General features: G+C 36.7%; 4 protein-coding genes across 5 annotated transcripts; 1 reads left to right on the forward strand and 3 right to left on the reverse strand.

Annotated features, from left to right (window-relative positions):
• Positions 1–5,760: 5,760 nt before the first annotated feature.
• Positions 5,761–7,449, reverse strand: LOC141719588 (uncharacterized). The gene is made up of 6 exons (XM_074521962.1): positions 7,424–7,449; positions 7,251–7,353; positions 6,995–7,160; positions 6,319–6,574; positions 6,036–6,239; positions 5,761–5,953 (listed from the first exon to the last, which is right to left on the reverse strand). Exons 1-4 carry the CDS (start codon positions 7,447–7,449, stop codon positions 6,537–6,539), a joined length of 333 nt encoding a protein of 110 aa, XP_074378063.1. The 3' UTR covers positions 5,761–5,953; positions 6,036–6,239; positions 6,319–6,536.
• A 24,655-nt stretch (positions 7,450–32,104) lies between these two features.
• On the reverse strand, positions 32,105–33,910 carry LOC141719589 (uncharacterized). The gene is made up of 3 exons (XM_074521964.1): positions 33,479–33,910; positions 32,253–33,367; positions 32,105–32,132 (listed from the first exon to the last, which is right to left on the reverse strand). The coding sequence occupies exons 1-3, from the start codon at positions 33,908–33,910 to the stop codon at positions 32,105–32,107; spliced, it is 1,575 nt and encodes a 524-aa protein (XP_074378065.1).
• Positions 33,911–37,006: 3,096 nt separating this feature from the next.
• Positions 37,007–37,474, forward strand: LOC141719590 (uncharacterized). Its single transcript, XM_074521965.1, has one exon. The coding sequence runs from the start codon at positions 37,007–37,009 to the stop codon at positions 37,472–37,474; it is 468 nt and encodes a 155-aa protein (XP_074378066.1).
• A 12,672-nt stretch (positions 37,475–50,146) lies between these two features.
• Positions 50,147–58,041, reverse strand: LOC141720940 (uncharacterized). Of its 2 annotated transcripts, XM_074523642.1 has the most exons (12): positions 57,809–58,041; positions 57,347–57,457; positions 57,056–57,142; positions 56,362–56,415; positions 53,917–54,062; positions 53,620–53,770; positions 53,400–53,537; positions 53,206–53,277; positions 53,046–53,119; positions 52,818–52,959; positions 51,384–51,462; positions 50,147–50,710 (listed from the first exon to the last, which is right to left on the reverse strand). In XM_074523642.1, exons 1-12 carry the CDS (start codon positions 57,956–57,958, stop codon positions 50,613–50,615), a joined length of 1,302 nt encoding a protein of 433 aa, XP_074379743.1. In that variant the 5' UTR covers positions 57,959–58,041; the 3' UTR covers positions 50,147–50,612. The 2 variants fall into 2 exon arrangements, with proteins under 2 accessions (XP_074379743.1, XP_074379744.1); XM_074523643.1 differs by lacking the exons at positions 57,347–57,457; positions 57,809–58,041 and adding an exon at positions 57,292–57,344.
• Positions 58,042–72,089: the final 14,048 nt, after the last annotated feature.

A 72,089-nucleotide genomic window follows, 5' to 3' on the forward strand; every position in this document is an offset into this window, starting at 1 on the left:
TGAGCACTTGGAAAAAGCTGATGAGATGCTAATTAATGATGATTTCAAGACACAGCTACGAGTTACTGCATTGAGTACTAGACATCTTCAAGGTCTACATTCAACAACTCATGCCGAGGTGTATAAAATTCAGGAAGAATTACTCAAGTAAGAAATGACTAAGAAAATTGAAAAGAGAAGTTTTTTCCAACCTACCTTTAACAGCGTTGCTTACATTGAGAAAACCCAGGAGAAGCAACAATCTCAGATTGATGAAATTTTGAAAAATCAAGCTTCTCAGCAATCTCAACTTGATGAAATCCAATCCTCAGTGGAATTACTTGTCTCTCTTCTTTTACCTGCTGATGCCAAAAGGGGGGAGAAAGAAATTAAGTCCAAATGTAAAACCGTTAAGACACTGAAGGGGAAGGATGATGAAAAAGATGACCAGGGAAACTCTGGAATGGGTGGAGGTCATGGTCAAGGTAGAAGTCTCTTATCAAGAAGAGCTAGAACTACAAGTCATAGAACAAGTTCTGATACTGGGAGAAGAATAACCTCTGATACTGGTAAAAGGACAAGTTCTGATGAACTTTTGGATCTTGATGAAGAAATTTCAAGACAGTTATTTCTGAAAGAAAATACAGGAATGGACTTTGAGAGTCTAATGGAAGAAGAAGCTAGACTTAAGTCAGAAAAAGTCAACTCTAAATCTGAAGCTTCTGTTGGTAAAAAGAAACTTCCTAAGGCCAAAGACATTATGATAAAAGAAAGGACAAATCTTGAGACAACCAAGGCTAAATCACAATTGCAGATAGATCCAAGGTCCAAGGGCAAAGAAAAAGTTGGCGAACCTATAAAGGTTTATGTGCCTCCTATGGATGAAGAAATTTATGTTGAAGATGTTGATCTAACTCTAACTTCAAGAAAGATTTCTAAGACAACCTCTGACATGGCTTAAGTTGTTCAGAGTCAAGATATAGTTAGTTCTGATATAACCATGAAGCAAGCAACCTCTGACATAGCTCAAGTTGACTTGATATCAGAAGATAAATCAAAGGAAACCTCTGACATTTCTCATGTTAAATCCTCAAGGTTACTCCTACCAGGTTTCACTAAAGCCAAACAGACTCAACCTTTGAAGACTGCAGCAAGTGGTTTTAAAGCAAGAATGGTTACTGGAAAGGAAGCTAGAGATAAATCTGGATTGGGTAGTGCTGATGAAAGAAGAGTACAGAACACTACCAATAATCCAACTTCCTTAAGTGAACCAGGTGTTGGAGCAACTCCTGAAAGATTGAATCAACTAGAATCTGTACAGATGGTTTATCATAGCTACTTGAAAGAAAACATCTTGTTATATTTCATGACAGATGGTAGGGTTTACCATATAAGGGAAAATGCTATTCCACTGAAGTATTTTGAAGAACTGGAACATGTTTTATTCTTACTTCAAGTGAATGACAGAATAACAGAAAGTGCTGCAAACTATTTGAAGACTCAAATTCAGAGACAGAAAAGACTTTATTCTGTAAAGTCTGACAGCACATATCTTCCAAAGTACAGAGATCACAAGGGTGATATTGTTGAGATGAAGCCTAACTCTGCTAAGATTATAACTACCTTACTGGGTTATAAGGCTGTAGAATTCAATCTTGAGTCTGACAAGGCATATTTGATTAGACTGGATCAGGACATAAGGAAAGCTAGAATAAATGATCTCAGGGCTGCTATCTTCCAAACTGGTGAAGATTCTGCAGAACTCAAATATGCTAAAAGGAGGATGATTGATGAACTCAGATATGCTGAGAGATGTTTGTTAAAGAACTATCTCAGAACAACTCCTAACATCAGAGAGATCAGAAAGTGAAGCCAAGTCAAGATCTACAACTGCTCAAATTCTGATATATATATACAGACTGAAGTTGTTATCAGAAGTTAAAGTTGGTAAAGCTTTAAGGACTGTAAGTTGTAGTTATCTAGTCAATTTCTCATGCATTTGTACTTAATGTTTTTGACATCATCAAATATCTGTTAAACTTGTATATTATGCTAATTTACAAGTTGGGGGAGATTGTTAGATATATTTGATAATGTCATGACTAATATGATTTATGTTTAGTTTTCAGATCTTACTTAAACAGGACAAATCAGTACTTAACTGAAATCAACACTTATACTGAAGTCAGAACTTAAGTTATCAGTACTTAAGGTTCAGGAGATATTTATTAGGAGATAATATCAGGACTTAAAGGAAACTTTCAGATAAGGAAGGCGGCTGATTGAAAGGAAAGAAGATCAAGACAAATGTAAGAAGAGATATGCACGAAGAAGGAATTCTATGAAGAATGGAATACTTGGAAGAAAAGATATCAGATTGATATATTTTAGGAAGCAGAATTATATTCCATATCAATTAGCGATTATCTTGTAACTGTGTAGTATATAAACATATACATAGGGTTTACACTATAAGTGTTATCATTATCGAGAATATTATTCATTATAACCCTAGCAGCTCTCGTGATATTTGTTCATCACTGAGAGAGGACAGTTCCATATTGTAACAGAGTTTATTGCTTTGAATAAAGTCTGTTTTCTGTTACTTGTGTTATTAGAATTCGATTTGATTGTGCTATACACTGTATTCAACCCCCTTCTACAGTGTGTGTGACCTAACATCCTTTAAAACAAAAAGCTATAATAGAGCAGTTGGTACAAGAAATACTGGATAGAGGCATAATTCAGGACAGTTTAAGTCCCTTTGCATCACCAGTAGTATTAGTAGGAAAAAAAAGATCGTACATGGAGATTATGTATTGACTATAGGGAATTAAACAAGAGAACTGCGAAATGATAAATTTCCAATTCCCCAAATTGAAGAATTAATGGATGAATTAGCAGGATCAACAATTTTCAGCAAGCTTGATTTGAGAGCAGGGTATCATCAAATGAGTTTGAATAAGGATGATGTGTTTAGACAACTTTTAGAATACACACAGGCCATTATGAGTTTTTAGTTATGCTTTTTGGATTAACAAATGCTCCAGCTTCATTCCAGAGGTGGATGAATGTTGTGTTCAAGCCTTTACTGAGAAAAATAGTTTTTGTATTCTTTGATGATATTTTAGTTTACAGCAAGAACAAAACAGATAATTGGATGCACTTAAATGAAGTATTTCAATTGATCTGCCAGAATCAAAGTGTTCTTTTACTGTGAGTAAAATTGAATACTTGGGATACTTCATTTCTGCAGAAGATATTTCAACAGATCCAAGAAAGATTCAATCGGTAGCAGATTGGCCTATTCCAAAGAATCTGAAACAGTTAAGGAGTTTATCAGGATTAACAGGGTATTACAGGAAGTTTGTAAAGAGTTATGCTATTTTATGCAAACCTTTAACTGATTTACTAAAAATGGTCATTTCTCTGGAATGATCAGGCTCAGAAAGCTTTTGAGGTCATCAAGAAAGCTTTAGTTTCAAGCCCAGTATTAGCATTACCTGATTTTACAAAGGTTTTCATTGTGGAAACTGATGCTTCACAGAAAGGAATTGGTGCAGTACTGTTACAGGAGGGGCATCCATTAGCTTTTATCAGTAAGGCTTTGGGACCTAAATGGCAGAAATTGTCTATTTATGAGAAATAATTATTAGAAATTGTTTTTGTTGTACAAAAATGGGAGAAATATTTGATTGGAGGGTATTTCATTATTAAAATAGATCAAAAATCTCTGAAGTGGTTGCTAGAACAGAAGATATCAACCCCTTTTTAACAGTTCTGGCTTTCTAAGTTGTTAGGATTTGATTATGAGATACAGTACAATAAGGGAACAATAATGTAATGGTTGATGCTTTATCAAGGGTAGAGGGAGCTGACATACTATCACTATACCATATATGGCATATTATAATGGTAAAAAAAAGTGTTGTTGAAGGCCAAAAAGTGTTGTTGTAGGTTAAAAATGGGCTATGGTTACACTTTTCCGAAAAACCAGTTCTTCACCAATGTGGACGTCATCGTAGGGTCTATGGTTACACTTTCGTTTTTTAGGTTACACTGGAAAACGTGTGACCATAGATGGTTTATGCCTACATTTCCCGGTTTATGGTAACATCTTTCGAGGTGTAACCATAGATCTATGGTTACAACACTATAGTTTTGTTACATCAAATTGGTGTTACCAAAAGATTAATTTCTAAACAAATACCTTACCATTGGTAACGCTATTTATATATGGTAACACTTTTTTATAACATTATGTGTCTATAGTAACATTTATTATAAATTTTAGCTGCACTTTTTTGGCCTTTTGCCAACACATAAATATAGACCATTTATATTATTGGTTACACTTTAAAGGGCTATGCCAACACCTTATTTTTTTTAAAAAAAAGCAATATAACATTTGAAAATGCCATTTCCCATTACATATAATCTGTCAAAATTGGCAATCATCTACAATCACATAAATGACAATCCAAAATAACTGCCAAGTACTGGTACTAAATCCAAGGCTATCCAAAGTAAATATGTCCCATGTCCAACCGTAATCCAAAAATACTTATAACCATGCAATACCGATAATAAAAATCTAAGTGCCACTAAGTACCAATTCAAGTTAACGACGAGTAAGTGCATAAAATCAAAAGTATAACTGGGACAAGTACTACTCATACTCATCCATATCTTCTGTTGATTTATCAGACACGTCGAGGCTGATGTTCAAATTTGGATTATTCTCTGCCAATTTTGTCATCATCTCGCGAACCTTTTGATTAAGTTTATCATCCATCTATTTCTGAATCTCGTCCCAGATTTTTGCATAGTCATGATCTGGAATCTGAACTAATATTGTGCGCGTTATTCTTGGAGACTTTGGCTTGTGGTGTTTCTTGTGAACGAGCCTTCCAATCAGGTAAGATGCGTAATGTTCCTTGCCCCCATGAACCAACTGATTGGCAGCCTCAACACCTGTATTTTGTAGAGTTTTATGGACCTTGGCCTAAAAAGAAATAAATCAGATAGGTCGTACATGTACACATAAATAATCCAAATAAATAACCAAATCGATGCATGTACAATTATCAGACTGTCCAGGTTGTAATCTAAGAAAAATTATTATAGCTTGAATAAAAAGAGTTTGCTTAATATAAAAACCAATTACATCATTTGAGTTTTACACGAATCAAAATATAAAATGACATATTATAAAATATAAATGATCTGAAAGCCAAAGTAAGTGCCATTAAATTCATTATCATCTTTTATTTTCTGCTCCCCTCCCCTCTTTGTTCCTTGGTATTCGCAATGAACTACCGGCAAAAACATTTTAATTGTTTTATCAGGAAAAAAACAAAATGCTAATTTGCTCCAAAGATTCCAACTAAAACATATTAATAAAACCAGGAGCTGCCTCCAGGCTCCGAAATAATTAATCAAGCTATACTAAATAATTAATTTCAATAAACATATTATCACTATACTAAATTACTGAAAATCATAGTAATATAGACTCAGTTTTTTAGCTAATTAATTTCAACAAACAAAATATCAGGAAGAATCGTAATTAGACCTGAACATATAAATTAACTTGAATTTTATTAAATAAACTTACAATTTTTCGGTAACAACTTTAGCCATCTCATCTGGTAATGTGTACTTGCGCTTCTCATCTCGTTTATGCGTCTCCAAATACACATCAACATCAGAAACTTTATTACCTCCTCCGCTTCATCATCATCAATACCGACTGTAAACTTATCAAGTATGTCGAGTAACTGAAATTCACATATTTAAATTACAATTTAGTCCAGCAAATATTTTAACAGCTGCTATTTAGAATGACTAAAATTAAATTGAGTGGGTGACAATATTTTTACGAGATTGTTGGTAACTTGGGCGAAAGTTCTGGGCCCAGTCGTATGTGGTTCTGCTACTTTTTTCTCGCTTTCACGTTTCTTTTTGTTGTCTCCTATTGGATTGAAAGCGATAAAATATGTAAATGCATTGACAATAGACATATAATAAGTAGATATTGAATTAACACGTTATACCTGAACTTTTTCGTCACCCAAATACGCCAAAATTATCTTTCAGTCTGCAAGAGAAACGTCCATCGGCCTATGCTTTAACCTCTCCTCATCCGTAGCATATTTGGTGTAATAATCTCGCTTAATTCGATATTTAGTACTCCTGAACTGATCACTAAGGATTGTAAAAACCCACGATTTAGCCTCTTCCGGAATAATGTACTTGTCCTGCAAAAAACAAAAAAATGCATAAACACGGAAATACAAGATAGAAGGATAAATGATGAACTCGTGAAAATTATTTCACCTTGACATACTCCCACAAAAGTTCTTTTTCAGGAACTTGATGTCAACTAGCACATGTAAGCGACACGAACTGCCTAAGGATTGTCCCCAAAAAGTTGCTAAATTCAGCAGTTGACCTCTTCCCTCCACAAGATACAGGTTGAAATTGATCGTTCAGGGTGATCACCTTTTTCTCCTAACTGTGATGAACATGGTTCATTTTGGTCCTCCCTCTTTTTTTTATTGGAGCTTATCAACATGTGTATCTCCTAATCTTCCTAAATATCAGGAAAACAAAAAGAGGCATAAAATATAAATTCGTAAAATAAAAATACGATGTAACTAATTAGCAGGAAAATAAATATGCTTAAAATAAAAAATGCCTAAAATAAAAAAATGATTCAACTAATTAGCAGGAAAATAAATATGCATAAAAATTAAAAATGCCTAAAATAAAAAAATGATTCAACTGATTAGCAGGTTAACTAATTAAGCATAAAATAAAAATGCCTAAAATAAAAATACGATGCAAGTAATTAGTAGCAAAACAAATATGCCTAAAATTAAAAATGCCTAAAATAAAAATATGATGCAACTCATTAACAGGAAAATAAATATTCATAAAATGAAAATGCCTAAAATAAAAATATGATTCAACCAATTAGAAGGAAAACACGTTAAGTATAAAATAAAAATACCTGATTCTGACATCACTTCTTGCGTTCTAGACTCACGCATCGGGGTCTCCTTCTGAATGTCAAGTTTCTCACGTTTCCGTAATTCATTATAGGCAACCATAGAACCAGAGCCATATTTCAAAGCTTGTAGCTTTTCTTTTGTAGTAAGCACATGTGTCTCATTTATCTTCAATATACAATCATTCGTATTATAATCTAATTAAGTTTTATTCTAAATTTAGACACTAAAATTTAAATGCATAAAATGCAAGTATACCTCTACATCAGGTGACCCCGTAGTTGGTTCCTTAGCTTGGCCACGAGTTCGGGGGCCACTAGAACTACTATTAATACTCTGGGTTTCTTGGTCTTTTTTTTCTCTATAGAAAATTTAATTTGTCAGCAAATATGCCAAGTATAATGAAAAAAGATTTGATGAAATAAATGTACCTTTGAAGTTCCAATATCAAAGTCATTGCATCCAAGCTCCTTAAGCTTCGCTTTATTTCTTGCAATATTCTGGTTCCTTACCATTTCATAGTCATTGCATCCATCACCTTCAACTTCCTTTACCATCTCTTTACTCCCTCCAGATTCCAAAATTTTAACTTGTCCAACACCGGTTCCGCTTCCATCTACGTCCTTCACTTTAACTTTTGGATTTGGTCCAACTACAACTTTATGACTTGGCTCAATTACAGCTTTTGGACTTGGTTCATGCAATGCACCTTTTAGACTTGGTTGATATTTTGAACTGACATCATGATCAGGGGTGGAATATTGCAGTTTCTTCCTTGTGCTTTTTCTCCGTTCCTTCTCGTCATTAATGTCCTTTAGTGTCACAAAAGTCCTCTTATCATATTTTTTCCCAGCATTTTAAAAGGGCTTGATCTTTGCCTTACAGTCACAAAAGGTTGCATTTGCTTCATTGGTGGTATAGATTTGTCAACTATGTTGTCAATGTAAAAGGAGACTTCTGATCTGTCACAAGTTGCTTCATTTATACCTCGATCATCTGTCACAAGTGTCCACCCTCTGCGATTAACGTAAATGCCTCCAATCTCCTTGTAATAAATTCTTTAACATAATACATCAATTTACAATAAGACATACGATCGCGGTCCATATAAAAAGTTTCAGACTTGCCACCAGAGAACCTGGTCTTCATGAACTCTCCACTGTGGTGCAGTTGAACTTTCACACTATCAATGTCCATCCTGTACCAAAATACCAAAACATATCAGTCAATCAGTCAATATACTAACCAAGGAACTTGACTGAAATTCATAAAAACCACAGAAATAGTTTACAAAAATGCATAAATTCTCTGTTTATTTCAGACTTTTCAGGAACATAAAACAAGTATAATCACACAGAAACATCGTTGATAATTAAATTACCAACTAATTTACAGAAATACATGAATTCTCTGTTTATTATAGACTTTCCGAAAACCTGAACAAGTAATCACAAAAACATAGTTGACAGTTAATTTACCAACTAATTTACATAAATGCATGAATTCTCTGTTTATTTCAGACTTAATAGTAATTGAAACATAAAACTATTTTCAGATAAATAATGCCTGGTTTACACAAAAATAGTGCCTAATTTTCATAATTAAATTACATAAATAATTGCCTGATTTTCAGAGAAATAACGCATGGTTTTCACAAAACTAATTCCTAATTGAGAAAATTGCATTTTGCACCCTTATATTTGGCCAAAAATCAATTTTGTATACTTATTTTCATAAAATGCAGTTTGCATCCCCCTACTTTGAAATCCGCTTCAAGTTGCACCCTTTTTGCCAAATTTTGTCATTTTTTTGTCCAAATTATTGTCTTCAACAACATATATAATCTATTATTGGAGAAAAAAAATGAGATATATTGTCGGAGACAGCAATTTGGGCAAAAAAATTAGACAAAAAGGGTGCATGTTTGTAACACCCCCAGATCCGGGGTCGGGGATCCGGGTCGTCACGGTCTTTCTTCCACAATATCACTTCACTTAATTAATAATAATAACCTTATGTTGTGACCCCACACTAACACACACCACAACCCGTTATAGTCTCAGAGATGAAATTTAAATAAGTACAAGTCTTTGAATCCACAATTTAAAAGTTATTACAACCCAAAATGATTACTTGATAAATTTACAGTTAATTGCCATTATCTGCCACAAGTTATAATTATACATAATTTGATTCTCAAAAATAGAATGCCTGATCTACCAATAGATCTACCTCTGCAGCTATAGCAGCCACAACATCATCGGGAAGACGCGGGATGCTTCCCACGCGCTTGCTCTGGGTCTGCTGGAGTCTGGCCATCTTTCCTAACTGTTGTTGTGTGATGAAGAAATAAAGCAAGGGTGAGCAGCAAGCCCACCAAAATAATATATATAATGATTTACAATATATGAGCCTACTCATAATACTCATGAAAGTCTTGGTCAAAAGAAATGAACCAAGTTTGATATCTTAATGCGATGAAGTCGCAAAATATTCAGTATATATACATATATACTTTTCAAAATATTGGAAGTCCTCTTCCATGCATAATATACACAAAGTCCCAGTGTATAACTGTATAAAAAATATCGTTGCAAGGTGATCTCATATATCTAACCTTGTCTCAACGTTTTTCTGAAAATCTTTGTCATTCATAAGACAATTATTAATTAGATATAAGTTTAAAAGATGAAGTTACAAGATACCCCAATATACTTATATCTTTCCCAAATACTACTTGAACTACCACCGTTCAAGTTATAAATTAGCTTCAAAAGTTCATCACATAGATGAGACTATAAGACAAGATTTGAATAGATTAAATCTTTAAAATATTATCAAAATAAAATGAAGTTACGAGATACTTCATTTGATGTAAACATCATTTTGAAAACTTGACCCTGCCAACACTCAACAATCGCCCAACCGTAGCCTTTCCATCGAAGTGCTCTGGGTAGTGTTGCAGAAATTATCCAATTGGATGATGAACTCATTACGGGAGTTTGCCGCGCCAGGAAGACCACTTACGATGATCAGTCGTAGTAGTACAACCCCACCATTTTCTACATGTAGAGGAGAACCTGTCGGATTTACTTGTCAACCGAACACTGAACTCCTAAGGAATGGACCGCCTTAGCGGAACTTCCAGGCCATTTGGGCCAATATAATAAGGCTGGGCCGGCGCTACTCGGCCACTTACGCCACTCCTAGTTCAGATGAAATCCATGACTCTGAAACGTAAAGCTCGTTTCCCCCTTTCCCCAAGTAGAAACTTGTTGATACGGCTCCACCAAGAAGTCGTACCTAGTTGGAAAGTAAAACTCACCGATATTTCCCAGGCGATGCCTGTTAATGGATTAACTTGTTCCAAGAATTTTACTTCCCGAATATTGGGTAAGTAATCAAAAACTCTTTTACCAAGACAGCAACCTTGTTGCGAATATAAAACACACCACCGAGCCGGATCCCCCAGGTTTTGAGCGAGTATTTAAATCCCCTTTTTAAAAGGAAGATCTTAAATATAAAAATAGTTTTGGGATCCGCTCTAACTTTTGAAAATCATTTTAAAGACTCGAAAACACTTTAAAGAGTGTTTGGAGTAAAACTGATTTAATGAAGTAAATCAGTCCCCAGAATATTTAGAAAATGTCTGAATATTATTATTTAAATAATATTCCCATAAAAAATATTCTTTATAAAATAATTGAAGTAGAAGTATTAAAACTTATACTTGAAATGAATAGCAAATAATCAAAGATATACTTATACGAAAGTAATATCTTTATTTGAATAATCAAAAATAAGTTTGATTATCGACACCTTATTCTTTAATAAAATAAAGAATATATCTCAGCAAATAATCGGAGTCATAGATCCTCAAATGAATATTCAAATAATATTCAATAAATAATGTAAAGGAGTCATACGCCTTCGAATAATATTCGGAATAATATTCAAATAATAAAATAAAAGGAGTCATAAGTCCTCGAATGAATATTCGTAATAATATTCATTAAATAAAATAAAGTTATCGAATAAACCTTATTCGGTTAATAGTTTGGAAAAACTATAACCATATATATATATAAATATATATATATATATATCCATATCCATATATACAAAAATCTACTCGGGATCCTCGACTCCCGGTTTTAGAAAATATTTTCACCTTTGGGTCCCTATACTAAGGGTATATGCAAGTTACCGCTATCCTCTAGCATAGGTATTATGCAACTATAAGCATTGAAATCAACAGATAGATAACCAGATTACGAAACAGACATGCATATATACCATATTAGCATGCTCCAATATATCGCAAAATTTGCTAATAACAATCATGCAATATCACAAGATAATGCATATACATATATTTACATCACAACAACAGTATAACGGGTAGAAAACTTGCCTGAGCGACTGGGGTTACGAATGGCTCGGGACGAGTCTGGTAACCTATAAACAACAAGTAAGTTGGAATTAAACCAAAGTCACTTGTAAATCTATAATTTAACTAACTTAGACTCTAACGCTTGTTTTGCGCTCACTGATTCGCTTAAGCCACTCGGGTACCCTCGGCTCCACCATTTTTAATAATTTAACCTTTACGAGTTTTAAAGCGATTCCTTCGCGAGTGTCTTACCAACTGCCTAACACACTTACCATAAATGTTTCATACATTAATTAACCCTTTTTGGTCTTTAACCTATGTTTCGAAGTAAGGCGAGGGAAAAAGTTTCGTTCGCGAAACGCCGTTACTTGAAACGGTCGTTTCTCCTAAACCGTGCATCGGAATCGAACGAACTACATATCAAAACGAAGCTCGTAACATGAACTATCTAATCATGGCAATGGTCAAAACCTAGCAGTGAGTTCAAGGGTTCTGATCTTAAGAACAAAAACAGTCTACGGTAAATCGGGCATTACGACGGCTATGTTTACGCGATTTCCCAATTTTATACCATTCAATTCCATCACCAAACAACCCCAATCCCTTCATACAATCAAAGTCCATCCATATCACATCCTAACAGCCCCAAAACTCAATATTATGAACTTTATACTACCCTCAAACATGAACTAAAAGCTATACTTAAGTTCATTAACCAATAATCAAGATTTACAACTTCAAACTCATTACAAATCCAACCACACTCTAAGTATACAAGGATCATGCTCCTCATGAATTATAACAATCAAAACCATTCCTAATACTCAAAAGTAAAGCTAGGGTTTGAAGTTTTATACCTTCTTGAAGCTTTTAATCAATGAAAGATCCTTGGAAAGCCCATGGAAGCCTTGATCTATGCTTAAGCTACCTTGTCCTTACAAATAAAATCAAAAATCAAAAATTTGTTCTTGAAAGTTACTATTCACCCTAAACTTTTAGGAATTGATTAACTAGGTAAACCTTGGATTCTTGGATCCAAACTTATAGCATAACTAAGTTATGAATTATGGAAGCTAAAGAAACAAACCTTATAATTTTTGAAGGTGTGTAGCTTGAGTTTTTGAAAACTCCTCCTTGTTTTTCTTGAAAAGGCCGAGAGCAAGATGAAGAAGAAAGAGAGATTTTTGTGGTTTTGCTTTGATTTGATTTTTGGTTGGTTGTTTTTGTTTTGTTTTAGGTCAATTACCCATTTACCCTTGATTTTGTGTGGCTAATATTCCACCACATTTCCTTCCCTCTTATGTCATGCTTGCATCACTTTGTGATGTCATCACCCCTCCTTTGTCCTCTTTCTATTGGTTGGATGACATCATCCCCCACTAATCCCTTTGATTAGCTTCTAATTGTTTGCCTAATGACCGCTGATCTGTTATACGGTTCGCTTAACTTTCGTTCTCGTTTCTCGTTTGAAGGATCATACCCGGGATCTTATTACTTAGGTTCCCTTAACCTTTCTCAATACATTATATTCCTTTTTATGATCCTCTATTATAAACCTTTAATTTAAATCCTTTTTATCCTGTTACCTTATACTCAAATCTCTCTGTATCTTGTGGATTTCCGGGAAAAACTAAAGTGTTCGGATTTGGATTCTGACGATCTTTACATACACTTATATCCCATATAAAGTACTAATAAAATCTCAGAATATCCATATCAGAACCCCTACATAGTGTGGCACGAAAAGTTTTCTCATTCAGCAAAAACACTATTCATAAGGGTTTCAAAAATTTCCCAAAAATTGGGGTTATTACAGTCTCCCCTCCTTAAAAGGATTCCGTCCCGGAATCAGATAGAAAATGAATAGGGATACTCTCTTAGCATTGCACTTTCTAACTGTCGAGTAAATTTTCCCACATTGTGGTTCTACCATCAAACTCTTACTAGTTTGATAACCCTTCTCCTAAGCACTCGTTCCTTTTTACTCTATACCCTTCCTGGTTGCTCCATATAGGTTACGTCTGGTTGCATGTCTATGCGCTCATATGCTTCTATTTGTCTGGCATCCGAATTACACTTCCTTAACATTGATACGTGGAACACGTTATGAACTTGCTACAGGTTCGGGGGTAGGGCTAGCTCATATGCTAACTTCCCAAACGTCTTAATATATCCAAGGGTCCAACAAATTGTAGACTTAGCTTTCCTTTCTTTTCGAACCTCATCAATCCTTTTTCAAGGGTTTCCAAGGGGATACCTATAACATTACTAGGCCCCCTATTTCATACTCTTTGTCCTTTTTGAGTCAAATCAGCATACCTCTTATGTCCATCTTGGTTACTACCAGCCGTCCTATGATTAGATCTATCATATCCTTGGTCCTTTGGACTACTGCGGGTCCGAGCATCTTGCGCTCTACAACTTCATCCTAGCATAAGGGAGATCGACATTGTCTTCCCTCAAGGATCTCATAAGGCGACATCTCGATAATGACATATGATCTATTGTCGTAAGATAACTCAATCCGAATTAAGTGATCATTCCAAATTCTTTCAAGTCTATTGCACAGACTCTCATTATAGCTTTTAGCATTAGAACTTTTGCTTCTCAATACCCATTCTTTTCCAGTTCGTAATCGCTATCACCTTTTGTTCCTAATATTATACTGGTTATACTTTTGCTCGCTAGCGTTCTATAACCTTTTAATAACCACGTCAACCTTAGTATCACGAATGTGTTCCCATTCCGCATACTACCACCACTTTATTACTCTCTTTTTTTCAGTTGTTTCTATTTTCCAAAATTTGATCAATCAATTTAAAAGTAAAGGAATTTGTTGAGAGATCACTATGATCATGAACACTTGTTATATCGCTTAGTTAGTACAGAAGGTGGCCAGCCTTTAGTACTTGACAAGCAATTAAACAACATGTGGTATCCTACTAGGCTTCTATCACAAAGATAGATAGTCATTCGGCAATACCTCCCCTTCTGGAAGGGTTGTTCTTCTCAGCTTACATGAAATGAAAAGAAGAGAAAAGAACGAACTGAAGAGAATTGTATATATGAAAAAATATACTGCCACAAAATATCTGGCTTGGAACCTACCTCTGAACTATAGAGGTTTGTCATAGGAGAATAAAACATATACGTATTTATATCAGCATCAAGTATTATAGCATCGTATTTCACGTGCCTAAATATTTTCGATATCCCGTCCATCATTCTGTTGACCCATGCTCTTCCTCGAGCTTATACACAATCACCTTTGAAACTCCCTCGACATCGAAAATCGAATATGGGATCTCATTCTATACATCATCGTTACTAGAATTCTATGCTTGCACCGCAACCTTCCTCGTATAATAATACGACTCTCTATTGATAAGAAAGAATAATAATTGACTAGGTAGATACTATACTTAATTAGTCTATCAATGATAACTTATACACTACCACGACCCGATTAGTGGTACTCAATCTCAACAACCATTCCAATACAACTCTCACGGTTGTAATCAGCTCATTACTCGCAGAATCATTGCTGCCTTATTATGGTCCACCACTGACCTACTATAGTCATTCATTTTCCTTGAAGTCTTAATAGCTAACTATACGGAGTCCATACATATCGTATCGAATTCTTCTAAGGAGGTAACATAATCACCATTCATGATTCATGAAGAACACTCCTGATCCTGACATACATACATGACATGAAGCAGATAAAATTGCAGAAGAGTTTCAATCAAAGCAACGATAGCAGGTTAATACCATTCTAAATCATATGCCTTAAATAGAAGACTTACTCAAAGGTTCGTCTAGTCCTTTTTGAAACATGGTCCTGGCTTATCTCAAGATAGGACCTTCTAAGATAGATAGCCCATTCATGGCGATTACACGAATTAAACCTTTACCAACTACTATTACGGTTGGGTATTGCACAGTCATCAGAAGGAATGTCAATCTTCCAAACCATAATACAACCTTCACAGTTTTAACCATCATCACTGTATTCCTTTGGCACAAGCGCCTATAATTATCCTCTTACCTTTAAAGTGTCGGCCACCTCTTTGGCCTTTCCTGATAGTAAAATTTCCTTACAGTCAATGTCACTTTAACCATCTCCAAATAAATTTTCTACCTTATTTCAATCACAGCTTATGTGAAAATGCTTTCCTTAAAATCTGATGAGTAAAAAAAAAATCACCATTTTTCCATAAGTTATTGCCTCAGTCTTTAGAGGTTAATCACTGTCATGACTGACTCTCAATCATAATTAGAATATCTTTTATCTCAAGTCCTAATTGCCCTGAATAATTTCGACCATTACTGGTTCGATCCATACTTTCTCGTGGTTTAACACGTGCCCCACTTGGCAACATTATAATTACGTCATATTTCCTTTATCAACATTTCTATTCTTGAAAATTTTGAATATTACCTTTCTCCTTGTAAAACCTCTAAGGTTATCCTTGATTCGTTCCTCCTGTATTCCCTAGATACAGGGCATATCAAAATACCATTCACTATTACTAGAACCATTGTCTATATACTTCTGAAAAATTTCTCCACTGATCCTTAAAGGTTATTATTACCTTAATGCTTTCCAATTCATACTGTCAAAACTCATACTATCCCTATCAAGGGTGAAATGCCAACCTTTATGCATTCCCCTAGGATTCGTTTTAAGTTACCGATGTTCTATCCTTAATTCCACCTTTAAAAAGGTACAAGCATCCTTCCATGGATAAATAAAGTCATATATCCCTGATAAGGGTATCTTATTCAATCATTCCCACCTCGATAGTCTATACCGAATTTCACAATAACATCTGTATACAACATGAGGTCAATCCACATGGCCTCCAAAAGATAAAAATGGTTATCCGCTTTTCTTTCCTGATTTGGTAATGATCACATGGATGATCTAGAAGATATTGGTCGTGTTCAACGTGAACTTCTTCTTAATAATTCCTTATTTACTTTTGTTATTTATCTCAAGGTTTCCTCGAATCTTCCCAACTTACAGGGGATAAAATATATGTATCTCTTATACCTTCAACCATCAATTTAACTCATGGTGAATCACTCTCATCCGGACGATTATATACTTTTCTATTTCTATTTCTACGAGTCTTTAGGGTTTCCTTATACCCAACTCCCTTATCATTCCTCAAACTCTCTTGCCTTTATATTCCTTTCTCTTATCGTTATTTCATGAACCAACACAACATAAGCATTGATTTCAAACATCCCGTCATTCTGGATTCGTGTCTTCAGAACGAATCTTGATAACTTTTACAACTTAGATTCATAATTCATCATACTCGTCTGCCTTTGTTCTGGCTCTAAAGCTTTTACACTCTCTCCATAACCTTGGGAATTACTTTCCCGAAAACAATTGGCTGAACTTTAATCAGTTTATTATAACCTCTGGCTCCGTGCCTTTCTTGGTCTTTCACCAGCGGGTGGTCTCTCTCTTAGGAGGGTAAGTGACAAAATAGTCTTTTGTGATTCGTCAATCATTTAGAATCTCAAATAATTCTTATATTTCCTTTAGCCAGGCTCTTGCCTCGGCTGGGTCAGCTTATTCCATGGAACTCTGAGAGCTTAGCGACTTAAAGGTCCTGAAAGAATTTCTCACCGTACTGTCTCCTCAGGGTGGTGGTTGGGGATAATAGTCTAAGTTCTGTCTAGACAGGTCCATGAATTACCGTATAGGAGTACCGTCTCGGGTCTCCTTTCCTTACTCGACTTTTGTTTCCTCAGTCTAAATATTTCTTCCTACTCCCCATAATTGGGGTCATCTTACATAATTTAAATCCTCATTTTCCACTTCATCATGTTATGGGTTCCTTTTGTCTTGGTGGCAACCTCCCTGACTATCACGTTCAGGGTTTGCTCTAACTCTTATTCCTCAACTAGCTTTCATCTAAGATTTCATCTTTAAGCTCTTAAACATTTGGAACCCAAATTCTATAGGAATACCTCATTATTCCCTTATCATCTCTCTCGGTATTAATCTCATACCTATTTGTAGGCTCTCTGCCTTCATTCATCACTTTTACTGGCACAATATGACCTTTTCCAATAATTCGGGCTGTATTGCAATCTCAAACAGCTTTTAGGTACCGGCTCCGGTTACCTTCACTTCTATTTCCATTTTCTCAAAATCTCTTATCACTTCTCCCAAAGACATTATCATCTTGAGTCTCTCCTTTTTACTAAGGGCATCAGCCACCATATTGGCTTTCCCCGAATGATAAAGAATCTCCCAATCATAATTCTTGATTAGCTCTAACCGCCTCCTCTGGCGTATGTTGAGCTCTTTCTATGTAAGAATGTACTAGAGCACTTATGGCTTAGGTAATTCTCGCACTTCTCTCCATACAAGTAGTGCCTCCAATCTTTAGGGTAAAACTATTGCCACGAGCCTAAGCTCATGGGCGGGGATATCGAATTTCATATTACCTTAATTGTCTTGACGTAGACGCGATTATCTTGTTGTGCTAAGAAGCACCCTAATTCCTTATGCGAAGCGTCACTTACAAATCACAAAATCTCCTTTTTCCATCCGGCAACGCCAGCATAGGGGCCATCACCAACCTCTGCTTCAGTTCTTGAAAGCTGTTCTCGCATTTCTTTGCCCATTCGAACTTCTCAGTCTTACGAGTAAGCCGCGTTAAAGGGGGCTACTATCTTTACAAACTTGAACGAACCTCCGGTAGTGATCGACCAATCCTACCTCTGGTAGTTGACCTAACCATGGTCATCAATTCATCAGTGGTCCTTTATCCAATCCTGTCAGGATCCTCCATGGGATCCTCCTCAACAACAATCCCTTCTAGGACAACATCCTCAACCGCTAAATCCTCAATATCAACATCATCCGGTCCTGCATTAGGACACTCTATCGGATCCACAATCCGATCTCCAATTAGTAATAAAACATCATCGCGTTGATGTTCCTCAACTTCAGGGTTCGGAGTCCCGCTACCATATACGATAACGAACTACGCTCCTATCACGATATTTATAAGGGTTCCCATAAGGGTTTTAACTGTCAGTACTACGTTAGGTAGTCCGACTATGAACTTGGCAAGAGTTCTTATTATCTTAGTGAACTTATTATCTTAACGTCCCATCATCTCTGAGGTTTATAACGCTTAGCTCTGATACCATTTCTGTAACACCCCCAGATCCGGGGTCGGGGATCCGGGTCGTCACGGTCTTTCTTCCACAATATCACTTCACTTAATTAATAATAATAACCTTATGTTGTGACCCCACACTAACACACACCACAACCCGTTATAGTCTCAGAGATGAAATTTAAATAAGTACAAGTCTTTGAATCCACAATTTAAAAGTTATTACAACCCAAAATGATTACTTGATAAATTTACAGTTAATTGCCATTATCTGCCACAAGTTATAATTATACATAATTTGATTCTCAAAAATAGAATGCCTGATCTACCAATAGATCTACCTCTGCAGCTATAGCAGCCACAACATCATCGGGAAGACGCGGGATGCTTCCCACGCGCTTGCTCTGGGTCTGCTGGAGTCTGGCCATCTTTCCTAACTGTTGTTGTGTGATGAAGAAATAAAGCAAGGGTGAGCAGCAAGCCCACCAAAATAATATATATAATGATTTACAATATATGAGCCTACTCATAATACTCATGAAAGTCTTGGTCAAAAGAAATGAACCAAGTTTGATATCTTAATGCGATGAAGTCGCAAAATATTCAGTATATATACATATATACTTTTCAAAATATTGGAAGTCCTCTTCCATGCATAATATACACAAAGTCCCAGTGTATAACTGTATAAAAAATATCGTTGCAAGGTGATCTCATATATCTAACCTTGTCTCAACGTTTTTCTGAAAATCTTTGTCATTCATAAGACAATTATTAATTAGATATAAGTTTAAAAGATGAAGTTACAAGATACCCCAATATACTTATATCTTTCCCAAATACTACTTGAACTACCACCGTTCAAGTTATAAATTAGCTTCAAAAGTTCATCACATAGATGAGACTATAAGACAAGATTTGAATAGATTAAATCTTTAAAATATTATCAAAATAAAATGAAGTTACGAGATACTTCATTTGATGTAAACATCATTTTGAAAACTTGACCCTGCCAACACTCAACAATCGCCCAACCGTAGCCTTTCCATCGAAGTGCTCTGGGTAGTGTTGCAGAAATTATCCAATTGGATGATGAACTCATTACGGGAGTTTGCCGCGCCAGGAAGACCACTTACGATGATCAGTCGTAGTAGTACAACCCCACCATTTTCTACATGTAGAGGAGAACCTGTCGGATTTACTTGTCAACCGAACACTGAACTCCTAAGGAATGGACCGCCTTAGCGGAACTTCCAGGCCATTTGGGCCAATATAATAAGGCTGGGCCGGCGCTACTCGGCCACTTACGCCACTCCTAGTTCAGATGAAATCCATGACTCTGAAACGTAAAGCTCGTTTCCCCCTTTCCCCAAGTAGAAACTTGTTGATACGGCTCCACCAAGAAGTCGTACCTAGTTGGAAAGTAAAACTCACCGATATTTCCCAGGCGATGCCTGTTAATGGATTAACTTGTTCCAAGAATTTTACTTCCCGAATATTGGGTAAGTAATCAAAAACTCTTTTACCAAGACAGCAACCTTGTTGCGAATATAAAACACACCACCGAGCCGGATCCCCCAGGTTTTGAGCGAGTATTTAAATCCCCTTTTTAAAAGGAAGATCTTAAATATAAAAATAGTTTTGGGATCCGCTCTAACTTTTGAAAATCATTTTAAAGACTCGAAAACACTTTAAAGAGTGTTTGGAGTAAAACTGATTTAATGAAGTAAATCAGTCCCCAGAATATTTAGAAAATGTCTGAATATTATTATTTAAATAATATTCCCATAAAAAATATTCTTTATAAAATAATTGAAGTAGAAGTATTAAAACTTATACTTGAAATGAATAGCAAATAATCAAAGATATACTTATACGAAAGTAATATCTTTATTTGAATAATCAAAAATAAGTTTGATTATCGACACCTTATTCTTTAATAAAATAAAGAATATATCTCAGCAAATAATCGGAGTCATAGATCCTCAAATGAATATTCAAATAATATTCAATAAATAATGTAAAGGAGTCATACGCCTTCGAATAATATTCGGAATAATATTCAAATAATAAAATAAAAGGAGTCATAAGTCCTCGAATGAATATTCGTAATAATATTCATTAAATAAAATAAAGTTATCGAATAAACCTTATTCGGTTAATAGTTTGGAAAAACTATAACCATATATATATATAAATATATATATATATCCATATCCATATATACAAAAATCTACTCGGGATCCTCGACTCCCGGTTTTAGAAAATATTTTCACCTTTGGGTCCCTATACTAAGGGTATATGCAAGTTACCGCTATCCTCTAGCATAGGTATTATGCAACTATAAGCATTGAAATCAACAGATAGATAACCAGATTACGAAACAGACATGCATATATACCATATTAGCATGCTCCAATATATCGCAAAATTTGCTAATAACAATCATGCAATATCACAAGATAATGCATATACATATATTTACATCACAACAACAGTATAACGGGTAGAAAACTTGCCTGAGCGACTGGGGTTACGAATGGCTCGGGACGAGTCTGGTAACCTATAAACAACAAGTAAGTTGGAATTAAACCAAAGTCACTTGTAAATCTATAATTTAACTAACTTAGACTCTAACGCTTGTTTTGCGCTCACTGATTCGCTTAAGCCACTCGGGTACCCTCGGCTCCACCATTTTTAATAATTTAACCTTTACGAGTTTTAAAGCGATTCCTTCGCGAGTGTCTTACCAACTGCCTAACACACTTACCATAAATGTTTCATACATTAATTAACCCTTTTTGGTCTTTAACCTATGTTTCGAAGTAAGGCGAGGGAAAAAGTTTCGTTCGCGAAACGCCGTTACTTGAAACGGTCGTTTCTCCTAAACCGTGCATCGGAATCGAACGAACTACATATCAAAACGAAGCTCGTAACATGAACTATCTAATCATGGCAATGGTCAAAACCTAGCAGTGAGTTCAAGGGTTCTGATCTTAAGAACAAAAACAGTCTACGGTAAATCGGGCATTACGACGGCTATGTTTACGCGATTTCCCAATTTTATACCATTCAATTCCATCACCAAACAACCCCAATCCCTTCATACAATCAAAGTCCATCCATATCACATCCTAACAGCCCCAAAACTCAATATTATGAACTTTATACTACCCTCAAACATGAACTAAAAGCTATACTTAAGTTCATTAACCAATAATCAAGATTTACAACTTCAAACTCATTACAAATCCAACCACACTCTAAGTATACAAGGATCATGCTCCTCATGAATTATAACAATCAAAACCATTCCTAATACTCAAAAGTAAAGCTAGGGTTTGAAGTTTTATACCTTCTTGAAGCTTTTAATCAATGAAAGATCCTTGGAAAGCCCATGGAAGCCTTGATCTATGCTTAAGCTACCTTGTCCTTACAAATAAAATCAAAAATCAAAAATTTGTTCTTGAAAGTTACTATTCACCCTAAACTTTTAGGAATTGATTAACTAGGTAAACCTTGGATTCTTGGATCCAAACTTATAGCATAACTAAGTTATGAATTATGGAAGCTAAAGAAACAAACCTTATAATTTTTGAAGGTGTGTAGCTTGAGTTTTTGAAAACTCCTCCTTGTTTTTCTTGAAAAGGCCGAGAGCAAGATGAAGAAGAAAGAGAGATTTTTGTGGTTTTGCTTTGATTTGATTTTTGGTTGGTTGTTTTTGTTTTGTTTTAGGTCAATTACCCATTTACCCTTGATTTTGTGTGGCTAATATTCCACCACATTTCCTTCCCTCTTATGTCATGCTTGCATCACTTTGTGATGTCATCACCCCTCCTTTGTCCTCTTTCTATTGGTTGGATGACATCATCCCCCACTAATCCCTTTGATTAGCTTCTAATTGTTTGCCTAATGACCGCTGATCTGTTATACGGTTCGCTTAACTTTCGTTCTCGTTTCTCGTTTGAAGGATCATACCCGGGATCTTATTACTTAGGTTCCCTTAACCTTTCTCAATACATTATATTCCTTTTTATGATCCTCTATTATAAACCTTTAATTTAAATCCTTTTTATCCTGTTACCTTATACTCAAATCTCTCTGTATCTTGTGGATTTCCGGGAAAAACTAAAGTGTTCGGATTTGGATTCTGACGATCTTTACATACACTTATATCCCATATAAAGTACTAATAAAATCTCAGAATATCCATATCAGAACCCCTACATAGTGTGGCACGAAAAGTTTTCTCATTCAGCAAAAACACTATTCATAAGGGTTTCAAAAATTTCCCAAAAATTGGGGTTATTACAATGTTGAAGCAGATTTCAAAATAGGGGGATGCAAACTGCAATTTATGAAAATAGGCATACGAAATTGAGTTTTGACCAAATATATGGGGTGCAAAATGCAATTCTCTCTTCCTAATTTTCACAATTAGTTTACCAAGTTAATGATCATCAGTTTCATTAAGCTAATATGACGGATTGCAAATTTGTGTTGCAGGAACATCTTCTCTAAACCAGCTACTTTCCTGATCATGTTCTTCTGTTATAGAACGAAAAGGTTTACCCAGTGCGCACCCGAATGGTAGCGCCTGCAAATTCCCTACAATAAAAAAATTGCGTCATTTAAAAATTGGCCATTTAAATCATCTTCAACTGTATCATCCTCCACTTGTGTATCATGACTCTCCATTGACATCTTCTTAATAGGGTACTTAAAATATTATTCATCTTTATTCCAAGTACACTTAAACAAAATAACGTGAAATGCTCCCCAATAGTCAAATCTAATATTTCTTCAATTGATCTATAGTAACTAACTTCCCCAATTGATGGACTACTGTCTTTTGAACTTGCAAAACTTGTAGTTAGGGCTGTCAAGAAGACACCACTATTTTGTGTGGTGCACTTGCGATCTCTTTGCTTTGTATGAAACCTGTATCCATTTACTACGTAACCACTAAATAATTTAGCCTCTTGTCTTGGACCCTTTGCTAGGGAAGCTAGCTCCCTTGAAACATTATTTTTTTTGCTAATTTCAGACATAAACCACTCACATACTTCATCGGTATATGTTCTTTCAGTTTTATACCGTTTGGACTTTGCAATATCATCCAAGTTGGAATCCAATTACTTATGATGTTTCCTGGAATTATAAACAAGAATGGCATATTAGTTTTTTAAAATGATATTTTATTTTATTTACTTAAGAAGTGTTCAGTCAATTATAAAATTTAGGGACTTACTCAATTAAGTCTTCCACTTCCTTGTCATCATAGTTAAATAGAATGTACCTATGAGCTATAATCCAAGTATCTTCACCCAAGTTAATGTCACTCCCAGATTTGATTTTCCCTAAACTAATAGCATACCCACCTTTTTTTATATTTACACTTGGAGACTCGTTGATCGATTCATTTTGGCCATCATTCAGAAATCTTGCACAGAATGTTAAACATTCATCAGCAAGGTAATCTTCTGCAATCGATCCTTCGGGTTTACTCCTATTGCGGACATACTTCTTTAATACACCTAGGTACCGTTCAATGGAGTACATCCATCTTTGGTGGACTGGTCCACCATATTCAATCTCCTGGCATAAATGTAACGGTAGGTGAACCATAATGTCAAAGAAGGCATTTGTAAATACGTTTTCAAGTTGACAAAGTATTTCAATAATCTCTTGTTGTAACTTTTTTATTTCATCCAACTTAATGACTCTAAAAAATTTACATAGTCTAATCAGAGGTACTGCAACCTCGGACTTTAACGATCCCTTGATGGCAAATTGTAACAGATATTGCATTATTACATGTGCATCATGACTCTTATATCTCACCACTTTCCTATCTTGCACGCATTTTCTAATGTTAGAAGCAAAACCGTTGGGGAATTTCGTATTTTCAAGAACTGAACAAAATATTTCCTTTCCTTTGTTCGCTGTGTCAAACTTTGTGGCCCTAATATCAAGGTGCTTTCCATCGGAAGAGAGCGTAGGATGAAGGACCTTTCTAATACCTTGATCTTGCAGATCTAACCTAGCTGCTAGATGGTCTTTCGTTTTACCACCAATATTTAGCAAGGTGCCCAAAACACTATCGCATATGTTCTTTTCAATATGCATAACATCAAGGTTATGTCGAGTTAAGTTGTCCTTCCAATATGGCAAGTCAAAAAAGATTGATTTTTTATTCCAAGGGTTGACATCGCAACTAATTTTCTTTTTTTACCCACCCCACCAAAAGAATTCTCTTAATCATGCAAAATTTCAACAACTTGTCTCCCAGTTAACATAAGAGCACTTGTTCCAGCCTCAACTTCACCATTAAATTTTCTTTTGTTAAATCTTCACTTGTGGTTTAGGTCTAAGAATTTTCGATTATTCATATAGCATAATTTATTGCTATGCTTCAGATACATCGACGATATTTCGTAATGACACACTGGACATGCAAGTTCCCTTTTGTGCTCCACCCCGACATCATTGCATAGCCTGGAAAGTCAGAATTTTTCCAAAGAACACGTGCTCGTAATGTAAATCTCTGACTAGTTGCAGCGTCATAAGTTTCCACCCTTATTTTCCATAACTCTTTCAACTCCTCAATCAGAGGTTACATGTAATCAATATTGTTCCCCGGATTATTCGGACCAGGAATAATTGTCGAGAGAATTAAGTTCTCTGGTTTCATATTCATCCATGGAGGAAGGTTGTAGTTCACGACTATAATTGGCAATGTGTTGCGTGTGGCACTCATCTTGTGAAACGGATTGAACCTATCAGTAGCTAAACCCAATCTCACTTGCGAGGTTCTGAAAAAAAATCTGGATATTTGGCGTCCATGATCTTCCAAGCTTCACCATCAACCAGATATCGTAACTTCCCATCTTTCTTTCGTTCGACTTCATGCCACACCATTTTTTTAGCAAAATCTTTGCACATAAACAGTCATTGGATCCTTGGGATGAGAGGAAAATATCTTATTACTTTGTTAGGAATTCCACAATTGTCATCATCGACTCCTTGTGCCCGTCCTTGTTCATGGCCTTGTGCCACGCTTTTCCACCTTGAAAGATCATAATTTTTGCAAGAAACTTTATCTTTATTATCACCCCAATACAAGATGCAGTCATTCATACATGCATCTATCTTCTTGTAGTCCGGACCGAGATCCTTGATTATATTTTTAGCTAAATTAAAAGAGGAAGGAACATTAATATCGGGGACAACCTCTTTTAATAACTGCAATATCTCTCCAAATACGGTCTCAGTTACTCCATTTAAGCACTTCCAATGGTAAAGCCTAACCAAAAAACTTATTTGCGAGAATTTCTTGCAACCGGGGTACAGGGGATGCGTTCTATCATCAACAAGTCGATAAAATTTTCGCGCATCTTCATTTTGTCCCACATCGTCGTATGTAACATCCAACATCTCATCAAGATTATCACCAAACCCAAACCCGATGTTTTGTTCAAATTTTCTATATCTGTTTTATCAGATAATAGACTAACATCATAGATTGACTGAATAAATGGAGGAGAAGGTCCCTCCTCATGAGGTGACTCTCAACATCAAAACTACCCCCACCACAACCGATTTTCACACTAAGGGCACTTAATTTTGTCTCCTCTAGTGAAATTGGCCATCACTTTCTTCACATATAATTTGACTCCATCCTTATAATCTTTGGTATACTTGGGAAGATTCAACCAAGTTATACCTTCCTCGGCCATACTACCTATTGTTCAATATTATACAATTAGCTATTGGTTCTACTTGATATAAATTATATATGAACTCTTTTTTAATCATTAAATCTGTTTCATTTAATAATAACTTTGTATATGCTAACTAACTAAATATATAATCATTACGCAGGCCCAAATAAATTAAAGCTGTTTTTATCCCACTAATTGCGTTTTAGCAGGGCTCACACATGTTTTAGCAAGCCTCACACACTCGTGTTTTGTTAAATCTCATATGATTAATATTATAGTAGCATATCATTACCCAACAACATACATTTTACCATGATTTCATGGACTATCTTAAAATCACACTAAATTTAATTTTTTTAAATACTTAGATACAAAATATACGTCTCACAGTACATACTATAATTTTACAATCATTTAAACACAGATATACTCACAAAACATCTCCTATATTATTCAACTCTCCTACCTATCAATCATGTTGCGTAAATTCTGAACTTGAGATCTTCATTGAAAATGTAAAACAAATGACACGAAAAGGTAATGCGTACAAAACATCAGTTCCCAAAAAATATCTCAGTACAATTGTAAACAAATATAACATGCAAATAGTCAATCCAAAACACTAGTAGTTACGGAAACATAAATCTTAAACTTCATTTCATCAATCTTAAACAAATATAATCTTAAACAAATTCATTTTGATAAAGCACAAATGAATTTGTTTTAAGCCCCAATTCACCTGCAACTAGAGACTTTTAAAAACAAAAATAAACAAATAAAATAATTCAAATAAACATAAATAATTCAAATAAACAAATAAACACAAATAATTCACATGCAATTAGAGACCCAATTCAAGTACATGCAATTCACAGCCCCACTTCAGAAAAATAATTCAAATGAACACAAAAAACCCTAATTAAAAGCCACAACTCAGAAAAATACCTTTAAAGGAACCCTAAGTCAGCCTGATTGGAGAAGAAACCCTAAGTCAGAAACCCGATTGGAGAAGAAACCCGGTTGTGAAAAAGAAGACCCGATCGTAAACAAGAAGCCCAAATTGATTGTTGACCCGATTAAAATCAAACACCGCCTTGTTGGCCCGATTGAACTCGGACACTAGCTTGAATAAGTTAAACTCATACACCAGTTTGGGACCAAATCGATTGTGAGATAAGAAATTTGGGAGAGAGGGGGGAGAGAGAGAAATGTGAGTGAGAGGGTAAAATGTGAGAGCTTAGGACAAAAGTAATGTTTTATTAAATTTTCAGCCCCCGCCCTTGACTTTTTTTTATAAATTTCATTCCCCGCTTCTGTGTCAATTAATCAGCCGCCTAAAATTTCAGTTTTTAGTTATGCTTTATTAAGACTGACGGTAATATCAATTTTAGTGTAACCGTAGATGTCTCATTTTCTCTATAGTTACACTAAATGACACCAACAGTTACATTAAAAATTAATGTAACCATAGATGGCTAAAAAAAAATTTAGGCATCTATGGTAACTGATAACTCCTGGTGGCGGGGCTGCTCCTTCGACGCCGTCCTGGATCCTTCGCCGCTGTAGAGGTGTAGCTGTGGTTGGGTTCCTACAAAATAACACCGGAAGGGGGGTTGGAGTCCCGCGGCGCCTCCGGCATGAGAGTAAGAACTAGCTTTTTGGGAAGATGAGGATGAATATAAATGTAAGGTGGCTGTGTGTGTATATGAGTGTGTAAGAATGATTAACCCCAAAACCTCACCTTCTTGGGCTATTTATAGCTCAAGGGTAGGGTTTTGGGGTTGGTACCTTTGAATCGTAACCATTAATTCTGGGAGCGGAGGGCACCTGGCTGGAGTGGATGCTTTACACGTGTCAGCGCGGGACTGGTCGAGGAATGTTCTGAGGATCCTCTGACATGTGCCCTGATTATTCCCATGATTGATGTGTGACAGTTGTCCCCGTCACGTGTTTGGGCCAACGTCTCACGTGTTGGGGTTTATCAAGGTTCCGCTTGCGGGACTGAGCTGGTCAGGAGTGGTAGTGTGCGGGACTATTCCTTCCAGGAACTGCGTGGAGTTATGAGCCTAGGAGTAGGCATCCCAGGAGCTGTATGGTTAGGAGCTTAGAGTAGGCCTAACAGGAGCTGTATGTACTATCATGTGCCCCCCACTCCCTTATGCAGATTTTCTAGATGGGGGAGTGTTTTTGGGTTTGTTTTAGAACATGAGTTTCTTATTGTTTTGTTGGAAGGAGTTGAGCTTTTCTTGCCCCCCAGTCCGGAGTTCGTTGAGTTCGGCAAATCAGGACTAAGGTGGTTGTCCTTAGCAGGAGTTGAGCTTTTTCTTGCCCTCAGTCCGGAGTTCGTTGAGTTCGGCGAATTAGGACTAAGGTGGTTGTCCTTAGCAGGAGTTGAGCTTTTTCTTGCCCCCAGTCCGGAGTTCGTTGAGTTCGGCGAATCAGGACTAAGGTGGTTGTCCTTAGCAGGAGTTGAGGTTTTCCTTGCCCCCAGTCCGGAGTTCGTTGAGTTCGGGGAATCAGGACCAAGGTGGTTGTCCTTAGCAGGAGTTGAGGTTTTCCCTGCCCCCAGTCCGGAGTTCGTTGAGTTCGGCGAATCAGGACTAAGGTGGTTGTCCTTAGCAGGAGTTGAGGTTTTCCTTGCCCCCAGTCCGGAGTTCGTTGAGTTCGGCGAATCAGGACTAAGGTGGTTGTCCTTAGCAGGAGTTAAGCTTTTCTTGCCCCTAGTCCGGATTAACTTGAGTTGCATAGTCCGGACCTGGAAGTTGAAACGGTTTTGGGGAATTTCCCCCCAATTATTTGAATTGTTACAGTTGTCTTTTTCAAAAGACGTGCTGTAATAATGACTCTCCAATAATGACCGCTCGTGATGGGCGGCTAGGATCGTGCCACGTTGTATGGCTGTTAAGTTTTTTCACTGGCTCTATAAAAGGAGGGGCTACCCTCTTTCTTTAGTTTTTACTCTTCTGCATCTTCTCTTCTCAATTTTCTCTCTTTTCTCTGAATTTTTTCCGTCGGGATTTCTTGCTGGTGCGTCACCGTTGTCCGGTCTTCCCCAATTTCTCCGTAATCTCTTCATTTGTAAGTTTCTTCCTCTTCTTTTCTTTATTTTAGTTTGCTGTTCGATTGGGTTTTGTGTTTCTGCTATAGTTTTTGTATGATGTTGTGTTTAGTTCTTCTTTTGATTGTCTTGTATATCTGTATATATGTGTGTATATATATGTTTTTGTCTATATTTTGGTGTTTGATCCTGTAATGATAGTGTTTCTGGGATTATGGTTTTCTGTTAGGGTCTGGACTTGGGTACTTTGTCCGGACTAATAAGCTAGGTTTTGAATTTGTAATTGGTTGTTGTTTTTGAGTTGTTTTGATATCTAAGTTCGTAGTAACAGGCTAGGGTTGTTTGTTTGGGTTCGGGGGTTTCCAGTCTGGAGAGGACGTTTAGTTCTATATTTTGGCGGGTCTCCGGACTGTCTGATTTTGGCTTGTAATAAAATTGAATCATAGGGTAGTCCAGACCATGTAGCTTCAAAGATAAATAAAATGTAGGAGTTATAGACTAACCTTTGTAACTTGTTTTAGGTTTATGGTCCGGACTAAAGCTCTTGCCAAGGCCTTCATAACTTGTTATCCGGGGCCATCTAGTTCGAGTTCTGAGTCTTCTGCTGATTCTGAACGGGTTGAGATGGGGAAGAGGGCTTCCACTTCGGATTCTGAGGCAATAACGAAGCTTATAGTTGCTAAAATTTCTTCAAGAAAGGTACCCTGTAGTCCGGAGGGTTTGTGGGTGGAGAATCTTGGTTATTTTGTTACTAAGAGCGAGGAGATAGAAAACAGTTTTTATTTTAGGAGCATTAGGTCCGGATATGCTAGGCAGGAGAATGCTGGCCCGGGGCCCTATGATAGGGAAGCTTTTGATAGGAAGTTTACGAACAGCATAGTGGCTAAGGAGCACTATGAGTTGAATGATGAGTATTCTGGGCTAGATAATGAAGCCCAGGATTCGGCGGTCCGGGCTGCTTTTCAGTTGGATCACCGGATCGAGTGGAGGTGGCCGACTCCGGACGAGAGGGCTCATCATAGGCCGGCTGATGGCTTCGTTCCCGTGTGGTTGGAGCATCTCCGGTCTGGATGGAATCCACACTGGCATTTGTTTCTAAAACATTTGTGCAAATATGTGTACAAGATTTCTCCAATGCAGATAACGCCTAATGGAATAAAGTGGATGACTTGGTTCATTGCCACTTGCAATCAATTTAAAGTTCAGCCCACATTCAAGCTGTGGCATCACATCTTTCATTTAGTCCGGTCTAGCCAGTTCCCGTTATATGAGCTTCGGTTCCGGGCTCCGGAGTGTGGATACGGTGGCTCTTATAGGCCCGTTATTCAGCAATCTTCGTTGAAGTTTTGGAATGGGGAGTTGATCATGCTCCGGGGTTTGGACTTGCACTATCTACCCCATATAGCTTCGGAAGGAGTCCGGACTCGCTTCCGCAGGGATGTGCTCCGGGGTGACGCTCTCCGGTTAATTTTTGCATTCTGTGAATGTCTGGGTTTCCAGATGACCCGAGACACCTTTATGAATCATAGAACTCTGCATAGGCTGGGCTGTAAGTAGTTTTCTTTCTTGTCCGAACCTTTTAGATGTTTCTTATCTGCTCCCCTTTGTTTTTGCTTCTTGTTTTTGACTTGTATTTTTTGTTTGTTTCCTGCAGGTTTGCCACATTATAATCCGGACATGTCGTCCTCCGCTTACAGTGATGCTCTGAAAGGTCTTGGCAAGGCGTTCAAGTTGCCAAAGAAGAATGCTGCTGGTGGCTCCGGATCGAACGCCTCGGCCGAGGAGGGATCACAGAGCAATGTCGTCCCCAATCCGGAGCCTGAAGTTCATGTTACCCAATCCACTCCGGAGCATAATGTTGAGTTGGATATGGGTAATGAGTTTGACAATCTTGAGGATCTAGGTCCTATTGGGGAGGTTCCGGGTGCTGATTCTGGGCGGAGGAGGAAGAGGCTCCGGACTCTTGGTTCGAAACCTCCTAGGGCTGAAAACTATGAAGCTGGCTCTGGGTCCGGGGCTGTCAAAGGGAAAGCAGTTGATGTTGATAGTCCGGATGAAGATGGTCCGGGGCTGGAGGAGAAGGTGGCTCGCTTCATGGCTGGGATTCCGACTCAACTTCAGTGGAGTAAGATGAATGAGTCCGGATTCGATGCCACAATGAAGGAGTGTTCCCGGCTCTGGGGTCAGGTATTTTCTTTCTGTTCTTGTTTCTTGCCTTGATTTGCCTTAGAATATTTTTCTGAGTTTTTCCATTTTTTGCAGCTTGGCGGTTATATGGCCGGATCAGCTTCTCTGGCCTACAATGAACTTAAAATCTCCCGGAGTACCATTACCGATAAGGACTCGGAGATTAGTCAGCTCCGGGACCAGATAATTGTGAAAGACAATTCCCTCTCCGGACTGAATAAGCACCTGAATGAGGTAACAATCCGGGCGGAAAATGCTGAAAAGGAGGCTTCCGAATTAAAGTCAGAGTTAGCTGAGCTCCGGAAGCAGATGTCCGCTGTGCGTCCGGAGTCTAAAGTTGTTGCTGAATTTAAAAGGTCCGAGGAGTACGATAGAGCCCTTGCCAATGCTGGTGCTCCGGAGATAGCTCGCTGCTGGTTGATTGCTGAAAATTATATCAAGACGAATCCGGAGGCTGATTGGGATAGTTTTGTTTCTGAGTTTATCAAAGCCAAGGAGGATATTGAGCTTGGACTAGGTGAACCGGAGCCAAAAAAGGAAATTAGTCTGGGAGCCTGGACCTTAAAGGTAGATGGTTCTTCAACAACCGAGAGGTTTTAAAGGTAGCTTGGGTTGACATTCAAGCTGTGCATTGCTATGGACTCATGTAGTCCTAACATGTCCCTTGGACTCCAGGCAAAAACATCTTTATACCCCCGGAGCAGGGATACTAATCTCTCCTTGAAGGACTCCTCGAGTCCTGACCCAATCCTCACTTTTTTGCTTGAATTGGTTTCATCTACTTCGACTTCTTCTGTTTCGACTGCTGCTTCAATTTTTGCTTGTTCTTTGTTTGAGATCATTTGATGAATCCGGGCTTCAGAGTTCATCTTTAGATAGTTGTTTGCTTTTTCAGGTTCTTCGGTTGCTTGCATGGTAGGACGAGGTTGGTCTAGGACTCGATTTGTCTTGTCCACTACCATGACTTGGTTGCTTGCCGGTTCTTCTGGACTTGTTTTGCTTGCTTCTTCCCTTGTCTGGGGTCGGTGCTTCTTCGTGCTTTGTTGCTTGCGAAGGACCGTAGTCTTCCTCTTGTTATCTTGATGGGTTTCTGCCATAACTAACCCCTGGTTGTAGCATATTTCAGCAACTCCGTAATCTCCTTTAATCTCCCCGACTCCCGTCGGGGTTGGGAACTTAATCTTGAGATGGGAGATTGAAGTTATTGCTTGCATCATAATTAGAGCTGATCTGCCAGTAATTCCGTTGTATGAGGAAGGAGCGTTGATCACATAAAACTTGATGACATGAGTCACTTGGTTAGGAGCAGATCCAAAGATGACTGGCAGATACAAAGTTCCTTGGATCGGGACTAAGTTGTGGCCGAAGCCATAGAGTGGGTCTTTTCGACATTCATTTGAGCGGACGTTCCCTAACTGCATTCTATCCACTGTGTGCTTGAAGAGGATATTTACTGAAGAGCCATTGTCTATGAGCATTCTTCTTACTTCATTATCGAAAATGTCTAGAGTGATAACCAAAGCTGCATTGTGATGAGGGTTGACTCCTTCATAGTCCTTGCTGCTGAAGGATATCACCAGGTCTGGGAGTGATTGGATTGAAAGTACTTCTTCGCCGAAGTCCGGGTTCCGGGGTGGGGAGTAGGATCTGCCTAGGACCACATTGACTACATTCTTTCCTTTCTTCTGCGCTTCCCCTCTGCTGTTGTCCCGAACTAAGTACTTGTTCATATTTCCCTTTTTCACTTGGTCCTCAATGAAGTACTTGAGTGATAAGCAATTCTCGGTCTTGTGGCCATGGGTCTCGTGATAACCACACTGCCTATTGTAGGGCCTGCTCTCCGGAGGAGTTTGCATTGGCTTCGGAGGATAGTAGAAAGGCTTGTCTTTGACTTCTTTCAAGATTTCCTCCCGGGTCATGTTGAGAGGAGTCCAGTCCGGCTCCTGCTTCGGCTCCCGAGATTGCTTCACGGGTCCTGGGTCGCTGTTCGACTCCTGCTTAGGACCAAGTCTTTGGAAAACCGGGTTTGCTTGTCTTTCTTGGCTTTGGTTGCTTTGCTTGAATTTCTTGTCCTGATGGTAACCCCCTTTCGGTCGGTCATCAGTGTTTTTACTCCTAGACCCTCCATTCCGGGTCATTATCATTGCCTGGAGCACATCTGTTTCCTTAATGAATCTGGCAGCCATGGAATAAGCTGCTGTCAGACTTTGCGGCTCCTTATTGATCAGCTCAACAATATACCTTTCGTTGTGCTCTGGGTCCAGGTTTCTTCTAAAGATGCTTAAAGCTTCCCTCTCATCCAGATTTGAAACTTTATTGATTGCTTCCTGGAACCGGCACATGTATGCAGAGAGGGACTCATTGTCGTGCTGCCGGATCGTCTTCAGGTGACACATGTGCATTTCGTGCGTTTGTTCGCCCGAAATCTCCTAAGGAAAGAGGCTTGAAATTCCTTCCAGGAGTGGATGCTGCGGGAGGGGATTCTGCTGAACCATCTCTGGGCCCCTCCCTTAAGGGTTGAAGCGAAGAACCTTGATTTCGTCAAGTCATTGTAGTAGTATATCTGCGCTATCTGCTCAAAGTAGTTCAAGTGCTCCTCCGGGTCTCCTAGACCATCAAAGGAGTCAAAGTTGTAATGCTTCAAGTTCCGCTGTCGGGGGATAGCTTCTAAGGAGTGGCTGAAAGGAGTGAGTGTTTCTCCAATCTCCACTCCTGATTCTCTGTCCATCTTCCTCTGCAATTCATAGATCATGTCTTTTAGGTCCTTCTGCTTCTCTTCTTCTTCATCATCAGAAATCAGCTCTGGAGTAGGGTCTCTCCGGGTTCTTTTGCTCCTAGACTTGGTCAACAGCTTCTCTTCTTCTAATTGCATTCTCTTTTGGATCTTTAGCTCGAGCTTTGCTTCTTCTTCTTTCCTGATTTGCTCCCGGACTTCTTCCAACTTTCTCTGTTTAGCAGCTTCTGCTTCTTTTTTGCCTTGATCTTTTTTGCTTTTCTTCCCCTTGGCTCCAATGCGGTCGAACACAGACCTCTTTGATTGCTGGGAGTCCCCGGATTCCTCCGGCTCCTCCTCTAGTTCTGCCTCTTCTTGGAGGCGGGTCTGCTCCTGTCTGTATAGTCTGATTGCTTCTGCTAGTTCATCACTTGTGAGGTTAGCCATGTGCTCTTCGGCTACCAGGACATTTGTGTACTTGTACTGATTGAGCTCTATGAGGGTCCTGGCATCCCTTGTGTTTACAATTCTCTCCATTACGGGAGTGTGTAGTGGTTGCTCCTGGAATGTTTCTCTCTCGGCTCCTGGGTCAAGAGCCTGGGAGTGGTCCGGCTCCTGGACCTGAGCACTAGCAGATGGCCTCCCAGAGGTATTCTTTCCTGGTCTTGCCATTTCTCAACAATACCAACAACAAATAACAACAATATGGCACAGAGAATATCGGTCTAAGGTTGCTTTATGAAATTTGCAGAAACTACCCAAAATAACAACAAATACTAACAAATAGCTTCCTGGGAGCAGTTCAAACGATTTTATGGGACTATTCAACGATGAAGTACAACGCAAATGTTATATTCAAACTAGAACAATAACGATTAAAACTAACGATAGCTCACACGAACGTGGCTTAATCAACAAAACGGACTCACACAAACGTGGCCTAAAGTAACGAGCGCATACAAACGTGGTCGACATAAAACAACATTCATTCTTACGGAAAGGGTTGGTTGCTTGAGTTCTTACAAGTTTGAATAAATGGACTATTTGAAGAGTTTGTTGATGAAGGTGAATCCAGGGGCACCGAGACCCAAGGATGGAGACCCCTCCTTCTAGCGCCAAATGATAACTCCTGGTGGCGGGGCTGCTCCTTCGACGCCGTCCTGGATCCTTCGCCGCTGTAGAGGTGTAGCTGTGGTTGGGTTCCTACAAAACAATACCGGAAGAGGGGTTGGAGTCCCGCGGCGCCTCCGGCGTGAGAGTAAGAACTAGCTTTTTGGGAAGATGAGGATGAATATAAATGTAAGGTGGCTGTGTGTGTATATGAGTGTGTAAGAATGATTAACCCCAAAACCTCACCTTCTTGTGCTATTTATAGCTCAAGGGTAGGGTTTTGGGGTTGCTACCTTTGAATCGTAACCATTAATTCTGGGAGCGGAGGGCACCTGGCTGGAGTGGATGCTTTACACGTGTCAGCGCGGGACTGGTCGAGGAATGTTCTGAGGATCCTCTGACACGTGCCCTGATTATTCCCATGATTGATGTGTGACAGTTGTCCCCGTCACGTGCTTGGGCCAACGTCTCACGTGTTGGGGTTTATCAAGGTTCCGCTTGCGGGACTGAGCTGGTCAGGAGTGGTAGTGTGCGGGACTATTCCTTCCAGGAGCTGCGTGGAGTTATGAGCCTAGGAGTAGGCATCCCAGGAGCTGTATGGTTAGGAGCTTAGAGTAGGCCTAACAGGAGCTGTATGTACTATCAGTAATAGTTTAGCTAGTTACACTGAAAAAACCGTTATAATAGGCATGTATGGTGTAGTGTATGTATGATTATTACAGTTATTGCTTCCGATTTGGAAGAGCAAATTAAGAGAAGCTATGAAGCTGATGTTTTTCTCAAGACTGTTAGTAGTGAACTGAAACAGGGTGAGGCTGTAGAACAATTTTTTATTCATGATGGATTGAAAAGGAAGAAAGGTAAGATCTTAATTGGTCCCGATAAGGCTTTAAGGGAGAAAATTTTCTTTTAGCATCATTTTACTCCAGAAGGGGGTCATTCTGGTAGTGATATCACATTACAGAGAGTAAAAAATCTTTTCAGCTGGAAAAGAATGAGTAAAGATATCAGTTTCCTGATCAGAAATTGTGAAATTTGCCCGAAGAGTAAGTATGATACATCTGCATATCCAGGCTTGCTGCATCTATTACCTATTCTTGAAGAAGTATGGACTGATGTGAGTATGGCTTTTATTACTGGTTTGCCAAATCCATTTGGTTATTCAGTCATATTTGTAGTAGTAGATAGATCGAGTAAATTATGCCTATGAACATCCATTTGATGCCGTTCAAGTAACTCAAATCTATCTAGATAATGTCTTTAAACTTCATGGTTGGCCTAAGAGCATTGTAAGTGGCAGAGACTCGATTTTTCTCAGCAAGTTTTGGCAGTCTTTATTTTCAATTCATGAAACTATATTTAGAATTTCAACTGCTTATCATCCAGCTATTGATGGCCAGACAAAGGTAGTAAATAGATGTCTGGAGGTATATCTCAGATGTATGTGCAGTAACACGGAGAATGAGTGGAGTAAATGGTTAGCACTTGCTGAATGGTGGTATAATACCCATTACCACACTTCTGCACATATTACACCCTATGAAATTGTATAAAATCAAGCACCACCTCTGCATTTACCAGGTGAAACTAATAATCATGAAGTGGATAGAAGTATGATCAGGAGAGAACAGATGCTTGCTACTTTGAAGTGTGTTTGAGTAAGGCTCAGAATAGGATGAAGGTTCAGGCTGACAAACACAGGATTAAAAGAGAGTTTAATATTGGTGATTGGGTGTGGCTAAAGACTCAACCTTACAGACAAGTGACAGTTCAACAAAAATCTAATCAGAAGTTAGCATCTGCTTATTGTGGAGCATTTCAGATTATTGAAAAAGTGGGAAAAGTTACATATAAACTCAGACTGTCATCAGAAGTGAAGATTCATAATGTTGTCCATGTATCTCAGTTAAAGGCGTTCCATGGTGATTCTCCAATGTTGTCAGTCCCTAATTGGGTGCAGCAACCTGCTAAGTCAAAATCAACAGTTGTTGTAACTATACTGGATCACGGGATGCTAAATGTTCAAAACAAAGCTCAAGTGCAGTACTTGGTAAAGTGGAAGGATGCTTCAATGCTGATAATTGTTGGGAGAATGCTCAAGCATTTGCTGACAAGTTTCCTGCAGAGTTACTTTAAGACTTGAGGTCAAGTCTTTTTGGAAGGTGGAGGATATGTTACAGTTAGCTTTACTATAACCTTTTTAGACCTGTTTTTAGTATTAATTCAAAATATAGAGAAGTCAAAATTCTGCACATTTTATATCAATTTGAGCGGGAAAATCTGTTATAAAACCAATTCATTTGGGGCTTGTAAGGATTCATTCTGAAAATTCAATAACAATTTATTTGTTTCTTGTGCTCATCTCCTTATCAATTTATTCGTAAAAAAAACATCTTTGTTTCTCATCCCTTTCTATATTGTTCTTACCAAATCATTCACAGATTGTTAAACTATTCTTAGATAATCAATTTAGGGTTTATAATTGCTTTGATTGTATGATCAATTGATGCAATTAGAGATCTAAATAGCGTTACAATCAGCCATACGCTATCACGCTCACAAACATGTCCAAGGATGTTGATACTCTTGTATGTATTCTTGTTACATACAAGTATATACAACCTCAACAGCTTCATTACTTAAATCTCAAAAGATATTAGCTGCACCACTGAGGAAAAGCATCATCACCAGACATTAACATATAACAGATAGAAGTTATGAGACGATGGAATGAGGAGTTGGGGGATGTATCACATACGAAAGAGTAACATGTTAGTTGCCCCTCTAATCTTCAAGAGACATCCTACGACCATCTCTAAGACTCCAACACATAACACCAAACATCGAAATGACTACTGTTGAATGGTTCAGTCATAGTAATAATAGCACCTCTAAGATATATAGCTATTCTATGCTAATCATTTACCACTCATCCCACTTGTTTAGAAAGTCATTCCACATCGCTTCGGCAACTGAATCACGGAAGGCTGCTGCAAGTTGTTCTTGTATGGGCATTCCCATATGCATATCAGGCTGATCATCAGGATCAGGTAGTTCTTCGGTAATCCCACCTTCAGCAGTAGCAAATAACCAATCATTTTTCTCCTCACTTCTGATAAGATTATGTATGACACATGCAGCAATAACTATATCTCTCTGTGTATGGAAAGCATATTGAGGCGCAAGTTTAAGAATGGGAAATCTTGTTTTCAGAACTTCAAAAGACCTCCTCATGGCCTTTCGTAAGGATGAGTGCCGGTGGTTAAACAGCTCCTTTGCATTTCTTGGTAATTGATTAGCACCTACATATTCATGGAGTTGGGAACGAACTCCGGGAAATGGAGCTATAAACCCTTCCATGTTGGAGTAACTCGAATCAACAAGATAGTACTTTCCTGTATTGAAAAAAAGAATATACTTAAACTATAAGGTACTTTATAACCATGTACTTTATAACAAATAGTCAGCATACAAAAAGAATATACTTAAACTATAAGGTACTTTATAACCATGTACTTTATAACAAATAGTCAGCAAGATAATACTGGAAACAACCTTCTGGAATTGGTGGAAAATTCTGATCTGGATCATCAAGGACAGCCCTCAATACACGAGAATCTGCAGCTGAACCTTCCCAACCAGGATAGATAAATATAAACTGGAGATCAAATGTACAAGCTGCTAGCACATTCTGAGATAAGTCGCCTTTCCAATTACGGAAACGCGACTGATCTTTTGCTGGTACATGTGCAGGTATGTGCATGCCATCTATCACACCTATGCAATCCTGAATGAATGGATAGTGAGGTGAATAACATACTGCTAATATGCATTGAAGTAACAAAAGAATGTATTCGAATATGAACCTTAAAATACGGGTAAAATCTACTGCTCGCAAGAATTTCTGGAGGGGTAGTGACTGGTGGTTGTTGAAGGAACTCACGAGACAAGGACTTGATTGCCTTCAAGACATTGTTGAAATGCCTGCTTATTGTTTCCCCGGAATGCTGGAAACGCTCTTGGATTACTCTGTTACGTTCATTGTGGCCAACTATGTTCAAGAAAATAGCCAATTGCTCCTCTATCATAACACCAGATGTGTCCCTTAGCATGCCTCTCCGGCGAAGACTCTCAGATAACTTGAGGAATACATGCTTATCCATCCGAAGCATTTCACGGCTATAATCATCACAACCATTTAGCACTTCAGACATATACCCTGTACCAGCAGGAGATATACTTCGACATGGCTGTTTACTGATACTATTATAGTAGTGGTAGCCAGCAGCAGCTGCAACCAGTTCCATCTCATCTAATTCCAGGTCACAGTCATCCATGTCGGTTTGTGTATCTGTAGAACAACAATACATATAAAGAATGTGTACCATTTACATTTCAGTTGCATATTAAAATCGTCTTAAATAGGATGGCATCCTTCAAGAAACACATAAAATCATCTTAATTAGGATGGCATCCTTCAAAAAACAAAAATATATAAGAATGGAAGAATATTTTTTACCGTTTATAAGCAAAGATATAAACAGAATCCAACATCACAAAAAACCTACAAAACCATCTGTCAACCCTACAAACTAAAAGGAATTACACAGTGGCCATCTGGTCACAGAGTCCAAGGTACTAAACCCGTGTAAAGGGGAAAGATCATTTAAGTTTTCAGACAGCTACACTAGAAAATGCATTAAATTTGTTCGGAAGCAATGTCAATCGCCTTTCACTCTTCAGAGATATAAAACTTTCTCTGAGATTAGGATTTTCAAAGAAATCCGAGGTAAGAAAGTAGAGGTGATGACCAACATGTTGCATATTATCCGCAACTTCTATGCATTTACTAATAGAAAAGCATTCCTCCTCTTCATTATTGCAGTTGCCCTCAATTTCGAAGCAGCTGCAAATTCTAGCATAGCGTTAAGCCGTCAACTATCACCAGTAGCCTTCCGGTTCCTCTTCCGATTACCAGTGCCTGATGCCCCAGTGTCACGCTTATTTTGCCTACCCAACATGTCTGTGTCCTCACCTGAGCCTGATGAAGCATCTTCACCAACAAATGCAGGATCAACAGACATGACCAACCAAAGACCTTGGTTCCAATTTCCTTCAGTTCAAAATAGCAACAAATGAAAACTAAATTGCCCCATACTACCCAAACCAAACTCATAGACCAACATGCAAATACATTGGAAATGTCAGATTAAATAGAACAAAGTTATTAACCAAAAACAGTTACTTTAAAGATGACAAGACCTTGTGATGCAGAACAGCTAGCTATAGAATACTTGGAAAAGGAGGATAGAAAGAAAAGAAAGTAACTGCCAGTAAATGGTTCCGAGTAGTTATGATTTTAAGCAGTTATGTGTTTGTTTATTATTTAGTTATTAGTAGTTATATTGTGATTTTAAAAGTTTGTAGGAATTAACCTCTAAAAGGTTGCCAGGTGTGCAGGTGGTTATTTGTGGAGGTAGTTATTGTAATCCTTTTGTTGTGTCTGTATATTAAGGCACTTGGTGTACAACACAGGGGGGTCAGTTTTATTCAATAGATTTTCAGTATGTTTACATCTTCTGTTCTTGAGGATTCAAGAATCACTCCTTACATATATTAAGGTTTTAGTCGATCACGTTGTTGATTCGCGACTCTTTGCATACCGCTGCGTCATTTGGCATCAGAGCTTGGTTTTGTTCTTGGTTTCATGGCTCCAAGTGGTGGAAACGGTAGCAATCCCTCGACTGATGACAATCAGGAGAGCTCTACGATGTTGAGGCAAATAGCTAACACTCAAGCAGAAATGACAAGAAGATCTGTGGAGTCGTTAGTGAACGTTGTTACTCGTTTGACGGAGACAATGGTTCAGAATCGGACACGGGATCATGAACTTCCTCTTCGTGGTGCACAAAGGCAGCAAGGAACAAATGTTCGAACTACACAAAGACAACAAGGTTTTGTTGAAAATTCTAGCGATGAAGAACTTGAGGATTTGGTTTTACAGAGAGGATCTTCCACAATTTAATGGTCAATTACACATTGAAGATTTTCTTGATTGGCTAATTGAAGTGGAACGGTTCTTTGATTACATGGAAATTCCAGTTGATAAGCAAGTGAAATTAGTTGCTTATAAATTGAAGGGTGCAGCATCTGCTTGGTGGGAACAATTACAAGTTTCGAGGACTAGACAAGGTAATCCTCCTATTCGCTCATGGCTAAAGATGAAAAGGTTGTTACGTGGTAGGTTCCTGCCATTAGATTATGACCAAATATTACTTCAGCAATATCAAAATTGTTGCCAAAACTATAGGAGTGTGATAGAATATGCTACTGAATTATTTCGCTTATCAACCCGAAATGATCTTGTTGAAACAGAATCACAACAAGTTGCAAGGTTTATCAATGGGTTAAAATTGGCCATTCAAGACAAAATTTCACTTATTGCAGTACATACTCTTAGTGATGCTTTACAACTGGCCATGTGAATTGAAACTCAGTTACAACGACCTACTACACGAAATGTACCTTACAAAAGAAATTCCATTTCTACACCATCTGAAGAATCTGAACCTACACTCACATCTTGTTCTAAAGAAAAGGTCATAATACGAAACCAACAGCCTGCCAAGCCTTATCATCCTAGGAACATAAATGGGATTGGAACGTCAAAGTCAGCCAATGTGAATCCATACGCACCATCTGGAGTTGATAAATGCTACCGTTGTGGAGAACCAGGCCATAAATCCAATCAATGTCCAAGAAGGGCTCGAGTTGGTTTAGCTACACATGATGAAGATGACAATTATGACATTCCAAACGAAGTTGATGAGGATGAAGATGAAATAACTTATGAAGATCAAGGAATATCATTGGTATCGAGAAAGTTGTTGTACACTCCTCAACATGAATTGTATAATCAGAAGCACAACATATTCACAACCAAGTGCACTGTGAAAGATCGTGTATGTGATTTAATCATTGACAGTGGGAATAGTGATAACATAGTTTCAAGTCTGATGGTAAAAAACTTGAATCTCCCTACAGAAAATCATCCTAATCCTTATTCTCTTGGATGGATCCGAGATGTCGGAGAAGTCAAGGTAACTCAAAGGTGTCAAGTTTCCTTTTCAATCGGAAAATATTACAAGGATGTTGTTTATTGCGACGTGGTTGATATGAATGCTTGTCATATGTTACTCGGACGTCCTTGGCAATATGATGTTGATGTTGTTCACAATGGCAGAGAAAATACATACACTTTCTTTAAAGATGGAGTCAAAATTATATTGGGTCCAAACAAAGGAGAAAGACGTCAAAAGACTTCACCAAGGGTAAAACATAATTTTCTTATTTCAAATAACATTATAAAGGAGGCAAAAGAAACTGGAAAACTCTATGCGTTGGTGATTAAAGGAGAGACCCCAGGTTCAGCAAAATATCCTTCAAAAGTACAACCCATAATAGATGAGTTTGCTTCCCTGGTTCCAGATGAGTTACCAGAATCTCTACCACCTGTGAGAGATATTCAGCACCATATAGATTTGTAGCCTGGTGTAAGTTTGCCAAATTTACCTCACTATAGAATGAGTCCTAAAGAGCATGCTATATTACAAGAACAAGTTGATGATTTGCTAAGAAAGGTTTTCTTAAGCCAAGTATGAGTTCATGTGCAGTCCCCGCGTTACTTACTCCAAAGAAAGATGGGAGTTGGTGAATGTGTATCGACAGTCGTGCCATTAACAAGATTACTATTCGTTATCGTTTCCCAATACCACGTTTGGATAATATGCTTGATATGTTGGATGGATCGAAAGTGTTCTCTAAAATTGACTTGAAGAGCGGTTATCATCAAATAAGGATCAGGCCAGATGAATGGAAAACAACATTCAAGACAAAGGACGGACTCTACGAATGGTACGTAATGCCATTTGGTCTTTCAAATGCACCAAGCACTTTCATGAGACTAATGAATCAGGTTCTCAAACCATTTATTGGAAAGTTTGTTGTTGTATATTTTGACGATATATTGATTTATAGTCACAATGATGAGGCCCATTTATATCACTTATGGGAAGTTTTCAATGTGCTTAAAGAGAACTCACTTTATGTCAACATTAAGAAGTGTAGCTTCCTAACAGATAAGTTAGTATTTTTGGGGTATGTGGTTTCTGCCGAAGGAATACATGTTGATGAAGAGAAAGTCAAGGCAATTAGGAAATGGCCTACTCCGCAATCTGTAGCTGATGTGAGGAGTTTTCATGGTCTAGCATCCTTTTATCGTCGATTTGTGAAAAAATTAAGTTCTATTGCAGCCCCGTTGACAAAATGCATGAAAGGGAAAGTCTTTAAGTGGACTGATGAAGCTGTAAAAAGTTTTGCTCTACTAAAAGAGAGATTAACAGATGCACCAGTACTTGCATTACCTAGTTTTGACAAGTTATTTGAACTTGACTGTGATGCATCTATCATGGGAATAGGAGTCACAAGAAGAAAAGCCTATTTTGCATATTATAGTGAAAAACTCAGTGAAGCAAGAAAAAAGTGGACAACTTATGAACTTGAATTGTATGTTGTTGTACAAGCTTTAAATGATCACCAAGCTTTAAAGACTATCAACAACACTGCCACTTCAAACCGAATGCATCTAAGGTGGATTAGTGATATTCAGAAGTTCACATTTGTGATTAAGCATAAATCTGGTAAACACAACAAAGTAGCAGATGCGTTGAGTCGTCGTGCTTGTATGCTTGTTACTATGCACAATGAGGTGGTGATGCCAAACGAAGAATTAAAATACTAGTTTGTATTTATTATATATTAATATTTAGATATAAATGTGTTTTGTTATTAATATATATTCTATTAAGACCATTCTAGATTATATTAGTAGAATAAAATAAAGGATTTGTTTCCTTTGATGAATTATGGTAGTTTATATATATAAGTATTTAGTTTTAAGGAAATTACTTGGCATCCAAGTAATAGTTATTTATATGAACTCATGTAATCTTTCATTATGAAATAGAATTGATCGATTATTATTGAATTGAGAATTATTTCTCTCTTGTTATGGGTTGCGATCATAACAAACATCTCTTCTGCGGTTGAGAAACTCTAGGGATGGTGATTCTTCTTCGGTTGTATCACCTTAGGCGTGGGTTTTCTGCGGTTAATCCACAAATATTTATCGTTTTACTTGTTTTTAGCCCTTGTCATGCATCAAAGTGGTATCAAGAGCCACCTTTCGTTCACAAATCTTTTATCAAACACCTTCCCTACAAAAAAAAGGAAAAAGAAAAAAACTACCAACAGTCCAAGCAACTACTAGAAACTGCTCAGCAGCCTCCGACGGCCACCAGCAGCCACCACCAGCCGCCGACAGCCACTAGACAGCCTCCGCCAGCCACCAAACAGCTTCCAACAGCCACCATCAGCCACCAGAAGCCCCTGAATATTTCAGGAAACATGCAAAACAACCCCAATCCTTATTATGACAGAATGGATACTGCTAGCAAAGTAAACAACCGTCTTGATAAATTTATGGATCAAAACAATCTAGGGCTACAAAAATTGGAGAATAAGCTTGAAGTTTTGAGTTTGCAAATGCAAGATGTGCGAGCAACACTGAAAATAATTATGGAACAACTTGGTGTGCAACATAATCCTCCGCCTCCACCCGTAAAACCTCCATCTCCAGGTGAAAAAACCAATATTCTTGGAACTTCTAAAGTTCAGTGCATCAACATGGAAAAACAAGAGGTTGAGAAGTCGTCCATTCAGTGTTTTAACATTGAAGGAGAGGTAGAGGAGGTAGTTAATACTCAAATTTTTGGCAACGACTAACACATCAAATTTTTTTATTTTGTGTGTGTTGTTACCGAAGATCTGGCTTATGGAGTTGGAATTCGAGGTCTTCAAGTGCCATGACACATCTCTTTGTTCGTTAATACTCAAATTTTATAAAACTCGTGGACAAGTTTTTTTCAAAGACGAGTTTTTTTCAAAGGCGAGGAGAATGATGCCAAACGAAGAATTAAAATACTAGTTTGTATTTATTATATATTAATATTTAGATATAAGTGTGTTTTGTTATTAATATATATTCTATTAAGACCATTCTAGATAATATTAGTAGAATAAAATAAAGGATTCCTTTGATGAGTTATGGTAGTTTATATATATAAGTATTTAGTTTTAAGGAAATTACTTGGCATCCAAGTAATAGTTATTTATATAAACTTATGTAATCTTTCATTATGAAATAGAATTGATCGATTATTATTGAATTGAGAATTGTTTCTCTCTTGTTATGGGTTGCGATCCTAACAAACATCTCTTCTGTGGTTGAGAAACTCTAGGGATAGTGATTCTTCTTCGGTTGGATCACCTTAGGCGTGGGTTTTCTGCGGTTAATCCACAAATATTTATCGTTTTACTTGTTTTTAGCCCTTGTCCTGCATCAGGTAGTAGGATTTGAGTACCTCAAGGATTTATATGCGGATGACGAAGATTTTGGTGGTACTTGGTGTAAGGTTATTAAAGGAGAGCATGATGCTGATTTTAATCTTCAAGATGGGTTTCTTTTTAAAGGAAGCAGATTTTGTATTCCTCATCTTCTTTGGGGATCATATTTTGCGTGAAATTCATGGAGGGGGGTTAGGTGGACATCTTGGAAGAGATAAAAGCATTGTTATGGCAGAAGAAAGATATTTCTGGACACAATTGAAATGAGATATGGAGTTTTATGTGCGAAGATGTTATAAATGTCAAACAGCAAAAGGTCATTCTGACAATTCTGGTCTTTACACCCCATTACCAGTGCCAAACATGCCTTGGGTCGACATTTAAATGGATTTTGTGTTAGGTCTCCCAAGGACGCAGCGAGGTATGGATTCTATTTTTGTCATCGTGGATAGGTTCTCTAAGATGGCCCATTTTGTTCCATGTAAGAAAATCGCAGATGCTTCTAAAATTGCTCATTTATTCTTTCGGGAAATTGTGCGTCTCCACGGCATTCCAAAGTCCATTACCTTTGATCGTGATACTAAATTCCTGAGCCACTTCTGAAAAACTTTGTGGACTAGATTTAATTCCACACTTAAATACAGCACTACTTGTCACCCTCAAACTGACGGGCAAACTGAGGTTGTAAATCGCACACTAGGGAACCTTCTAAGATGCATTGTCAAAGACAGACCAAAACAATGGGATCTTGCACTTGCACAAGCAGAATTTGCTTACAACAATTCGACCAACAGGTCTACTAAGAAGTCACCTTTTCAAATTGTGTACACAGTTGTGCCACAACATGTTGACCTTGTTCCTTTACCAAAGAAACCTGGAATGAGCATTGCAGCAGACCACATGGTGGATAAAATCCATCAATTTCATGACGAAATCAGATCACGTATAGAAGCAGCAAATGAGAAGTACAAAGAATCAGCAGATCGACATCGCAAGTACAAGGTGTTTAAAGAGGGGGATCTGGTCATGGTTCATGTGCGAAAAGAACGGTTGCCAGCTGGAACTTACAACAAACTCAAAGCTAAGAAGATTGGACCAGTTCGTGTTCTTCAGAAAATAAATGACAATGCATATGTGGTTGATTTACCAGATGATCTTGCCATCTCCAAGAGCTTTAATGTCAAAGATCTCTTTACTTCACCATGACAAGGCTTTCGTTGATTCTTCTTCATTAAACTCGAGGGCGAGTTTTTCTAAAGATGAGAGGACTGATACAGAACAGCTAGCTATTGAATACTTGGAAAAGGAGGATAGAAAGAAAAGAAAGTAACTGCCAATAAATGGTTCCAAGTAGTTATGATTTTAAGCAGTTATGTGTTTGTTTATTATTTAGTTATTAGTAGTTATATTGTGTTTTAACAGTTTGTAGGAATTAACCTCTAAAAGGTTGCCAGGTGTGCAGGTGGTTATTTGTGGAGGTAGTTATTGTAATCCTTTTGTTGTGTCTGTATATTAAGGCACTTGCGTGTACAACATAGGGGGGTCAGTTTTATTCAATAGATTTTCAGTATGTTTACATCTTCTGTTTTTTAGGATTCAAAAATCACTCCTTATATATATTAAGGTTTTAGTCGATCACGTTGTTGATTCGCGACTCTTTGCATACTCTTTGCGTACCGCTGCGTCACCTTGGTGCATAAGTGGATAAGATAAAGCTTGTATACCAATCGCGCATCATAGGAAAAAAAGAGCCTACCACCCCCTAGGCTTTAAACCTCATTAGACCAACCTCTCATAGCAAGATAGGCCTCTCATTTGCTCTGCAACTTTGGATTAATCACGTCCGAGATACACTGAGTTTGGTGGTTTATAGTAGCAAAGATAATAATAATAATCGTCTGAGTTACACTGAATTTGGTGGTTTATAGTCGCAAGATAATAATAATCAAGTTCGAGTTACACTGAGTTTGGTGGTTTATCATAGCAAAGATAATAATAACAATGAAAAATGGTGAAAAAAGGAAAGAGATCGGCACGAGAACAGTGTTTGAAACAAACGATGAAAATATATAATTTCAACAAAACAATATTATTTCCCAAATATTTTCTATATCTTCACACCTAACCTACTCAATGCATGCAGTCAGGACGCCTTCCCATTTCCAGTCTCCTAATACTTAAAAAAACGACATCTATTACCATTACATTCGAAAGAGATATTGAACAACAATGGCAACTGAGAAGCCGAATTTGGTTCTAGAAGCGAATCAAATGCTCGGAAAGAGAAACAACTAATCAAATGCTCGGAAAGAGAAACTAGTTGTTCTTTCGGCCCTAGACGACCTCTCTAAAAGGTACTTCCCGCAACATTGTTTAGCTGAAAACACTACATAATCATCTAGTCTTAGCTCCATTAAACGTCTTATCTACGTCAATTAATTAAAATTTGTCGGTTATCAAATTACCTCCAAACCACAAATAATAGACTAGAAAGCATACACGGAAAGTTCTACTCAAAATTTTCAACTAGAATGTATACAAACCTGCAAAACAGACATTATATAAATAGAAACATCGTATAAATAAAATAGTGTATTTCATCACACATTACATGTATATTTGTTTTGTACATAGAAACGAAAAAAAAAAGCGATGAAACCCTAGAAATTAAATCAATTATATTTAGCAAAAGTGAACTGAACAGTGCAGCAGCAAAAATAAATAACGTGTATGTACAATTTATATGTGTGTTTGTGTATGTATACCTTCCGACGATTCTCCGGCGAATTCGGGTGTGTGTTTTCTCTCACGGCGGCGCTGCTTCAGTCACTGTTTATTTTTTGAAACAATCTTGCATTGAACGAGATAAATGAGTTTTTTATTTTAAATTTTTTGAAATTTTAACATTATTATTGAAAATTTGTTTCAATTTTAAGATATTTTTTTGAAATATCTTTAATTAATCAAAATAAAGTGGGAGTATTTACATTAACTATATTCTTTCCAATAAAGACAAGTCTGTAATTTAATAATGTTTTTTTGAAACAATATATAAATCATTGTTAAAAAACGAATAATATTAAAAATATCACATATTTGTTTCAGCCAAAAGAAAATTGCCTCTTTCATTTTTTTCGGAATAAAGAGAACTAATGTTCAGCTTTTCACTCTCCACAAGTCTTATAATGTCTCTCAATGCTTTGTAGAGCCTTATTCGCAAGTTAATGAACAATTGAGATATGAAGGCTCCGAGGTGGTGGCCCAATGTGTTATTTTGGAACACAAAATGGTTTAAAATGTTATTTTTGAAAATTATGATTCAAAATAGTAATTCATACCACTACATTATCTAATGTTCAGGTAACAGACCCAAAACGTTATATGATGCAGCGTTTTGTAATTTTTTTTTTTAATTTTCAATTCCCACACGTTACTTAGTGTAGCGTTGTGTTCTTATATTTTTTATTTTTGATATATAAAACGCGACATAATGTAATGTTTAACATGATTTCATTTGACGTTTTACATATATTTTTTTAAAATAAATATATTTTTTTAATTCTAATAAAAAATATTAAACCCTAAATTAATAAAATAAATAAATTATCTCTAAAACCTAAAAGGGTATTGATGAACTATAAAATGTTAAAAAATATTAAAATAAGTCACAATCTTAAATTTTAAAATTGTTTAATTTAAAATTTACATTTTTGGTAAGGTCCTAAAACCTAGATTATATTAGGGTTTAGGCTTTATGATTTAGGCCTAAAGGCCCTAAAACCTAAATCAATGTTACTTTTATAAAAATAAATAAATATTTTTAAACCCAAAAATGGATTGTTGAACTCTAAAATGTTAAAAATTGTTAAATTAAATATATCTTTTATTTATTTTTTTAATATTTCTAAAATTCAAAAGGAGATTATTGAACCCTACAAAATTAAAATTTGTTAAATTATGGCACATCATTAAATTTAAATATATTAATTTAAAAATTATTATTGAAACCGTAATATTAATTGATGTTTCCGACCCCAAATCAATACACAATAAAAACTTAAAAAAAATAAAGTAGCTTGGGGTGTATTTTTTTAAATAAAGAGAAGGTGCCTTAAACACTACTTAGTGTAGCATTTTGACACATTTTTATATTTTGGGTCATAATTCTCAAAAATAACATTTAGAACATTTTTTTATTAAAATGGTGACATTTACATCCATTTTTTAAAAATCTTCACCGTTTTAACAGCCATTATGAAACACGCTTCAGAAAAATCTACTGCTTTATATATTTTTTTATAATTTTGGAACAGATGATATTCAGATTTGTATCCCGTTCGGATGATGGCAGTTTTCAGTAACATATCACCTTTCGTATATTATAAATTTTGTTCAGAACACCTTATTGCTTACACTGAATGACTGAATATCCTAAATTTAATTGGGTGGTAATCCCTAATAATCATGTGTCAGATAAGACATATCTAAGAACCCTTAGATCAATATTTTAAGGGTCCAGATGCAAGGAAATTTATTTAGCGTTCCGCGGATATTTTCCGCGCAAAAAAAAAATTCTTTAAATCTGGGCCCTTGAAATATAGATCTGACGCCCCTGGAGTAGTATGTTAGATAAAATTTATCTAACACACGATTGTCATGGAAGAGGACCCAATTTAATATAGGCTGATACAAGTCCTAAATTTAATATAGGCTGATACAGGGTGAAATCTCTATTGTACACAACCAACACTGAGCTATGGTGGCTATCCAAAACAACAAAATGTACATCATGTAAAGGTCGCCAAGGAAAAGACGAGTCATTCCAAGCTTTTAAGAAGCCTGAACAAACCAGCTGCCTCCCTGATCCGCGAGAACTCGATACAAAAAGCTTGTACTTCCATGAAAAGATCATGAACTGCAATGCATAACCATTTGAATTGTAAGTAGCTTTAAAGTTGTCATTATAATGAGCCTTCCAAAAGAGGAATCTTTACTACTATTATTATGAAATAGTTCTTTTTCCTCGGGCCAAGAGAGTACAAAGCCAATCATATCAACAAAAATTTTAGAATAAAAATCACATCATCGACTTCAAGTAGTTTTGTTTACCTTCCCCATAAGATTATAGCAACTTGATATCTTCAATACAAAATAACTAAATGTCCTCGATAAGTCAAATAGGTATCCAAGTCATGTCATTAAACAAAAACAACTGCATCCAATGTTTTTATTAATTAAAAGGTCATGGTATGAAAAAATTACAAACTGCTTGCTAGTTCTTTAACCAACACAGACCCAGCATAACTGTTCATCACACTGTTGGAAGAAGAAAATTGCTTGGGCGTCATCAATTAATTATAATATTCAGATAAGTTCTGAACTAATTCACCCTACATAAAACCAAAAGCTTATACTTGTTTTGTTTGGATATATAACAATATACTCCCTCCTTTCTTTTTTCTAGTTAACACTGTACTCTTCCATGTACAGTGCTAGGAACATCAAGCTTTCTGCTTGCATGTACTGTACATGAAAGGTATATAATTATATATATAATGAACAGAAAGCAACAGATCGGGGTGCCTTACCATTGATAATTTTATTCCGTATCAGGCTTTGCAAGAAAACACATACAAGTCTTACAAGTCTGTTCTGCATGTACTTGTCCTGAGAAAAGATTTTTTTTTTTTAGTTACCGAATGGCAGCCGGAAATTCGTTAAGCAATCTAGTGAAAAATAGTAACACGAAGAGAAAACGAAAGAAAAACAATTAACAAACAAGAATAGAGAAAGACGGGAAAGGGAAGAGAAGTTAAAAACAGAGTAAATAACAAGTATAAAATGGATACACCATGCATGTCTCAGTTGTGGCTTTCATTTACATAAATAGTGCATACATCTGGCCTCCAATATTTTTAGTGGAAATACTGGGTAGTTCCCTTGGGTTTATATCTTTAAATACAGAAAGTTTCGGTGCTTAAAGACAGCACGACTGAAGAGAGACAAAAAACAGAGTAATCATAAAAAAAGAGAAATATCCAAGTAGAAAGTATTAGAAACTCCACACTTCCTCCAAAGTTCTAATTCTTTACTTGCATTCTCCTTAAATTTGCATCTGTTGGTATCATCCCTCCAGCTATAATTTAATTATCAATTAAACAAAGTTCCGATTTAAACTGTGTAAGGTAATTATTTTAAACTAGCTTTACAACTCATGCGAGGCACAGGTCTTCATTAATACTTTTATATTCTTCATTAATACTTTTATATTATTTAAAATTATAATTAAAAAAAATTGGATCATTACCTTATTAGTATATTTATAAATAATAATATAAATATTAGTTGTTGCCGGGATTCGAACATGAATCATGGGTAGTGTATAAATAATAATATAAATATTTGTTGTTGGTGAGGTTCGAACCTGAGAGTTTTAGTAGTGTATATATAATGATATAAATATTTGTTGTTGGCGGGGTTCGAATCTGGGAGCTTGAGTAATGTATGTTCTTTTAGTATTTGAATCTAACGGTCCTGATCACTTGATTAAAAAATCGATGGTCAAAATTGGGGATAACCAAACCAACCAAAAAAAGATATACCAAATTATACCCCATTCCGGTTGTTATAGTATAATATAGATATAATATCAAAAACCTTGAAAGCCATTGCAGATGTACTGGTTTTGAAAATACAATTTCAAACTATTTTTTTCTTTTCCTATCAACAGTTTATAAAGACTGGCAGATTATAAAGGACAAAAACATGAGAGCTGTCCCATGTTAATACGGTATATTCCCATGGACACACAATGAAGCCTTTACCTCAAAGTGGAAAGTTTGTTAACAAATGGATGAGGCATAAAGTTTTTAGAAAGTTCTGGAGTCCTGGTATATATCTTTGATCAGCTCAATACTAAAGTTAATAGTATAAAAAGGTCCTACCAAGAGCTATTATGCCACAGGACAGTACACGACAGTGAAAATTAAATAAAAAAATATAAATATAAATTTTGCAATTACCTTAATGTTCTCACAGGAAGAGATACAATTAGTTATGTACATGTGTACAAATTCTGTTGGGAGATCAACTGTTGTAGTAAGTCGGTTGACAACTTCCATCGAATGAAGACTCATGTCCATGTTCACCAGAACTGTGAAGTACCTGTGCTAATTAAACATATATTAAGCAACTAGTATACAACATTACAGTACATATATTATTAGGACCAAAATGGTTCAGGAACATACTCTGAAATTTCATTTGAATGAATCATCTTGGTCAGGACTTCAACCGCAATTAAAGGATTATTCTCCACCAATTCCTGTTAGCAAAATGATTGGTCTTACTAAACCAAGGAGTGTCATTTACTAGTATGATAAAATCTAAGCAATATACAGTAAGACATACCGGTAACTTTCTTGGTGTCAATCCCGAGTGATATACAATCTTTGGATCGCTAACCAACTCATACAGCACTCGCTTCAAATTATAAATAAAATATCTCAATGTCAATGTGAAGATAGAATCATGAGTCCAGAATAAGATTTAGTAAAATAGTAGAGCATAATAATGTGTGCGCGTGTGCATGTGAGTGAGGGCACCTCTTGTTGAGTAGGGGCAAGTGGCCCCTTCAACGCTTTTGCAATTAATTCGCGTACAGCCGCCCCTTTGCTGGTATCAGCACACATTCCATTATCCCATAAAAGCTCATGATGATTATCGGGGTTGAGCCAAACTAGCTGAAAGAAAGTTGACAAGTGTAAGCTTACTTGCTCCATCAAGCAGATTAAATTTTAAAACTATAGGCGACTAACATCTTACTTCATCATACTGTACTGGAAGCCTTGGTGGAAGAGGCCTAATCCACTGAGGACCCAATCCTTGAAATGATAAATTCTCCAGCAGCCCAGTTACAGTTTCATCTCTATTACCAGCTCCAAACTTTGGCTGAACTCCAGGCTGCAGATCAAACCTAAATTGGGTTTCAAATGATATAAAAATAAGTAACAATCAGACAAGATAGATTTTCTTGGAGCATGCAAATGCATATCTTAGTTGGGATGCTATCTAAAATATTTAAAACACAATCATGCCGTGTGAACAAAATAAAAGTCATACTCGGATGAGTCAAAATCACAACCACGGGGTAAATCAGGGTCTGGAATCACATTTTTAACGGAGGTGCTCTTAAATAAGCAGTAATGTGGTTCCGGATTAATTTTATCACAAAATTGCTGCTGCAACTGCTCACGTAGCGGGAATGCCTGAAAACAAGAGATAAACAATGATCAGACCACAATTTGAATGATTTAAATGTCCTTTGCATTAATGCAGGCCGATACCATCATATGTGTGTATTACTTTAGCAGGCCAAAAACAAGATATTAATAGCATTTTTTACAGCATTACATTCTGAAGACTGAAATGCAAATGCAAAAAAAATGATTACCAATGGGAAACCCTAACAACCTTAAAATCATTATATGTGGGATTAAAACCAAAGCCCAGACTCGCCATCTGAATATAGCGACGAATAACTTTTGGATTGCTCGCTATGATTCATCCACGTAACATTTGTGACGGTGGTTTTGGTCCATAGATAATGATTTTAAGTTTGTTACAGTTGTATCTAGGAAAGCTATGATCTAAGGTTTCTTTCATAATTGAGTCCAATTTGATCATAAAAAAGAGTTCAGCTTGATGGTCTGCGAGCAGACTTGTTTAGGAGTCTCGTCACAAGCTTCATAACTAGCTCACAGCTATGCTTTGAGCAACTATGTTTTGAGCATGCTATTAACTTTAGGTTTCTTTATTACTCGATGTTAAATACCGTGTTAAGGATGGAACTCAGATTGACCCAAAATTTCACTAGCAAACAGCAACTGCATATCAAGATCCAATCCATTTCCTAGAAATACAATCTTGATGTCGAAAAAAATTAAACTGATCCGATAGCTCCAAAGCTAATTTTGGATGTGCAGCGCTATCTAAAAATGTGGTAAGTACCATCACATATTGGGCGTATCTTGGATTATTGTGGAAATAAATACTTTATCTATCACAAGTACAAAGGTAATAGGAAAAGATATTATTCGCATTTAAAATTGATGAACACAGTTCTAGTTATTCTACTGAGTCTTTCTATTCATAACTTTATAATCATGACACTGTGAATGAAACATAGTTACAGGGAATGCGGGACGTGACAGAGTAACCCGAACCAGTTCGTTTAAACAGAACGCACATTGATTCCAACCCAGATCGCTACATTTGGCAACCCACAGCGACACGGGTTTTTAAGAAGAAAAAACAAAGAACAAAAAAAACCAGGAAGAACAAAGGGAAGAAAATCATACTTGAATCCTGATAGGGAGCAAGGGAAGAGTAAAAAGATGCAGATGTAAAAATACAAGAAAGAGATAAAAGGAAGAAGACGATGGCTTGAATCTCGTTTAAGTAAAACAGCTGTATATATGTAAATGTGTGTCAGTGTGTGTATATTGTAATTAAAGTTCCCGATATTTACCATACATATTATTCGTGATGCAGAACAAAGAATAAAACATTAGTTTGTATATATTTTATGTTATTAGTTGGGATTAGATTTAATGTATTTTGTTTTAGTATTATATTATATACATTTAGGAATATTTTATATTATGATAGAAAATAAGAATTTGTTTCCTTTATATGAAAATTGTCACTTAGCGACTAAATTTAGGGATTTATTCTTATCTTATGTGGCTATATAAGCTGATGCAATCTTTTGTTACAAGGGGAGCTGATTATTATTGAAATTGAGAATTGTTATGGGTTGCGATCCTAAAAAATCTCTCTTTTGCGGTTGACTAGGGGTAGTGATTCTTCTTCAGTTGGAGCACCTTAGGCAGTTAAGCATGGGTTTTCTGCCATTAATCCACATTTATCTATCCTTTTACTTGTTTTTAACCCTTGTCCTACATCAATTTGTGTGTTTATCTTTTAATATTTGAGTCCATATCCTTTGACCATAGTAAATCAATACACAGGTCCTTGACAATAAAAAATTACTACATTACTACATAACTGTAAAAGTTAAGTTTAAAATTATTATTAATAAATTTAATTTGAAAACCTTTTAATTTTTACACTTAAAATGTTTTACCAATTCAGTATTCTTAAATTAATGTTTTTTGCTGTCCATTAATGGTATAAAATATCAATTAAAATCAAAATATTATTATAAAATTATATAATAATATAAAGGCTTATCGTGCCCCCGCGTTCCTTCGTACCCTAACAATCCACCGTTCAATATTCACCTAATGTAACCTTCCATGTATCCAAATTTGTTTCCCTTTTCATATCGAATCCCGTCCCATGTAAGTTGTAATTATGGAATGAAAAGCGATAATTGGGGTGTCCAAAATTTAGATATTTAGACATAAGCATAGTCACTCAGCCATGAGCTAAACCCCTAACTATTTTGATGTTCAAGACCATCCAGATAAATTTATTAACATGTCCGGACGTAAAATGCCTATAAAACAAATTCCACAGTTCAATACATTGCACATAACTTACATGTGATGCAATATCAAAACTTTTTATGTAGTCCGCAGCAGATTGCTTGAGAACCTGTATAAATAAGACTTAACTGATTAGAAACATGTTCAGGGGAAAAAGAAAATTGGGAAAATGAAAAGAAACAACAGGACGTAATGTATATATAGCTAATAATATTCAGACAAAAAGAAGAAGAGCTTGACATGCAAATTTCATGAAGTCCAGCAAAAAAATAAAAGGAAAATAACAGTTTTAGTCTGAAACAAAGTTTTAATAATTTTAAAAAATGCCACAAGAATCTTAGCCTAATAGCTAATAGTGACACCCAACATAACGCAGGAGTCAAATGGGCTGACGAAATGGGATAAAAGGCCTGTACTCGTTGCAAGAATCAGTAATTAGGCAGGTTGAATAAAGAGGCATGCTTTTGTTACCTGAAAATAATAATTAGTGATTTTGTGTCAAAATTGCTATGTATAAGCTGTTCTTTGAAAAATAAAAAGCTAACCAAGGAATCATTAGTTGGTGATTTGAGGAGGAATCAGGTAACTGTGCCATATGTATATGCATGTAGGGAAGGATATATCTTGAATCCTAAAGAGATTCTTTTAACAGTTTTTTTTGGGGGGTGGGATAGTTCATCAATTGGTATTTAATCACATTCTTCACGAAATAATAGCACAACTGAATAGATATGGCAGGTGAACAAAACCTCTTTGCTACTTGTAGAGCTAGAGGACCCTAGTAACTGGAGTATAAATGCCCTCTCAAATTTCTCAGCATCATGATCAGTTGCTGCCTGCAATGCCCAAATTTACAAAACAAGGATATACCGTTAAAAAAATGACATCAGTATCATGATGCACATTTTTCTACATTATACCAACCTCCATTTCAAACACTAGATCACAAAATGTACTGGAATTTTAAATTTCAAAGATTACATACATGGTCGCCCATCAAAACATGCACTTTTTCTACAGATCAAGAATTAATCGCTTACATCTACAAGTAAAGAAATGAATGGGTTAGATGAAGGCTTTTGAGAGGAGTAAGCCTGAAATAGAATAGTGAATGCAACCAAGCGCTGTGAAGATCTGAGCAGTGGTTTATCCTGCAAAATACAACAAGAAAGAAGCAACCCATCATTTCCTAAATAACAAAAATCATAGATAAAGGAAAATAATTTTGAAATCCCTAGTCTATAACGTAATCCCCAATCTAATCTTATAACTGCAGTTACCTAAACGGCTAAACCTACAGAGCCTGATAATCTCGCACATTTATCTTTACCAAAAAAACAAACAGGTATAATCTAAATGTCACTGGGTAATTAAACATTCAACAATACACAAGCCGCAAAAAAGACCTAAAATCTAAAAATGTAAAACCCTAAAAAAACCTACACAACAGCAATAAAAAAAACAGCTGCAATACAAAATTGATAGAGAGAATCGATAATTACCTCGACTAAGATAGCGAGCGAGCAGCAGACTCTGAAGTGAAGTGAAGTCGCAAAATTGGAGATGAAATCGGCGGCGATTTGATCCAACGGCCGGTGTTCACCGGAACTGAGAAGCGAGTATAGCGTCTGGGTTTCTTGTAGTGAAATCATTCTCGCTGATAGCTATGGTATCGCTCTTCACCGCCTTGGAATGAGTTGTGATGTATGTGTGTATTAATGTATGTATATGTGCTGGGTGTATATATATATATTTATATATATATATGGGTATGTATGTCTAAGCAGCGCCTGACAAGGGTTGGGCCCGAAAGTCGGATAAAAAAATGGTCCAAAATGTTATCAAAATGTCATTTCTGAAAATTATGCTCCAAAATATTAGGGTACTAAATATTATTTAAAGTTAAAAATGATTTAAAATATTATTTTTCAAAATTAAGACTAAAAATATTATTTCAAGACGTTACATCGTGTAGCGTTTGACAAAAAGCCCGAAACGCTATATCGTGTAGCGTTATGCCCATTCTTCTTCTTTAAAAAAATGAGCAAAACGTGACATGGTGCCAAAACACTACTTAATCTAGCGTTTTATATATATTGTTTTTCAAAAAAATATTTTTCAATCCAAATAAAAATAAATAAATCCTAAATTACTAAAAAAATTATTTAAATTGTTTTTAAAATCCAAAAGAGGATTGGTGAGTCCTAAAATATTAAAATTTATTAAATTAAGTTACACCCTTAAATATTAAAATTGTTTAATTTAAAGTTTACATCTTTGGTTCGCAGGGTTTAAAGTTTAAACCGTACCTAAATTGATGTAACTTTTATTAATTTTTTTAAAATATTTCTAAAACTAAAAAAGGATTGGTGAAACCAAAAATGTTAAAAATTGTTAAATTAGATATGTCTTTTATTTAAATTATAAATTTCTAAAACCCAAAAGTGATTGTTGAACCTTAAAGAATTTAAATTTGTTAAACTCGGGTGCACTCTTAAATTTTAAAAATATTAAATTGAAAAGGAATGTCGAAAATGTAACATTATGTGGTGTTTTCGGCCTCCAAAATGGTACACAAAAATATGCTCAAAATAATAAAAAAAAATGATGACAAGATGCTTCTTGATGTACCGTTAAGCTTCTTAAAATATTAAAAAAATGCTACATCGTGTAGCGTTTTGGTCTATTTTCCAAACGCTACACGATACTCCGTGTTAAAATAAGATTTTGGGCCTTAATTTCAAAAGTGACATTTTGAATTATTTTTTCCCACAAAGTGATATTTTGGTCTATTTCTCTAAAAATAAAACATAAAAAGCTAATTGAATCCCTCCTGAAATATTTGTAAATAATTTCCTAAAATAATATTATATGGTTGATGAAATATAGGGGAGAGAACACATATATCCACCAAAGAGACATGAAATCAAAAAATAAAAAGAAAATAAGTTTCAAAGTATTTAATATGATATTTTAAAAGATACGATATAAAATATGAATGAACAAGATCCATTTGATTAGGTACATCGTTACAAAATGTATAATAATAGTCAGACTCATATGACATAAATCGTTGTTATGGATTGAACAAAGGTATATTAATTGTTGTATTTACTATTAGGGTACGTGAGTTTCGAGACTCGATTTGACTGATCTTATATCTCGCGACTCGATCTGTCTTAACAAGATGCCTACGTACCTTGTTGATTGCCAATGATCAAGTCAAAATGTAGTTCTGATCTGTGGGGTGAGGCCCCTTATATAGATGTTTGGGAGTCCTTAAATTGGACTAGGGTGAGCAAGTCTCTGAATTAGAATGGACTTTGGAGTCTTAGGAAGTAGGAAATTGACTTGTTATCCTATGAGGTTTCTTGGATACCAATCTCCAAGAAATTGTATCCTTAATCGGACTTTATTTATCAGCTAATTTATCCCATATTAATTAATTACGAAATTAATTAATATTCAGGGTTTTGGGCCCTTTCTAATGGGTTTAGCTGTCAGCCCAGTTCTGATATAACTAATGCGATATTAATTACACAATCAGGGTTTATTTTATTCCCTATCATTCCCCCCCCCAACTTCTGGGAAATCGTAAAAAGATTTCGCAGAAGTTAAGTTCATTCGTTCCCTTATAGGGTATCGTTTTTGCGTAAAGTGTGGAGCGACCTACACATTTACAACGATTTGCCTTGTACACGGCTTCAGGGATATTTTGGAATCCCTTTTATCACTTTTCTTTTACCTATATTCCTGTTATTTAGGAATTATCTGGTATTTTTCCCTTAATTTCTGGGTTTTACAGGAATTTTTTCTATAAATTTCGGAATACGTCCATAATTTTCAGGATTTTTTCAAGGAATTCCCTTAATTTACAGGATTTATTCCTAATTTCTAAGATTTTTCTTTAATTTATAGAAATTTCCAATAATTTTCTCTAATTATTAGGAATATTTCTTTAATTTAAGCCCTTTTTCGACCAGGATTCTAGTCGAAATTTCGACCTGGATCCTAGTCGAAATTATGGCCAACTCCTGATGCTTGGTCGAACGCATACGACCAGGATCCTTGACCAGGATTTCGACCTGGATCCTAGTCATTTTGACGACCTGGATCTTGGTCGAAATTTTGGTCACTTTTTGGCTCCTCTTCGTATAAATTCGACCAGAATTCACGACCTTGACCTCGACTTGGATCCTAGTCGTTTTGACGACCTGGATCTTGGTCGAAATTTTGGTCATTTTTTGGCTCTTGTTCGAATAAATTCGACTAGGATTCACGACCTTGACCTCGACATGGATCCTAATTGTTTTGACGATGTGGATCTTTGTCGAAATTTTGGTAATTTTTTGGCTCTTGTTCGAATAAATTCGACCAGGATTTACGACCTCATACACGACCTCAATCCTGGTCTGTATGGTCGGTATTTTTCTGGCTTCTGTTCGAAAGATTTCGAATAGGATTCATGACCTCGTACACGACCTTAATCCTGGCCTGTATGGTGGGTATTTTTCTGGCTTCTGTTCGAAAGATTTCGAACATGATTCACGACCTCGTACACGACCTTAATCCCGGCCTATTTGGACGAGTTAATTGTATGGGGTTGGACTTTTCTTAATCCAACTTGGATTCGGGCTTTGTCTTCTCCTAATTGGACTTTTAATTAGGTCATTTCCAAATTCAAATTGGATTTGGGCCTTGAATTGGGCCTTTTCCAAATTCAATTTGGATTTGGGCCTTGAATTGGGCCTTTTCCCAATTCAATTTGGATTTACATATATATATATATATATATATATTTCCTTTAGATTTCTTCAGAATGCCCGGGGATATTCTGGAATGTTCCAGATATTGGGCTCCTTCTTTGGGCTTCCAACTTATTGGGCTTTTTGTCCCTTCGTCTTCCCTCTTTTCCATATATAAAGGAGTGAGTTGAGTTGTACACTCCACACTTCTCATTTATCAATTCTCTTCCTCTCTTCTTCTCTCAAAAATCTTGGAGGCTTAAGGATCACTGTAGGTCGGAGTTCTAGTTCCACAAAGCTTTCTTTCTAGCAAATCAACCCCCTTTTCCAACATTTCAGGTAAGATAGATACTTTCTTTACTTTATTCGTTTTTATGCACTCTTTATGTATAAAGTTTGTGTCTAAAAACTATTTTATTTTCTACTTTCTTAGATGGCGGATAAGAAATTAGCTCGTTTGGCCAAGATGAACGTGGCCAAAAGTCGAACGAGTACCCCATTCGATCAAGGTATACTTCCTTGATTGATATGATCAATACCCGAGGGGACGAGTATCCATCCAACGCCCATCTAAACGCGTTTGATCATGTCAACATTTTTCGGGATCCAAAGGAGTTGGACAAAATGAAATCTTTCTTCAAGATCAAGGAGCCGTACAAACTGGTTCCCGCAGGTCCAGCCGACAGGGCCTGCCACTGGAAGAAGGACTCCTTATGTGTCTTTAGGGTCACTTTAAGGGAAAGTTCAGACTTCCTTTTATTCCAATTTTGCTAGCTTATGTGGGCATTAGCCCTTACCAACTTCCTCCAAACTCCTGGAGGTTGATTCTCTGCTTTTTGTCACAATGTGCCAAACACGATGTATCTCCCACGGCGTCGTATTTATAAAGATTTTTCAATTCAAAAATAGCCCTGATAAGAACCCAGGGTGGGTTTCTCTGAATCAACGCCCCACCATTCCTCACATAGTGAATGGGAAGTCCATCCCTGACAACAACTTGGGGTGAAAAAAAAAGTTTCTCTATGTTCATTGGGAAGGCGGTGATTGGGGGACGTTTTTCCGCACGTCTTTTGGGCAAGTTGTCGATGGTAGCCCAAATGATATCATTTTGGCTAAGGAGGAGACTAAGGCCTTCAACCTCCTTACCCAGGATATTGGGGCATCACATTCCTGGGACCTCATTACAGAGACAATTCTTGTTGAACGTGATTTTTCTCTTATTTCTAAGCAATGTATGTTTCCTTCACTTTAGTTATTTTCTATTGCCCTTGCCTTTTATTATCTTTCCAATCCCTTTTCCTTTAATTTGTGCAGTGGCTGAGAAGATCGAAGAGGCTACCAAGCCTAAGGACCTGGAAATAACCAGGATAAAGCGCGCTGGAAAGGTCTTCAAGGACCCGCTCCTTGGGGATCGCTTCCCTGAGTTTTTACTTCAAACAAGATACGGGGACGAAGAAGGCTCCAACCAACCCCTGCGTACCAAACAGAAGCCAGGGGTCTTCTTTCAACTTGCCTGGGGAATTCGGGGAAAAGACACGATCATTGGCAATACTAAACACGCCAAAAAATGGTCAATTCAGTCTATTTCCCCGGTAGACTACCAAGACTTTGTCATCCAACAAGACTTGGAGGCTAACGAGCTTTTTGGTGTGTTAGATATATTTGATAATGTCATGACTAATATGATTTATGTTTAGTTTTCAGATCTTACTTAAACAGGACAAATCAGTACTTAACTGAAATCAGCACTTATACTGAAGTCAGAACTTAAGTTATCAGTACTTAAGGTTCAGGAGATATTTATCAGGAGATAATATCAGGACTTAAAGGAAACTTTCAGATAAGGAAGGTGGCTGATTGAAAGAAAAGAAGATCGAGACAAATGTAAGAAGAGATATGCATGAAGAAGGAATTCTATGAAGAATGAAATACTTGGAAGAAAAGATATCTGATTGATATATTTTAGGAAGCAGAATTATATTCCATATCAATTAGCGATTATCTTGTAACTGTGTAGTATATAAACACAGACATAGGGTTTACACTATAAGTGTTATCATTATCGAGAATATTATTTATTGTAACCCTAGCAGCTCTCGTGATATTTGTTCATCACTGAGAGAGGACAGTTCCATATTATAACAGAGTTTATTGCTTTGAATAAAGTATGTTTTTTGTTACTTGTGTTATTTAAATTCGATTTGATTGTGCTATACACTGTATTCAACCCCCTTCTACAGTGTGTGTGACCTAACAAGTGGTATCAGATCCGATCTGTTAACACACAAACAATTTAAGATCCAAAAACAATCATGTCTGAAGTTGAAACTCCAACTAAACCCACCAAAACTGAAGAACCTCCAAAGACACAAATCCATAGTCGATATGAGGCTATTAGAGTTCCCATATTGAAACCATCTGAATATACCATATAGAAGGTGAGGATGACTATGTTTCTGGAAGCTACAGATCCAGAATATCTTGATAGAATCAAGGAAGGACCTCACAATCCAACAAAACTCGTTGTTGCAGTTGCAGGTGAAGCAGCAAAGTCTGTGCCAAAAGAGAAGAGTGATTACACTGCTGAAGATATCGCATCAATTGCTAAGGATGCTAAGGTACGACACTTACTGCATAGTGCCATTGATAATGTAATGTCAAACATGGTAATAAACTGCAAAACTTCAAAGGAGATATGGGATGCCTTGGAAACAAGATGTCAGGGAACTGATTCGATTAAGAAGAACAGGAAGATAATACTCACTCAAGAGTATGAACATTTTGACTCAAAGGCTAATGAGTCATTGACTGATTTATATGATAGATTTGTCAAACTCTTGAATGATCTGTCACTGGTTGATAAGGAGTATGATCTTGAAGATTCAAACCTTAAATTCCTGTTAGCTCTTCCTGAAAACTGAGATTTGAAGGCCACAATCATAAGAGACAACTATAGTCTTGAAGAAACAACTCTTGATGAAATCTATGGGATGCTCAAGACTCATGAACTTGAGATGGAACAAAGAAGCAAGAGGAAAGGAGGAAAGTCAAGGACAGTTGCTCTTAAGGCTGAAGAAGAATCCCCCAAGGCAGCTACCTCAAGGAAAGGCAAGGCTAAAGCGCTCTTCACAAAGTCTGATACTGAGTCATCAAGTTCTGATAGTGATGGTGACTCAGAAACTGAAAGCTCATCTGAGATGGATACTGATGAAGAGATGATGAAGCTGTGTGGTCTTATGGTGAAAGGAATCACAAGGATTACATACAGGAAGCTCAAGAAGGGAAAGAAGTTTTCCAGAAAAGGTGCAAGTTCTGATAAGAAGAATTTTAGAAAATCTGAAGGCAAAGGAGGGAAGTCTGACAGAGGAGATTACACAAATGTCAAATGCTACAACTGTGGTGAGAAAGGCCACATATCTCCTGATTGCAAGAAAGTGAAGAGTGACAAAGGCAAGGCTCTTGTCCCAAAGAAGAAAAGCTGGACAGACACTTCAGATTCTGAAAGTGAGGAGAACTATGCCTTGATTGTAAATGCTGATAGCAGTCTTGAAGCTGCTGAGTTAAAGGTACCTCAAATTACTTATGTCTTTCTTACTGATGATATTAATGAATTGAGAAGATATCTTAAAACCATGTTCATTAGCTATAGAGATCAAACTTTAACATGTGAAAGATTAACTTCTGAAAATCTTGCTTGTAAAAAGAGGAATAATTATTTAGAAAAAGAGTTAGTCATGTTTCATCAAACTCAGAAAGATAGAGATGATGCTTTCTATGTTAGGGATGAAGTACTTAAATTGAATGAATCTCTAAAAGCTGAGTTAGAAAAGGAAAGAGAGATAATCAAAACTTGGACCAACTCTGACAGAACAACTCAGAATTTGTTAAGTAGTGGAAACTGGAAAGAGGGCTTAGGTTATAGAGATGATAAGAATGATAAAGGAACTGTAGATATTAAGCCTATAGTTGTAAAATAAAAGCCAAAGTTAAAACCTGTTAAGTTTGTAGCTGTAAAGTCTGATACTGAGAAATCAGAAGTTAAAAAGGAATTAACTTCTGACAAACTAAAATAGGAAAAGACAACTGAAGTAAACGTAGGCTTAATGACTAAGAAGCAGCTTAAGCATAAGCTGAAAGATGTTAAGAATGCAAAAAAGGTAAATTCACCTAGGAAAAATAGGAATGGAAAGGAAGGTGTGAATAAAGGCAATGATTATAAGCCTGTTCCTGATGCTCCTAGAAAAACGTGTCATAACTGTGGAAGTTCTAACCATCTGGCTTCTTTTTACAGGAAGAATAAGAATATAAACTCCTTACCTACAAAGTCAGGAGTTAAGAGTCAGTCTGTTAGATATAAGCCACAAAATCCTTGTTTTCATTGTGGTAGTTTATGGCATTCCATTTATACTTGTAAGGAATATCATAGTTTGTACTATGATTATTATCAAATAAAACCTTCTTTAAAGAAAGTTAGCATTGTTCCTTCTAGTGTAAGTCTGATAATGTAAATTCTGATAAGAAAAATGTTAACATAAACTCTGATGCTAAAACCGCTGCAAATGTTAACAAACTTAATAAGGCCAAAGGATCCAAGCAAGTCTGGGTCCTTAAAACTAATCATTAGTGGTCTTTGTGATTGCAGGGCAACAGGAAAAACATCCTAGTTCTGGACAGTGGATGTTCAGGACATATGACTGGAAATAAAGCCCTGCTATCAGACTTTGTGGAGAAGGCTGGCCCAAGTATTTCTTATGGAGATGGCAATATTGGAAAAACATTGGGATATGTCAATATCAATCTTGGGAATGTCATCATTAAAGAAGTAGCTCTGGTCTCAGGACTTAAACACAATCTGCTGAGTGTTAGTCAAATCTGTGACAGAGGTTATCATGTGGATTTCTTTAAAGAACACTGTGAAATTATAAGCAAATCTACATGCAAAGTTGATCTGAAAGGATACATGCATGGTAACATTTATGAAGCTAAGCTTTCAACAAGTACTGATGGTTCTGCAATCTGTCTGATGAGTAGAGCATCAATTGAAGAAACCTGGAACTGGCACAAGAAACTCTCTCATTTAAATTTCAACAATATAAATGAACTAGTCAAGAAAGATCTTGTGAGAGGACTGCCAAAGTCAGTATTTGCTCCTGATGGCCTTTGTGATTCTTGTCAGAAGGCTAAACAAAGAAAATCTTCATTCAAGAGCAAGACTGAATCATCAATTCTTGAGCCTTATCACCTACTACATGTTGATCTATTTGGTCCAGTGAATGTCATGTCTATTGCAAAGAAGAAATATGATATGGTCATCATGGATGAGTTCACCAGATACACATGGGTGTATTTCTTGCACACAAAAAGTGAAACTGCATCTATCTTGATTGATCATGTCAAGCAACTGGATAAATTGGTCAAAGATTCTGTGAAGATAATAAGAAGTGATAATGGCACTGAGTTCAAGAATTTGACAATGGAAGAGTTCTGCAAAGACCATGGAATCAAGCAGGAATTTTCTGCTCCTGGAACTCCACAGCAAAATGGAGTTGTTGAAAGAAAGAATAGAACTCTCATTGAAGCTGCACGAACTATGCTTGATGAAGCAAAGCTTCCAACCTATTTTTGGCCTGAAGCTGTGCAGACTGCTTGTTTTACTTAGAATGCAACACTCATTAACAAGCAAGGAAAGACACCATATGAGATGGTGAAGAAAAAGAAGCTAAATCTGAAGTATTTTCATGTATTTGGATGCAAGTGTTTTGTTCTTAAGACTTATCCTGAACAGCTATCCAAATTTGATCTAAAAGCTGATGAAGGATTCTTTGTTGGATATCCACTTTCCACAAAAGCCTTCAAAGTCTACAACTTGAGAACAAGGGTGGTCATGGAATCTATCAATGTCTCTTTTGATGATAAGAAGATTACTGGACTTGAAGATTTCAATGATCATGATCAGCTGAGATTCGAAAATGAAGAATTAAATTCTGATACTGAAAACCCTGACAGTCTAAGTCCTGATACTGCAAACTCTGATGGATTAAACTCTGATGTCATTAAAACTGTGGTGACTACATCAAAGGAAAATGCACCTGTGCAGGGGGAGTATACTGAAGATATAACCACATCTCAAGAAGCATCAGAACATATAACTGGCTCTTCAAGTTCTGATTCATCAAGTTCTGATAAGCCAAGTTCTGATAGTTCTGAAAACTTAAATTCTGAAGGATTCAACTCAGAGAGCACAGTTTCAGGGGGAGCATCAGAAAATGTTGATGAAGATAGCATAAATCATGGGGGAGCATCCATTTCTAGAGAAAACCTTCCATCTGCAAGGAAGTGGACTAAATCACATACACCTGATTTAATAATTGGAAATCCTGATGCAGGTATCAGAACTAGAACAGCTACTTCAAGTGAATGTCTTTATAATTCTTTTCTTTCTCAGACTGAACCAAAGAAAGTGGAAGAAGCTCTTCAAGATGCTGATTGGGTGCAAGCAATGCAGGAAGAGTTAAATGAATTTGAAAGAAACAAAGTCTGGACCCTAGTGCCAAGACCAAAGAACAGATCTGTTGTTGGTACAAAATGGGTGTTCAGAAACAAAACTGATAGTGATGGCATAATTACAAGGAATAAAGCAAGGTTGGTTGCAAAAGGATATTCTCAACAAGAGGGAATTGATTATGATGAAACTTTTACACCAGTTGTAAGATTGGAAGCCATAAGAATATTTTTGGCTTATGCTGCTCACAAAAAGTTTACTGTCTTTCAAATGGATGTGAAAAGTGCTTTTTACAATGGAGAATTAGAGGAGGAAGTATATGTTGAACAACCTCCAGGCTTTGTGGATCCCGAATATCCAAATCATGTCTACAGGCTTGATAAAGCACTTTATGGCCTTAAGCAAGCTCCAAGAGCATGGTATGAGACTTTAGCTCAGTTTCTTCTGGAAAGTGGATTTAACAGAGGAACTATAGATAAAACATTGTTCTACCTCAACCATGGAAAGGACTTACTTTTGGTTCAGATATATGTTGATGATATCATCTTTGGTTCTACAAATGACAGACTTTGCAAGAAGTTTGCCAAACTGATGCAGTCAAGATATCAAATGAGTATGATGGGGAACTCAACTATTTTCTGGGCCTTCAAGTCAAGCAGAATGAAGAAGGCACTTTTATTTGTCAAACCAAGTACACCAGAAACTTGCTGAAGAAATTTGGAATGCAAGATTGTTCAAGTGCATCCACTCCCATGGCCACTGCAACAAAATTGGATAAGGATACTGGTAAATCAGTAGATATTACTGATTACAGAGGTATGATTGACTCTTTACTCTATCTAACTGCTAGTAGACCTGATATCATGTATGCTACCTGTCTTTGTGCAAGATTTCAAGCAGATCCAAGAGAACCTCACTTAACAGCTGTGAAAAGAATATTCAAGTATCTTAAGGGAACAACTGATCTGGGATTGTGGTATCCCAGAGAATCAAATTTTAAACTAATAGGTTACTCAGATGCAGATTTTGCAGGTTGCAAAATTGGCAGGAAGAGCATAAGTGGAAGCTGCCAATTTCTTGGAGGCAGATTGGTTTCTTGGTTTAGCAAGAAACAAAAGTCAATTTCCACATCAACTGCAGAAGCAGAGTACATTGCTGCAGGAAGCTGTTGTGCACAGATTCTTTGGATGAAGAATCAGTTACTCGATTATGGGTTAACATATTTTAAAATCCCTATTTACTGTGATAATCAAAGTGCTATTGCTATGACAGGTAATCCAATTCAACACTCAATGACAAAGCACATCAGCATTAGGTACCACTTCATAAGGTAACATGTGGATGAAGGTACAGTGGAACTGCACTTTGTTCCAACAGATCAACAACTAGCAGATATCTTCACCAAACCACTATGTGAAGCTACTTTTACAAGATTGGTAAATGAACTTGGAATTGTTTCAGGTTCTTTCTCTAAATCTGCTTAGCTTTTGTTCTGATGCATCAGACCTTATGATCAGTATTTACAGATATTACTATCTTTGTGTATTCTGTGCTTAATTGAAAATTGCTTAAAGTACTGATTATTATCTGATGTGAATTTCTAAACTCTGATAGTGATATGACTGTTTCTGTGACTATTCACTCCTATAAAGATAACTGTGCTAGATGCTGACCTTGTAGTCTTTAATATACTAAAGATCCCATGTTTGAAGTAATTATTTATGTGAAAATCAATTGACATAAGCATATTCTGATATTGAGCTTAGTTAAGTTTACTTTGTCTATCTTATTACTAAGTCAAAAACTAGAATAATGCTTCTCATCTGTTAAGTTCTAATGTTAGTAAATCTAATGGATGTACTAAGTGCTGATAAACCTCTCTTATCAAAAGAAAAATGAATAAAATCAAGTACTTCTTTGAGATCTAGAGTAAAAATGTGAAAGGGATGACCCAAGTGCATTGCTGGTATTAAGTAATATGCATCAGAAAAGCAAAAATAATTATTTTTCTTGGTGACTTTTCACACTCTATGATTACTGGAGAAATACTCTGATAATAGCATAAATTCTGATAAGCAGTCGTGACTCACTTACACTGAGAAGCCACTGTAAAATGGAATTTTAAAAGATGCATAAAATAAGCACAAAACAGTTGAGGTAGACTCATGCATAAACTCATTCTAAAGTAGACTTCAGAATTTTGACAGATTTTGAGCAAAGTTCTTAGTTATGCCTTATTTCTAAGATGTACTGAAGTGAATCAGACTTTCATCTTTATCTGATATTTAGCTTACTGCACACACATACATTCCATATGAATGATTAAAATTACTGTGCTGATAAATGATGTTTTAGATGAACAGTTTATGTGTCAGATTATATACATTCTGAGGACAGGTTCTGATGATTAAGTTCTGAAGAACCGAAATCAGACTTTGTGTAAAGAATTACAGAGATAGGCATTCAATTTTCGAGTTAAGAAATCATGTTCTGATGACTGTTAAGTTCTGATATAAGTCTAAGTTCTAATATTAAAACCTGGTTCTTTACTTGACTTATTTGTGGTTATAATCTGAAACAGTCTTGTTTAAATTCAGAATATGTTTAGGTGAGATATTAACAGTTAATATAATTTGGATTAGTGGTACACGACTATGCACAATAATTTTTACTTGTTTCATGTGCGCATTAAATCCTGTTTTACACTTCCATTGACTGTTTTTCTTCTCCTAAGTCTAGGGAGACGAGGTAGAATTATTTCTACCTATAATCATTAACTTTTCCTTGCGTCTCCTGACATTCCATTGGCTATAAAAACCAACACTTCATTCCAGCCAACACATATATCATTTACCCACCAGCATATCCCAGACACCACAACAACCATCAGAACATACCACACATACACCTCAACCTACTCAACCCTCTATCAGAACACATCTCAAACCTTCACAGATAACTCAACCTTCATCATCAGCACATACTGTGAAGCCTTCATCTTCCAAGCCCAAGAGGACAAAGACTGTACCTCAGACACCACAGAAGAGAAGGAGGATTGTTCTGAGAGATGAGTCAGACAGTGAGGAACAGGTTCCTGCATTAGAACCTGTTGTTAAAGAAGCTGAGAAGGTCCCTTCTCAGAAGGATACTGGAATTGGGGGATCTAAGCTTCTCAAAAGGCTTAGAAGAATGTCTTATACTGAAACTCCCAAGGAATCTTCATCTTCAAAGAAAAGAAAGAAACAGAGAGCTCACAGGCCAGTTTCAGAGGATGAGGATGAAGCAGCTAAGGAAGGAGATCAGGAATCTCTGATCTCAAAAGAGCCAGAATTTGCTGAAGCTACTGCATCTCCACCTCCATTGTCACCAACTCAGGAAGCTGCTACAGATAAAGCATCTACATCACCCGTGTCTCCTATACATGAACCAGTATCTACTGCAGACCCAGGCACAAGTGCTGAAATTGATATTCACAACCAGGTTGTGCCTGAGGTTCTCTATTTAGAAGCTCCACCAGCTCAAACCAATCCATTAACAACGCCAATTCCTGATGCTATTAAAACTCCAGAATTGTCTACAACACCTTCTCTGAATCTAGACATTGATGATCAGATTATAGGTGAGCATCATAATATGGCTGTTGATCAGAACTTGGAAGTAGATCAGCCCTTAGAGGATGATGTTGAAGCCTCCATAACATCTCATACTGTTCTTTTATCAGAGGATGCTGAATCTGTAAGTTCTGATGCTGCAAATGCTGATGATACTGGTGATGCTGCTACAAATGCAGATGCTGATGAAGCTGGTCCTTCAGGACATGCACCTCAACAAACTGTTCCTAAATCTGAACTAGTCAAAAAGTTTGTTCGAGGAGATGCACCAGTACCTTGGAGTGAAACTCGTAGAGGACAGGAGTGGACTAAGGAGTGGAACACAGTTACCTTTATTCCATTTGACAATATTCTTGCTGAGCACTTGGCTAAAGCTGATGAGATGCTAGCTAATGATGATTTCAAGACACATCTGAGAGTTACTGCATTGAGTACAAGACATCTTCAAGGTCAACACTCAACAACTCAAGCTGAGTTGCATAAAATTCAAGAAGCTTTGCTCAAGCAAGAAATGACTATAAAACTTGAAAAGAAGAGCTTTTTCAAGCCTACCTTTAACAGAGTTGCCTACATTGAGAAGATCCAAGAGAAGCAACAATCTCAGATTGATAAAATTATGAAAAATCAAGCTTCTCAGCAATCTCAACTAGATGAGATCCAATCCTCAGTGGAATTGCTTGTCTCTCTTCTCTTACCTGCTGATGCCAAAAAGGGGGAGAAAGTAATTAAGTCCAAATGCAAACCTGTTAAGACACTGAAGGGGAAGGATGATGAAAAGGATGACCAGGGAAACTGTGGAATGGGTGGAGGTCATGGTCAAGGTAGAAGTTTCTCATCAAGAAGAGCTGGAACTACAAGTCATAGAACAAGTTCTGTTACTGGGAGAAGAATAACCTCTGATTCTGGTAAAAGGATAAGTTCTGAT

Source organism: Apium graveolens, chromosome 4 (assembly GCF_009905375.1).
Source record: "Apium graveolens cultivar Ventura chromosome 4, ASM990537v1, whole genome shotgun sequence".
In the NCBI taxonomy this organism is placed as follows: Eukaryota; Viridiplantae; Streptophyta; class Magnoliopsida; order Apiales; family Apiaceae; genus Apium; species Apium graveolens.

What these genes read in the sequence shown, in the direction of transcription:
- LOC141719588 (XM_074521962.1), bottom strand. Translation starts at nt 7,449, where the DNA reads ATGACTTTGATATTGGAACTTCAAAG. An exon ending in TTGATATTGGAACTTCAAAG is followed by an intron (nt 7,354 to 7,423) that starts GTACATTTATTT and finishes AATTTTCTATAG; the next exon opens with AGAAAAAAAAGACCAAGAAA. An exon ending in CGGGGTCACCTGATGTAGAG is followed by an intron (nt 7,161 to 7,250) that starts GTATACTTGCAT and finishes TGTATATTGAAG; the next exon opens with ATAAATGAGACACATGTGCT.
- LOC141719589 (XM_074521964.1), bottom strand. Translation starts at nt 33,910, where the DNA reads ATGCACATGTGTCACCTGAAGACGATCCGGCAGCACGACAATGAGTCC. An exon ending in CGAACAGCGACCCAGGACCC is followed by an intron (nt 33,368 to 33,478) that starts GTGAAGCAATCT and finishes TATCCTCCGAAG; the next exon opens with CCAATGCAAACTCCTCCGGA. An exon ending in AGCAAAAAAGTGAGGATTGG is followed by an intron (nt 32,133 to 32,252) that starts GTCAGGACTCGA and finishes AGCAATGCACAG; the next exon opens with CTTGAATGTCAACCCAAGCT.
- LOC141719590 (XM_074521965.1), top strand. Translation starts at nt 37,007, where the DNA reads ATGAAGGTTCAGGCTGACAAACACAGGATTAAAAGAGAGTTTAATATT.
- LOC141720940 (XM_074523642.1), bottom strand. Translation starts at nt 57,958, where the DNA reads ATGATTTCACTACAAGAAACCCAGACGCTATACTCGCTTCTCAGTTCC. An exon ending in CATTCAAATGAAATTTCAGA is followed by an intron (nt 52,960 to 53,045) that starts GTATGTTCCTGA and finishes TAATTAGCACAG; the next exon opens with GTACTTCACAGTTCTGGTGA. An exon ending in ACGGAATAAAATTATCAATG is followed by an intron (nt 50,711 to 51,383) that starts GTAAGGCACCCC and finishes TATGCATTGCAG; the next exon opens with TTCATGATCTTTTCATGGAA.